At 37.7% G+C, this 72,089-nt stretch overlaps 2 protein-coding genes across 2 annotated transcripts; both read left to right on the forward strand.

Annotated features, from left to right (window-relative positions):
* Positions 1-42,425: 42,425 nt before the first annotated feature.
* Positions 42,426-42,873, forward strand: LOC123310302 (histone H1-like). Its single transcript, XM_044893768.1, has 2 exons — positions 42,426-42,626; positions 42,694-42,873. The coding sequence occupies exons 1-2, from the start codon at positions 42,426-42,428 to the stop codon at positions 42,871-42,873; spliced, it is 381 nt and encodes a 126-aa protein (XP_044749703.1).
* A 14,127-nt stretch (positions 42,874-57,000) lies between these two features.
* On the forward strand, positions 57,001-57,803 carry LOC123310303 (histone H1B-like). The gene is made up of 3 exons (XM_044893769.1): positions 57,001-57,144; positions 57,211-57,636; positions 57,759-57,803. Exons 1-3 carry the CDS (start codon positions 57,001-57,003, stop codon positions 57,801-57,803), a joined length of 615 nt encoding a protein of 204 aa, XP_044749704.1.
* The last annotated feature ends 14,286 nt before the right edge of the window (positions 57,804-72,089 follow it).

The following is a 72,089-nucleotide window of genomic DNA, read 5'->3' on the forward strand; positions in this document are numbered from 1 at the left end:
GAATTTCAGTTCGATAGTTATGATAGGAATTGAGATTTCAGTGGTCCATTCGGCAAACTGTGATATCAATTCCTCGAAAACTGTTGGATCAATTCGAACCAAATCTTGAAACTGCACATAGTTTTCGGATTGAGATGCACATGTTGAATTTCAGTTCGATAGTTCAGATAGGAATTGAGATTTCAATGGTCAATTCGGCAAAGTGTGATATCAATTCCTCGAAAACTGTTGGTTCAATTCGAACCAAATCTTGACATTTCACATAGTTTTCGAATTGAGATGCACATGTTGAATTTCAGTTCGATAGTTCAGATAGGAATTGAGATTTCAATGGTCAATTCGGCAAAGTGTGATATCAATTCCTCAAAAACTGTTGGATCAATTCGAACCAAATCTCGAAACAGCACTGAGATTTCAGTGGTCAATTCGGCAAAGTGTGATATCATTTCTCGAAAACTGTTGGATCAATTCGAACCAAATCTTGAAACGGCACGTAGTTTTCGGATTGAGATGCACATGGTGAATTTCAGTTCGATAGTTCAGATAGGAATCGAGATTTCAGTGGTCTTTTCGGCAAAGTGTGAAATGAATTCCTCAAAAACTGTTGGATCAATTCCAACCAAATCTTGAAACAGCACATAGTATTCGAATTGAGATGCACATGTTGAATTTCAGTTCGATAGTTCTGATAGGAATTGAGATTTCAGTGGTCGATTCAACAAAATATCATTTCAATTCCCAAGGAACTATTGGATCCATTTGACCCAAATCCCGAAACTGTACTCAGTTTTCGAATTGAGATGCACATGTTGAATTTCAAATCGATAGTTCAGATAGGAATTGAGATTTCATTGGTCAATTCGGCAAAGTGTGATATCAATTCCTAAAAACTGTTGGATCAATTCGACCCAAATCTCGAAACTGTACACAGTTTTCGAATTGAGATGCACATGTTGAATTTCAGTTCGATAGTTCAGATAGGAATCGAGATTTCAGTGGTCTTTTCGGCAAAGTGTGAAATCAATTCCTCAAAAACTGTTGGATCAATTCCAACCAAATCTTGAAACAGCACATAGTTTTCGAATTGAGATGCACATGTTGAATTTCAGTTCGATAGTTCCGATAGGAATTGAGATTTCAGTGGTCGATTCAACAAAATATCATTTCAATTCCCAAGGAACTATTGGATCCATTCGACCCAAATCCCGAAACTGTACTCAGTTTTCGAATTGAGATGCACATGTTGAATTTCAGTTCGATAGTTCAGATAGGAATTGAGATTTCAGTGGTCAATTCGGCAAAGTGTGATTTCAATTCCTCGAAAACTGTTGGTTCAATTCGAACCAAATCTTGAAATTTCACACAGGTTTCGAATTGAGATGCACATGTTGAAATTCAGTTCGATAGTTCAGATAGGAATTGAGATTTCAGTGGTCCATTCGGCAAACTGTGATATCAATTCCTCGAAAACTGTTGGATCAATTCGAACCAAATCTTGAAACTGCACATAGTTTTCGGATTGAGATGCACATGTTGAATTTCAGTTCGATAGTTCAGATAGGAATTGAGATTTCAGTGGTCCATTCGGCAAACTGTGATATCAATTCCTCGAAAACTGTTGGATCAATTCGAACCAAATCTTGAAACTGCACATAGTTTTCGGATTGAGATGCACATGTTGAATTTCAGTTCGATAGTTCAGATAGGAATTGAGATTTCAATGGTCAATTCGGCAAAGTGTGATATCAATTCCCAAAAACTGTTGGATCAATTCGAACCAAATCTTGAAACTGTACACAGTCTTCGAATTGAGATGCACATTTCGAATTTCAGTTCGATAGTTATGATAGGAATTGAGATTTCAGTGGTCCATTCGGCAAACTGTGATATCAATTCCTCGAAAACTGTTGGTTCAATTCGAACCAAATCTTGACATTTCACATAGTTTTCGAATTGAGATGCACATGTTGAATTTCAGTTCGATAGTTCAGATAGGAATTGAGATTTCAATGGTCAATTCGGCAAAGTGTGATATCAATTCCTCGAAAACTGTTGGTTCAATTCGAACCAAATCTTGAAATTTCACATAGTTTTAGAATTGAGATGCACATGTTGAATTTCAGTTCGATAGTTCTGATAGGAATTGAGATTTCAGTGGTCGATTCGACAAAATATCATTTCAATTCCCAAGGAACTATTGGATCAATTCGACCCAAATCCCGAAACTGTATTCAGTTTTCGAATTGAGATGCACATGTTGAATTTCAGTTCGATAGTTATGATAGGAATTGAGATTTCAGTGGTCCATTCGGCAAACTGTGATATCAATTCCTCGAAAACTGTTGGATCAATTCGAACCAAATCTTGAAACTGCACATAGTTTTCGGATTGAGATGCACATGTTGAATTTCAGTTCGATAGTTCAGATAGGAATTGAGATTTCAGTGGTCCATTCGGCAAACTGTGATATCAATTCCTCGAAAACTGTTGGATCAATTCGAACCAAATCTTGAAACTGCACATAGTTTTCGGATTGAGATGCACATGTTGAATTTCAGTTCGATAGTTCAGATAGGAATTGAGATTTCAATGGTCAATTCGGCAAAGTGTGATATCAATTCCTCGAAAACTGTTGGTTCAATTCGAACCAAATCTTGACATTTCACATAGTTTTCGAATTGAGATGCACATGTTGAATTTCAGTTCGATAGTTCAGATAGGAATCAAGATTTCAGTGGTCTTTTCGGCAAAGTGTGATATCAATTCCTCAAAAACTGTTGGATCAATTCGAACCAAATCTCGAAACAGCACATAGTTTTCGAATTGAGATGCACATGTTGAATTTCAGTTCGATAGTTCTGATAGGAATTGAGATTTCAGTGGTCGATTCGACAAAATATCATTTCAATTCCCAAGGAACTATTGGATCAATTCGACCCAAATCCCGAAACTGTATTCAGTTTTCGAATTGAGATGCACATGTTGAATTTCAGTTCGATAGTTCAGAGAGGAATTGAGATTTCAGTGGTCAATTCGGCAAAGTGTGATATCAATTCCTCGAAAACTGTTGGATCAATTCGAACCAAATCTTGAAACTGCACGTAGTTTTCGGATTGAGATGCACATGGTGAATTTCAGTTCGATAGTTCAGATAGGAATCGAGATTTCGGTGGTCTTTTCGGCAAAGTGTGATATCAATTCCTCAAAAACTGTTGGATCAATTCGAACCAAATCTCGAAACAGCACATGGTTTGAGAGATTGAGATGCACATGTTGAATTTCAGTATGATAGTTCTGATAGGAATTCAGATTTCAGTGGTCAATTCGGCAAAGTGTGATATCAATTCCTCGAAAACTGTTAGATCAATTCGAACCAAATCTTGAAACTGCACATAGTTTTCGGATTGAGATGCACATGTTGAAATTCAGTTCGATAGTTCAGATAGGAATTGAGATTTCAGTGGTCCATTCGGCAAACTGTGATATCAATTCCTCGAAAACTGTTGGATCAATTCGAACCAAATCTTGAAACTGCACATAGTTTTCGGATTGAGATGCACATGTTGAATATCAGTTCGATAGTTCAGATAGGAAGTGAGATTTCAATGGTCAATTCGGCAAAGTGTGATATCAATTCCTCGAAAACTGTTGGTTCAATTCGAACCAAATCTTGAAATTTCACATAGTTTTCGAATTGAGATGCACATGTTGAATTTCAGTATGATAGTTCTGATAGGAATTCAGATTTCAGTGGTCGATTCGACAAAATATCATTTCAATTCCCAAGGAACTATTGGATCAATTCGACCCAAATCCCGAAACTGTATTCAGTTTTCGAATTGAGATGCACATGTTGAATTTCAGTTCGATAGTTAGATAGGAATTGAGATTTCAGTGGTCCATTCGGCAAACTGTGATATCAATTCCTCAAAAATTGTTGGATCAATTCGACCCAAATCTTGAAACTGCACATAGTTTTCGGATTGAGATGCACCTGTTGAATTTCAGTTCGATAGTTCAGATAGGAATTGAGATTTCAGTGGTCAATTCGGCAAAGTGTGATATCAATTCCTCGAAAACTGTTGGATCAATTCCAACCAAATCTTGAAACAGCACATAGTTTTCGAATTGAGATGCACATGTTGAATTTCAGTTCGATAGTTCCGATAGGAATTGAGATTTCAGTGGTCGATTCAACAAAATATCATTTCAATTCCCAAGGAACTACTATTGGATCAATCGACCAAAATCTCGAAACTGTACACAGTTTTCGAATTGAGATGCACATGTTGAATTTCAAATCGATAGTTCAGATAGGAATTGAGATTTTAGTGGTCAATTCGGCAAAGTGTGATATCAATTCCCAAAAACTGTTGGATCAATTCGAACCAAATCTTGAAACTGCACATTGTTTTCGAATTGAGATGCACATGTTGAATTTCAGATCGATAGTTCTGATAGGAATTGAGATTTCAGTGGTCGATTCGACATAGTATCATTCAATTCCGAAGGAACTATTGAATCAATTCAATCAAAATCTCGAAACTGTACACAGTCTTCGAATTGAGATGCACATTTCGAATTTCAGTTCGATAGTTATGATAGGAATTCAGATTTCAGTGGTCCATTCGGCAAACTGTGATATCAATTCCTCGAAAACTGTTGGATCAATTCGAACCAAATCTTGAAACTGCACATAGTTTTCGGATTGAGATGCACATGTTGAATTTCAGTTCGATAGTTCAGATAGGAATTGAGATTTCAATGGTCAATTCGGCAAAGTGTGATATCAATTCCTCGAAAACTGTTGGTTCAATTCGAACCAAATCTTGAAATTTCACATAGTTTTAGAATTGAGATGCACATGTTGAATTTCAGTTCGATAGTTCTGATAGGAATTGAGATTTCAGTGGTCGATTCGACATATTATCATTTCAATTCCTAAGGAACTATTGAATCAATTCGACCAAAATCTCGAAACTGTACACAGTTTTCGAAATGAGATGCACATGTTGAATTTCAGTTCGATAGTTCTGATAGGAATTGAGATTTCAGTTCTCGATTCGACATAGTATCATTTCAATTCCTAAGGAACTATTGGATCAATTCGAACCAAATCTTGAAACTGTACATTGTTTTCGAATTGAGATGCACATGTTGAATTTCAGATCGATAGTTCTGATAGGAATTGAGATTTCAGTGGACGATTCGACATAGTATCATTTCAATTCCTAAGGAACCATTGAATCAATTCAACCAAAATCTCGAAACTGTACACAGTCTTCGAATTGAGATGCACATGTTGAATTTCAGTTCGATAGTTATGATAGGAATTGAGATTTCAGTGGTCCATTCGGCAAACTGTGATATCAATTCCTCGAAAACTGTTGGATCAATTCGAACCAAATCTTGAAACTGCACATAGTTTTCGGATTGAGATGCACATGTTGAATTTCAGTTCGATAGTTCAGATAGGAATTGAGATTTCAATGGTCAATTCGGCAAAGTGTGATATCAATTCCTCGAAAACTGTTGGTTCAATTCGAACCAAATCTTGACATTTCACATAGTTTTCGAATTGAGATGCACATGTTGAATTTCAGTTCGATAGTTCAGATAGGAATCAAGATTTCAGTGGTCTTTTCGGCATGGTGTGATATCAATTCCTCAAAAACTGTTGGATCAATTCGAACCAAATCTCGAAACAGCACATAGTTTTCGAATTGAGATGCACATGTTGAATTTCAGTTCGATAGTTCTGATAGGAATTGAGATTTCAGTGGTCGATTCGACAAAATATCATTTCAATTCCCAAGGAACTATTGGATCAATTCGACCCAAATCCCGAAACTGTACTCAGTTTTCGAATTGAGATGCACATGTTGAATTTCAAATCGATAGTTCAGAGAGGAATTGAGATTTCATTGGTCAATTCGGCAAAGTGTGATATCAATTCCTAAAAACTGTTGGATCAATTCGACCCAAATCTCGAAACTGTACACAGTTTTCGAATTGAGATGCACATGTTGAATTTCAGTTCGATAGTTCAGATAGGAATCGAGATTTCAGTGGTCTTTTCGGCAAAGTGTGAAATCAATTCGAACCAAATCTCGAAACAGCACATAGTTTTCGAATTGAGATGCACATGTTGAATTTCAGTTCGATAGTTCTGATAGGAATTGAGATTTCAGTGGTCGATTCGACAAAATATCATTTCAATTCCTCAAAAACTGTTGGACCAATTCGCCCCATATCTTGAAACTGCACATAGTTTTCGAATTGAGATGCACATGTTGAATTTCAGTTCGATAGTTCAGATAGGAATTGAGATTTCAGTGGTCGATTCGACAAAATATCATTTCAGTTCCTAAGGAACTCTTGGTTCAATTCGAACCAAATCTTGAAATTTCACACAGATTTCGAATTGAGATGCACATGTTGAATTTCAGTTCGATAGTTCAGATAGGAATTGAGATTTCAGTGGTCAATTCGGCAAAGTGTGATATCAATTCCTCGAAAACTGTTGGATCAATTCCAACCAAATCTTGAAACAGCACATAGTTTTCGAATTGAGATGCACATGTTGAATTTCAGTTCGATAGTTACGATAGGAATTGAGATTTCAGTGGTCGATTCAACAAAATATCATTTCAATTCCCAAGGAACTATTGGATCAATCGACCAAAATCTCGAAACTGTACACAGTTTTCGAATTGAGATGCACATGTTGAATTTCAAATCGATAGTTCAGATAGGAATTGAGATTTTAGTGGTCAATTCGGCAAAGTGTGATATCAATTCCCAAAAACTGTTGGATCAATTCGAACCAAATCTTGAAACTGCACATTGTTTTCGAATTGAGATGCACATGTTGAATTTCAGATCGATAGTTCTGATAGGAATTGAGATTTCAGTGGTCGATTCGACATAGTATCATTTCAATTCCTAAGGAACTATTGAATCAATTCAATCAAAATCTCGAAACTGTACACAGTCTTCGAATTGAGATGCACATTTCGAATTTCAGTTCGATAGTTATGATAGGAATTGAGATTTCAGTGGTCCATTCGGCAAACTGTGATATCAATTCCTCGAAAACTGTTGGATCAATTCGAACCAAATCTTGAAACTGCACATAGTTTTCGGATTGAGATGCACATGTTGAATTTCAGTTCGATAGTTCAGATAGGAATTGAGATTTCAATGGTCAATTCGGCAAAGTGTGATATCAATTCCTCGAAAACTGTTGGTTCAATTCGAACCAAATCTTGAAATTTCACATAGTTTTAGAATTGAGATGCACATGTTGAATTTCAGTTCGATAGTTCTGATAGGAATTGAGATTTCAGTGGTCGATTCGACATATTATCATTTCAATTCCTAAGGAACTATTGAATCAATTCGACCAAAATCTCGAAACTGTACACAGTTTTCGAAATGAGATGCACATGTTGAATTTCAGTTCGATAGTTCTGATAGGAATTGAGATTTCAGTGGTCGATTCGACATAGTATCATTTCAATTCCTAAGGAACTATTGAATCAATTCGAACCAAATCTTGAAACTGTACATTGTTTTCGAATTGAGATGCACATGTTGAATTTCAGATCGATAGTTCTGATAGGAATCGAGATTTCAGTGGACGATTCGACATAGTATCATTTCAATTCCTAAGGAACTATTGAATTAATTCAACCAAAATCTCGAAACTGTACACAGTCTTCGAATTGAGATGCACATGTTGAATTTCAGTTCGATTGTTCTGATAGGAATTGAGATTTCAGTGGTCGATTCAACAAAATATCATTTCAATTCCCAAGGAACTATTTGATCAATTTGACCCAAATCCCGAAACTGTACTCAGTTTTCGAATTGAGATGCACATGTTGAATTTCAAATCGATAGTTCAGATAGGAATTGAGATTTCAGTGGTCAATTCGGCAAAGTGTGATATCAATTCCTAAAAACTGTTGGATCAATTCGACCCAAATCTCGAAACTGTACACAGTTTTCGAATTGAGATGCACATGTTGAATTTCAGTTCGATAGTTCAGATAGGAATCGAGATTTCAGTGGTCTTTTCGGCAAAGTGTGAAATCAATTCCTCAAAAACTGTTGGATCAATTCCAACCAAATCTTGAAACAGCACATAGTTTTCGAATTGAGATGCACATGTTGAATTTCAGTTCGATAGTTCAGATAGGAATTGAGATTTCAGTGGTCAATTCGGTAAAGTGTGATATCAATTCCTCGAAAACTGTTGGTTCAATTCGAACCAAATCTTGAAATTTCACACAGTTTTCGAATTGAGATGCACATGTTGAATTTCAGTTCGATAGTTCTGATAGGAATTGAGATTTCAGTGGTCGATTCGACATATTATCATTTCAATTCCTAAGGAACTATTGAATCAATTCGACCAAAATCTCGAAACTGTACACAGTTTTCGAAATGAGATGCACATGTTGAATTTCAGTTCGATAGTTCTGATAGGAATTGAGATTTCAGTGGTCGATTCGACATATAATCATTTCAATTCCTAAGGAACTATTGAATCAATTCGACCAAAATCTCGAAACTGTACACAGTTTTCGAAATGAGATGCACATGTTGAATTTCAGTTCGATAGTTCAGATAGGAATTGAGATTTCAGTGGTCAATTCGGCAAAGTGTGATTTCAATTCCTCGAAAACTGTTGGTTCAATTCGAACCAAATCTTGAAATTTCACACAGGTTTCGAATTGAGATGCACATGTTGAAATTCAGTTCGATAGTTCAGATAGGAATTGAGATTTCAGTGGTCAATTCGGCAAAGTGTGATATCAATTCCTCGAAAACTGTTGGATCAATTCCAACCAAATCTTGAAACAGCACATAGTTTTCGAATTGAGATGCACATGTTGAATTTCAGTTCGATAGTTCCGATAGGAATTGAGATTTCAGTGGTCGATTCAACAAAATATCATTTCAATTCCCAAGGAACTACTATTGGATCAATCGACCAAAATCTCGAAACTGTACACAGTTTTCGAATTGAGATGCACATGTTGAATTTCAAATCGATAGTTCAGATAGGAATTGAGATTTTAGTGGTCAATTCGGCAAAGTGTGATATCAATTCCCAAAAACTGTTGGATCAATTCGAACCAAATCTTGAAACTGCACATTGTTTTCGAATTGAGATGCACATGTTGAATTTCAGATCGATAGTTCTGATAGGAATTGAGATTTCAGTGGTCGATTCGACATAGTATCATTCAATTCCGAAGGAACTATTGAATCAATTCAATCAAAATCTCGAAACTGTACACAGTCTTCGAATTGAGATGCACATTTCGAATTTCAGTTCGATAGTTATGATAGGAATTCAGATTTCAGTGGTCCATTCGGCAAACTGTGATATCAATTCCTCGAAAACTGTTGGATCAATTCGAACCAAATCTTGAAACTGCACATAGTTTTCGGATTGAGATGCACATGTTGAATTTCAGTTCGATAGTTCAGATAGGAATTGAGATTTCAGTGGTCAATTCGGCAAAGTGTGATATCAATTCCTCGAAAACTGTTGGTTCAATTCGAACCAAATCTTGAAATTTCACATAGTTTTAGAATTGAGATGCACATGTTGAATTTCAGTTCGATAGTTCTGATAGGAATTGAGATTTCAGTGGTCGATTCGACATATTATCATTTCAATTCCTAAGGAACTATTGAATCAATTCGACCAAAATCTCGAAACTGTACACAGTTTTCGAAATGAGATGCACATGTTGAATTTCAGTTCGATAGTTCTGATAGGAATTGAGATTTCAGTTCTCGATTCGACATAGTATCATTTCAATTCCTAAGGAACTATTGGATCAATTCGAACCAAATCTTGAAACTGTACATTGTTTTCGAATTGAGATGCACATGTTGAATTTCAGATCGATAGTTCTGATAGGAATTGAGATTTCAGTGGACGATTCGACATAGTATCATTTCAATTCCTAAGGAACCATTGAATCAATTCAACCAAAATCTCGAAACTGTACACAGTCTTCGAATTGAGATGCACATGTTGAATTTCAGTTCGATAGTTATGATAGGAATTGAGATTTCAGTGGTCCATTCGGCAAACTGTGATATCAATTCCTCGAAAACTGTTGGATCAATTCGAACCAAATCTTGAAACTGCACATAGTTTTCGGATTGAGATGCACATGTTGAATTTCAGTTCGATAGTTCAGATAGGAATTGAGATTTCAATGGTCAATTCGGCAAAGTGTGATATCAATTCCTCGAAAACTGTTGGTTCAATTCGAACCAAATCTTGACATTTCACATAGTTTTCGAATTGAGATGCACATGTTGAATTTCAGTTCGATAGTTCAGATAGGAATCAAGATTTCAGTGGTCTTTTCGGCATGGTGTGATATCAATTCCTCAAAAACTGTTGGATCAATTCGAACCAAATCTCGAAACAGCACATAGTTTTCGAATTGAGATGCACATGTTGAATTTCAGTTCGATAGTTCTGATAGGAATTGAGATTTCAGTGGTCGATTCGACAAAATATCATTTCAATTCCCAAGGAACTATTGGATCAATTCGACCCAAATCCCGAAACTGTACTCAGTTTTCGAATTGAGATGCACATGTTGAATTTCAAATCGATAGTTCAGAGAGGAATTGAGATTTCATTGGTCAATTCGGCAAAGTGTGATATCAATTCCTAAAAACTGTTGGATCAATTCGACCCAAATCTCGAAACTGTACACAGTTTTCGAATTGAGATGCACATGTTGAATTTCAGTTCGATAGTTCAGATAGGAATCGAGATTTCAGTGGTCTTTTCGGCAAAGTGTGAAATCAATTCGAACCAAATCTCGAAACAGCACATAGTTTTCGAATTGAGATGCACATGTTGAATTTCAGTTCGATAGTTCTGATAGGAATTGAGATTTCAGTGGTCGATTCGACAAAATATCATTTCAATTCCTCAAAAACTGTTGGACCAATTCGCCCCATATCTTGAAACTGCACATAGTTTTCGAATTGAGATGCACATGTTGAATTTCAGTTCGATAGTTCAGATAGGAATTGAGATTTCAGTGGTCGATTCGACAAAATATCATTTCAGTTCCTAAGGAACTCTTGGTTCAATTCGAACCAAATCTTGAAATTTCACACAGATTTCGAATTGAGATGCACATGTTGAATTTCAGTTCGATAGTTCAGATAGGAATTGAGATTTCAGTGGTCAATTCGGCAAAGTGTGATATCAATTCCTCGAAAACTGTTGGATCAATTCCAACCAAATCTTGAAACAGCACATAGTTTTCGAATTGAGATGCACATGTTGAATTTCAGTTCGATAGTTACGATAGGAATTGAGATTTCAGTGGTCGATTCAACAAAATATCATTTCAATTCCCAAGGAACTATTGGATCAATCGACCAAAATCTCGAAACTGTACACAGTTTTCGAATTGAGATGCACATGTTGAATTTCAAATCGATAGTTCAGATAGGAATTGAGATTTTAGTGGTCAATTCGGCAAAGTGTGATATCAATTCCCAAAAACTTTTGGATCAATTCGAACCAAATCTTGAAACTGCACATTGTTTTCGAATTGAGATGCACATGTTGAATTTCAGATCGATAGTTCTGATAGGAATTGAGATTTCAGTGGTCGATTCGACATAGTATCATTTCAATTCCTAAGGAACTATTGAATCAATTCAATCAAAATCTCGAAACTGTACACAGTCTTCGAATTGAGATGCACATTTCGAATTTCAGTTCGATAGTTATGATAGGAATTGAGATTTCAGTGGTCCATTCGGCAAACTGTGATATCAATTCCTCGAAAACTGTTGGATCAATTCGAACCAAATCTTGAAACTGCACATAGTTTTCGGATTGAGATGCACATGTTGAATTTCAGTTCGATAGTTCAGATAGGAATTGAGATTTCAATGGTCAATTCGGCAAAGTGTGATATCAATTCCTCGAAAACTGTTGGTTCAATTCGAACCAAATCTTGAAATTTCACATAGTTTTAGAATTGAGATGCACATGTTGAATTTCAGTTCGATAGTTCTGATAGGAATTGAGATTTCAGTGGTCGATTCGACATATTATCATTTCAATTCCTAAGGAACTATTGAATCAATTCGACCAAAATCTCGAAACTGTACACAGTTTTCGAAATGAGATGCACATGTTGAATTTCAGTTCGATAGTTCTGATAGGAATTGAGATTTCAGTGGTCGATTCGACATAGTATCATTTCAATTCCTAAGGAACTATTGAATCAATTCGAACCAAATCTTGAAACTGTACATTGTTTTCGAATTGAGATGCACATGTTGAATTTCAGATCGATAGTTCTGATAGGAATCGAGATTTCAGTGGACGATTCGACATAGTATCATTTCAATTCCTAAGGAACTATTGAATTAATTCAACCAAAATCTCGAAACTGTACACAGTCTTCGAATTGAGATGCACATGTTGAATTTCAGTTCGATTGTTCTGATAGGAATTGAGATTTCAGTGGTCGATTCAACAAAATATCATTTCAATTCCCAAGGAACTATTTGATCAATTTGACCCAAATCCCGAAACTGTACTCAGTTTTCGAATTGAGATGCACATGTTGAATTTCAAATCGATAGTTCAGATAGGAATTGAGATTTCAGTGGTCAATTCGGCAAAGTGTGATATCAATTCCTAAAAACTGTTGGATCAATTCGACCCAAATCTCGAAACTGTACACAGTTTTCGAATTGAGATGCACATGTTGAATTTCAGTTCGATAGTTCAGATAGGAATCGAGATTTCAGTGGTCTTTTCGGCAAAGTGTGAAATCAATTCCTCAAAAACTGTTGGATCAATTCCAACCAAATCTTGAAACAGCACATAGTTTTCGAATTGAGATGCACATGTTGAATTTCAGTTCGATAGTTCAGATAGGAATTGAGATTTCAGTGGTCAATTCGGTAAAGTGTGATATCAATTCCTCGAAAACTGTTGGTTCAATTCGAACCAAATCTTGAAATTTCACACAGTTTTCGAATTGAGATGCACATGTTGAATTTCAGTTCGATAGTTCTGATAGGAATTGAGATTTCAGTGGTCGATTCGACATATTATCATTTCAATTCCTAAGGAACTATTGAATCAATTCGACCAAAATCTCGAAACTGTACACAGTTTTCGAAATGAGATGCACATGTTGAATTTCAGTTCGATAGTTCTGATAGGAATTGAGATTTCAGTGGTCGATTCGACATATTATCATTTCAATTCCTAAGGAACTATTGAATCAATTCGACCAAAATCTCGAAACTGTACACAGTTTTCGAAATGAGATGCACATGTTGAATTTCAGTTCGATAGTTCAGATAGGAATTGAGATTTCAGTGGTCAATTCGGCAAAGTGTGATTTCAATTCCTCGAAAACTGTTGGTTCAATTCGAACCAAATCTTGAAATTTCACACAGGTTTCGAATTGAGATGCACATGTTGAAATTCAGTTCGATAGTTCAGATAGGAATTGAGATTTCAGTGGTCAATTCGGCAAAGTGTGATATCAATTCCTCGAAAACTGTTGGATCAATTCGAACCAAATCTTGAAACTGTACACAGTCTTCGAATTGAGATGCACATTTCGAATTTCAGTTCGATAGTTATGATAGGAATTGAGATTTCAGTGGTCCATTCGGCAAACTGTGATATCAATTCCTCGAAAACTGTTGGATCAATTCGAACCAAATCTTGAAACTGCACATAGTTTTCGGATTGAGATGCACATGTTGAATTTCAGTTCGATAGTTCAGATAGGAATTGAGATTTCAATGGTCAATTCGGCAAAGTGTGATATCAATTCCTCGAAAACTGTTGGTTCAATTCGAACCAAATCTTGAAATTTCACATAGTTTTAGAATTGAGATGCACATGTTGAATTTCAGTTCGATAGTTCTGATAGGAATTGAGATTTCAGTGGTCGATTCGACATATTATCATTTCAATTCCTAAGGAACTATTGAATCAATTCGACCAAAATCTCGAAACTGTACACAGTTTTCGAAATGGAATGATAGGAATTGAGATTTCGGTGGTCGATTCGACATACAGTCCCTGGCCATATTATTAGACGCACTGATTCGATGCAAAATCTCAATATTGAATTATTAAATTGAATGTATATGTTACATATACTTCATCTGTAAATGATTTTCACATATAATATATCATATTGGATAAAAAATATTGATTTATTGATGTTTAAACATGAAATTCTAATATTTTGCTGAGCCACCCTGTGTAGCTATGAGAGCTTCATACTATCAAAGCAGAATTGTTCGGTTTGCTGCATTCGAAGATAATGATTTCATATGTGGATTATCGAAATAACGTACGAACCTGAAGAATGCAAGACGTCCACTGAAAGACATAGTACTGATTCATACTTAAGTATTAATACTACAACATCAAAAATAAATGCCAAATAGAACAATTTAATGAGAGTCGTAGATAAAACTGACATTCTGTGGACATGAAATTTAAATATTCTGCTTTTTCCTCGGGCAATACCAGTAAATATAAAAAAAATTCTCAGTGCGTCTAATAAACTGGCCAGGGACTGTAGAATCATTTCAATTCCTAAGGAACTATTGAATCAATTCAACCAAAATCTCGAAACTGTACACAGTCTTCGAATTGAGATGCACATGTTGAATTTCAGTTCGATAGTTATGATAGGAATTGAGATTTCAGTGGTCCATTCGGCAAACTGTGATATCAATTCCTCGAAAACTGTTGGATCAATTCGAACCAAATCTTGAAACTGCACATAGTTTTCGGATTGAGATGCACATGTTGAATTTCAGTTCGATAGTTCAGATAGGAATTGAGATTTCAGTGGTCCATTCGGCAAACTGTGATATCAATTCCTCGAAAACTGTTAGATCAATTCGAACCAAATCTTGAAACTGCACATAGTTTTCGGATTGAGATGCACATGTTGAATTTCAGTTCGATAGTTCAGATAGGAATTGAGATTTCAATGGTCAATTCGGCAAAGTGTGATATCAATTCCTCGAAAACTGTTGGTTCAATTCGAACCAAATCTTGACATTTCACATAGTTTTCGAATTGAGATGCACATGTTGAATTTCAGTTCGATAGTTCAGATAGGAATCAAGATTTCAGTGGTCTTTTCGGCAAAGTGTGATATCAATTCCTCAAAAACTGTTGGATCAATTCGAACCAAATCTCGAAACAGCACATAGTTTTCGAATTGAGATGCACATGTTGAATTTCAGTTCGATAGTTCTGATAGGAATTGAGATTTCAGTGGTCGATTCGACAAAATATCATTTCAATTCCCAAGGAACTATTGGATCAATTCGACCCAAATCCCGAAACTGTATTCAGTTTTCGAATTGAGATGCACATGTTGAATTTCAGTTCGATAGTTCAGAGAGGAATTGAGATTTCAGTGGTCAATTCGGCAAAGTGTGATATCAATTCCTCGAAAACTGTTGGATCAATTCGAACCAAATCTTGAAACTGTACGTAGTTTTCGGATTGAGATGCACATGGTGAATTTCAGTTCGATAGTTCAGATAGGAATCGAGATTTCGGTGGTCTTTTCGGCAAAGTGTGATATCAATTCCTCAAAAACTGTTGGATCAATTCGAACCAAATCTCGAAACAGCACATGGTTTGAGAGATTGAGATGCACATGTTGAATTTCAGTATGATAGTTCTGATAGGAATTCAGATTTCAGTGGTCAATTCGGCAAAGTGTGATATCAATTCCTCGAAAATTGTTGGATCAATTCGAACCAAATCTTGAAACTGCACATAGTTTTCGGATTGAGATGCACATGTTGAATTTCAGTTCGATAGTTCAGATAGGAAGTGAGATTTCAATGGTCAATTCGGCAAAGTGTGATATCAATTCCTCGAAAACTGTTGGTTCAATTCGAACCAAATCTTGAAATTTCACATAGTTTTCGAATTGAGATGCACATGTTGAATTTCAGTATGATAGTTCTGATAGGAATTCAGATTTCAGTGGTCGATTCGACAAAATATCATTTCAATTCCCAAGGAACTATTGGATCAATTCGACCCAAATCCCGAAACTGTATTCAGTTTTCGAATTGAGATGCACATGTTGAATTTCAGTTCGATAGTTAGATAGGAATTGAGATTTCAGTGGTCCATTCGGCAAACTGTGATATCAATTCCTCAAAAACTGTTGGATCAATTCGACCCAAATCTTGAAGCTGCACATAGTTTTCGGATTGAGATGCACCTGTTGAATTTCAGTTCGATAGTTCAGATAGGAATCAAGATTTCAGTGGTCTTTTCGGCAAAGTGTGATATCAATTCCTCAAAAACTGTTGGATCAATTCGAACCAAATCTCGAAACAGCACATAGTTTTCGAATTGAGATGCACATGTTGAATTTCAGTTCGATAGTTCTGATAGGAATTGAGATTTCAGTGGTCGATTCGACAAAATATCATTTCAATTCCTCAAAAACTGTTGGACCAATTCGCCCCATATCTTGAAACTGCACATAGTTTTCGAATTGAGATGCACATGTTGAATTTCAGTTCGAAAGTTCAGATAGGAATTGAGATTTCAGTGGTCGATTCGACAAAATATCATTTCAGTTCCTAAGGAACTCTTGGTTCAATTCGAACCAAATCTTGAAATTTCACACAGATTTCGAATTGAGATGCACATGTTGAATTTCAGTTCGATAGTTCAGATAGGAATTGAGATTTCAGTGGTCAATTCGGCAAAGTGTGATATCAATTCCTCGAAAACTGTTGGATCAATTCCAACCAAATCTTGAAACAGCACATAGTTTTCGAATTGAGATGCACATGTTGAATTTCAGTTCGATAGTTACGATAGGAATTGAGATTTCAGTGGTCGATTCAACAAAATATCATTTCAATTCCCAAGGAACTATTGGATCAATCGACCAAAATCTCGAAACTGTACACAGTTTTCGAATTGAGATGCACATGTTGAATTTCAAATCGATAGTTCAGATAGGAATTGAGATTTTAGTGGTCAATTCGGCAAAGTGTGATATCAATTCCCAAAAACTGTTGGATCAATTCGAACCAAATCTTGAAACTGCACATTGTTTTCGAATTCAGATGCACATGTTGAATTTCAGATCGATAGTTCTGATAGGAATTGAGATTTCAGTGGTCGATTCGACATAGTATCATTTCAATTCCTAAGGAACTATTGAATCAATTCAATCAAAATCTCGAAACTGTACACAGTCTTCGAATTGAGATGCACATTTCGAATTTCAGTTCGATAGTTATGATAGGAATTGAGATTTCAGTGGTCCATTCGGCAAACTGTGATATCAATTCCTCGAAAACTGTTGGATCAATTCGAACCAAATCTTGAAACTGCACATAGTTTTCGGATTGAGATGCACATGTTGAATTTCAGTTCGATAGTTCAGATAGGAATTGAGATTTCAATGGTCAATTCGGCAAAGTGTGATATCAATTCCTCGAAAACTGTTGGTTCAATTCGAACCAAATCTTGAAATTTCACATAGTTTTAGAATTGAGATGCACATGTTGAATTTCAGTTCGATAGTTCTGATAGGAATTGAGATTTCAGTGGTCGATTCGACATATTATCATTTCAATTCCTAAGGAACTATTGAATCAATTCGACCAAAATCTCGAAACTGTACACAGTTTTCGAAATGAGATGCACATGTTGAATTTCAGTTCGATAGTTCTGATAGGAATTGAGATTTCAGTGGTCGATTCGACATAGTATCATTTCAATTCCTAAGGAACTATTGAATCAATTCGAACCAAATCTTGAAACTGTACATTGTTTTCGAATTGAGATGCACATGTTGAATTTCAGATCGATAGTTCTGATAGGAATCGAGATTTCAGTGGACGATTCGACATAGTATCATTTCAATTCCTAAGGAACTATTGAATTAATTCAACCAAAATCTCGAAACTGTACACAGTCTTCGAATTGAGATGCACATGTTGAATTTCAGTTCGATTGTTCTGATAGGAATTGAGATTTCAGTGGTCGATTCAACAAAATATCATTTCAATTCCCAAGGAACTATTTGATCAATTTGACCCAAATCCCGAAACTGTACTCAGTTTTCGAATTGAGATGCACATGTTGAATTTCAAATCGATAGTTCAGATAGGAATCGAGATTTCAGTGGTCTTTTCGGCAAAGTGTGAAATCAATTCCTCAAAAACTGTTGGATCAATTCCAACCAAATCTTGAAACAGCACATAGTTTTCGAATTGAGATGCACATGTTGAATTTCAGTTCGATAGTTCAGATAGGAATTGAGATTTCAGTGGTCAATTCGGTAAAGTGTGATATCAATTCCTCGAAAACTGTTGGTTCAATTCGAACCAAATCTTGAAATTTCACACAGTTTTCGAATTGAGATGCACATGTTGAATTTCAGTTCGATAGTTCTGATAGGAATTGAGATTTCAGTGGTCGATTCGACATATTATCATTTCAATTCCTAAGGAACTATTGAATCAATTCGACCAAAATCTCGAAACTGTACACAGTTTTCGAAATGAGATGCACATGTTGAATTTCAGTTCGATAGTTCAGATAGGAATTGAGATTTCAATGGTCAATTCGGCAAAGTGTGATATCAATTCCTCGAAAACTGTTGGTTCAATTCGAACCAAATCTTGAAATTTCACATAGTTTTAGAATTGAGATGCACATGTTGAATTTCAGTTCGATAGTTCTGATAGGAATTGAGATTTCAGTGGTCGATTCGACATATTATCATTTCAATTCCTAAGGAACTATTGAATCAATTCGACCAAAATCTCGAAACTGTACACAGTTTTCGAAATGAGATGCACATGTTGAATTTCAGTTCGATAGTTCTGATAGGAATTGAGATTTCAGTGGTCGATTCGACATAGTATCATTTCAATTCCTAAGGAACTATTGAATCAATTCGAACCAAATCTTGAAACTGTACATTGTTTTCGAATTGAGATGCACATGTTGAATTTCAGATCGATAGTTCTGATAGGAATTGAGATTTCAGTGGTCGATTCGACATATTATCATTTCAATTCCTAAGGAACTATTGAATCAATTCGACCAAAATCTCGAAACTGTACACAGTTTTCGAAATGAGATGCACATGTTGAATTTCAGTTCGATAGTTCTGATAGGAATTGAGATTTCAGTTCTCGATTCGACATAGTATCATTTCAATTCCTAAGGAACTATTGGATCAATTCGAACCAAATCTTGAAACTGTACATTGTTTTCGAATTGAGATGCACATGTTGAATTTCAGATCGATGGTTCTGATAGGAATTGAGATTTCAGTGGACGATTCGACATAGTATCATTTCAATTCCTAAGGAACCATTGAATCAATTCAACCAAAATCTCGAAACTGTACACAGTCTTCGAATTGAGATGCACATGTTGAATTTCAGTTCGATAGTTATGATAGGAATTGAGATTTCAGTGGTCCATTCGGCAAACTGTGATATCAATTCCTCGAAAACTGTTGGATCAATTCGAACCAAATCTTGAAACTGCACATAGTTTTCGGATTGAGATGCACATGTTGAATTTCAGTTCGATAGTTCAGATAGGAATTGCGATTTCAATGGTCAATTCGGCAAAGTGTGATATCAATTCCTCGAAAACTGTTGATTCAATTCAAACCAAATCTTGACATTTCACATAGTTTTCGAATTGAGATGCACATGTTGAATTTCAGTTCGATAGTTCAGATAGGAATCAAGATTTCAGTGGTCTTTTCGGCAAAGTGTGATATCAATTCCTCAAAAACTGTTGGATCAATTCGAACCAAATCTCGAAACAGCACATAGTTTTCGAATTGAGATGCACATGTTGAATTTCAGTTCGATAGTTCTGATAGGAATTGAGATTTCAGTGGTCGATTCGACAAAATATCATTTCAGTTCCTAAGGAACTCTTGGTTCAATTCGAATCAAATCTTGAAATTTCACACAGTTTTCGAATTGAGATGCACATGTTGAATTTCAGTTCGATAGTTCAGATAGGAATTGAGATTTCAGTGGTCCATTCGGCAAACTGTGATATCAATTCCTCGAAAACTGTTGGATCAATTCGAACCAAATCTTGAAACTGCACATAGTTTTCGGATTGAGATGCACATGTTGAATTTCAGTTCGATAGTTCAGATAGGAAGTGAGATTTCAATGGTCAATTCGGCAAAGTGTGATATCAATTCCTCGAAAACTGTTGGTTCAATTCGAACCAAATCTTGAAATTTCACATAGTTTTCGAATTGAGATGCACATGTTGAATTTCAGTATGATAGTTCTGATAGGAATTCAGATTTCAGTGGTCGATTCGACAAAATATCATTTCAATTCCCAAGGAACTATTGGATCAATTCGACCCAAATCCCGAAACTGTATTCAGTTTTCGAATTGAGATGCACATGTTGAATATCAGTTCGATAGTTAGATAGGAATTGAGATTTCAGTGGTCCATTCGGCAAACTGTGATATCAATTCCTCAAAAACTGTTGGATCAATTCGACCCAAATCTTGAAACTGCACATAGTTTTCGGATTGAGATGCACCTGTTGAATTTCAGTTCGATAGTTCAGATAGGAATCAAGATTTCAGTGGTCTTTTCGGCAAAGTGTGATATCAATTCCTCAAAAACTGTTGGATCAATTCGAACCAAATCTCGAAACAGCACATAGTTTTCGAATTGAGATGCACATGTTGAATTTCAGTTCGATAGTTCTGATAGGAATTGAGATTTCAGTGGTCGATTCGACAAAATATCATTTCAATTCCTCAAAAACTGTTGGACCAATTCGCCCCATATCTTGAAACTGCACATAGTTTTCGAATTGAGATGCACATGTTGAATTTCAGTTCGATAGTTCAGATAGGAATTGAGATTTCAGTGGTCGATTCGACAAAATATCATTTCAGTTCCTAAGGAACTCTTGGTTCAATTCGAACCAAATCTTGAAATTTCACACAGTTTTCGAATTGAGATGCACATGTTGAATTTCAGTTCGATAGTTCAGATAGGAATTGAGATTTCAGTGGTCAATTCGGCAAAGTGTGATATCAATTCCTCGAAAACTGTTGAATCAATTCCAACCAAATCTTGAAACAGCACATAGTTTTCGAATTGAGATGCACATGTTGAATTTCAGTTCGATAGTTCCGATAGGAATTGAGATTTCAGTGGTCGATTCGACAAAATATCATTTCAGTTCCTAAGGAACTCTTGGTTCAATTCGAACCAAATCTTGAAATTTCACACAGTTTTCGAATTGAGATGCACATGTTGAATTTCAGTTCGATAGTTCAGATAGGAATTGAGATTTCAGTGGTCAATTCGGCAAAGTGTGATATCAATTCCTCGAAAACTGTTGAATCAATTCCAACCAAATCTTGAAACAGCACATAGTTTTCGAATTGAGATGCACATGTTGAATTTCAGTTCGATAGTTCCGATAGGAATTGAGATTTCAGTGGTCGATTCAACAAAATATCATTTCAATTCCCAAGGAACTACTATTGGATCAATCGACCAAAATCTCGAAACTGTACACAGTTTTCGAATTGAGATGCACATGTTGAATTTCAAATCGATAGTTCAGATAGGAATTGAGATTTTAGTGGTCAATTCGGCAAAGTGTGATATCAATTCCCAAAAACTGTTGGATCAATTCGAACCAAATCTTGAAACTGCACATTGTTTTCGAATTGAGATGCACATGTTGAATTTCAGATCGATAGTTCTGATAGGAATTGAGATTTCAGTGGTCGATTCGACATAGTATCATTCAATTCCGAAGGAACTATTGAATCAATTCAATCAAAATCTCGAAACTGTACACAGTCTTCGAATTGAGATGCACATTTCGAATTTCAGTTCGATAGTTATGATAGGAATTCAGATTTCAGTGGTCCATTCGGCAAACTGTGATATCAATTCCTCGAAAACTGTTGGATCAATTCGAACCAAATCTTGAAACTGCACATAGTTTTCGGATTGAGATGCACATGTTGAATTTCAGTTCGATAGTTCAGATAGGAATTGAGATTTCAATGGTCAATTCGGCAAAGTGTGATATCAATTCCTCGAAAACTGTTGGTTCAATTCGAACCAAATCTTGAAATTTCACATAGTTTTAGAATTGAGATGCACATGTTGAATTTCAGTTCGATAGTTCTGATAGGAATTGAGATTTCAGTGGTCGATTCGACATATTATCATTTCAATTCCTAAGGAACTATTGAATCAATTCGACCAAAATCTCGAAACTGTACACAGTTTTCGAAATGAGATGCACATGTTGAATTTCAGTTCGATAGTTCTGATAGGAATTGAGATTTCAGTTCTCGATTCGACATAGTTTCATTTCAATTCCTAAGGAACTATTGGATCAATTCGAACCAAATCTTGAAACTGTACATTGTTTTCGAATTGAGATGCACATGTTGAATTTCAGATCGATAGTTCTGATAGGAATTGAGATTTCAGTGGACGATTCGACATAGTATCATTTCAATTCCTAAGGAACCATTGAATCAATTCAACCAAAATCTCGAAACTGTATACAGTCTTCGAATTGAGATGCACATGTTGAATTTCAGTTCGATAGTTATGATAGGAATTGAGATTTCAGTGGTCCATTCGGCAAACTGTGATATCAATTCCTCGAAAACTGTTGGATCAATTCGAACCAAATCTTGAAACTGCACATAGTTTTCGGATTGAGATGCACATGTTGAATTTCAGTTCGATAGTTCAGATAGGAATTGAGATTTCAATGGTCAATTCGGCAAAGTGTGATATCAATTCCTCGAAAACTGTTGGTTCAATTCGAACCAAATCTTGACATTTCACATAGTTTTCGAATTGAGATGCACATGTTGAATTTCAGTTCGATAGTTCAGATAGGAATCAAGATTTCAGTGGTCTTTTCGGCATAGTGTGATATTCGATGCACATAGTATCATTTCAATTCCTAAGGAACCATTGAATCAATTCAACCAAAATCTCGAAACTGTATACAGTCTTCGAATTGAGATGCACATGTTGAATTTCAGTTCGATAGTTATGATAGGAATTGAGATTTCAGTGGTCCATTCGGCAAACTGTGATATCAATTCCTCGAAAACTGTTGGATCAATTCGAACCAAATCTTGAAACTGCACATAGTTTTCGGATTGAGATGCACATGTTGAATTTCAGTTCGATAGTTCAGATAGGAATTGAGATTTCAATGGTCAATTCGGCAAAGTGTGATATCAATTCCTCGAAAACTGTTGGTTCAATTCGAACCAAATCTTGACATTTCACATAGTTTTCGAATTGAGATGCACATGTTGAATTTCAGTTCGATAGTTCAGATAGGAATTGAGATTTCAATGGTCAATTCGGCAAAGTGTGATATCAATTCCTCAAAAACTGTTGGATCAATTCGAACCAAATCTCGAAACAGCACTGAGATTTCAGTGGTCAATTCGGCAAAGTGTGATATCATTTCTCGAAAACTGTTGGATCAATTCGAACCAAATCTTGAAACTGCACGTAGTTTTCGGATTGAGATGCACATGGTGAATTTCAGTTCGATAGTTCAGATAGGAATCGAGATTTCAGTGGTCTTTTCGGCAAAGTGTGAAATGAATTCCTCAAAAACTGTTGGATCAATTCCAACCAAATCTTGAAACAGCACATAGTATTCGAATTGAGATGCACATGTTGAATTTCAGTTCGATAGTTCTGATAGGAATTGAGATTTCAGTGGTCGATTCAACAAAATATCATTTCAATTCCCAAGGAACTATTGGAACAATTTGACCCAAATCCCGAAACTGTACTCAGTTTTCGAATTGAGATGCACATGTTGAATTTCAAATCGATAGTTCAGATAGGAATTGAGATTTCATTGGTCAATTCGGCAAAGTGTGATATCAATTCCTAAAAACTGTTGGATCAATTCGACCCAAATGTCGAAACTGTACACAGTTTTCGAATTGAGATGCACATGTTGAATTTCAGTTCGATAGTTCAGATAGGAATCGAGATTTCAGTGGTCTTTTCGGCAAAGTGTGAAATCAATTCCTCAAAAACTGTTGGATCAATTCCAACCAAATCTTGAAACAGCACATAGTTTTCGAATTGAGATGCACATGTTGAATTTCAGTTCGATAGTTCCGATAGGAATTGAGATTTCAGTGGTCGATTCAACAAAATATCATTTCAATTCCCAAGGAACTATTGGATCCATTCGACCCAAATCCCGAAACTGTACTCAGTTTTCGAATTGAGATGCACATGTTGAATTTCAGTTCGATAGTTCAGATAGGAATTGAGATTTCAGTGGTCAATTCGGCAAAGTGTGATTTCAATTCCTCGAAAACTGTTGGTTCAATTCGAACCAAATCTTGAAATTTCACACAGGTTTCGAATTGAGATGCACATGTTGAAATTCAGTTCGATAGTTCAGATAGGAATTGAGATTTCAGTGGTCCATTCGGCAAACTGTGATATCAATTCCTCGAAAACTGTTGGATCAATTCGAACCAAATCTTGAAACTGCACATAGTTTTCGGATTGAGATGCACATGTTGAATTTCAGTTCGATAGTTCAGATAGGAATTGAGATTTCAATGGTCAATTCGGCAAAGTGTGATATCAATTCCCAAAAACTGTTGGATCAATTCGAACCAAATCTTGAAACTGTACACAGTCTTCGAATTGAGATGCACATTTCGAATTTCAGTTCGATAGTTATGATAGGAATTGAGATTTCAGTGGTCCATTCGGCAAACTGTGATATCAATTCCTCGAAAACTGTTGGTTCAATTCGAACCAAATCTTGACATTTCACATAGTTTTCGAATTGAGATGCACATGTTGAATTTCAGTTCGATAGTTCAGATAGGAATTGAGATTTCAATGGTCAATTCGGCAAAGTGTGATATCAATTCCTCGAAAACTGTTGGTTCAATTCGAACCAAATCTTGAAATTTCACATAGTTTTAGAATTGAGATGCACATGTTGAATTTCAGTTCGATAGTTCTGATAGGAATTGAGATTTCAGTGGTCGATTCGACAAAATATCATTTCAATTCCCAAGGAACTATTGGATCAATTCGACCCAAATCCCGAAACTGTATTCAGTTTTCGAATTGAGATGCACATGTTGAATTTCAGTTCGATAGTTATGATAGGAATTGAGATTTCAGTGGTCCATTCGGCAAACTGTGATATCAATTCCTCGAAAACTGTTGGATCAATTCGAACCAAATCTTGAAACTGCACATAGTTTTCGGATTGAGATGCACATGTTGAATTTCAGTTCGATAGTTCAGATAGGAATTGAGATTTCAGTGGTCCATTCGGCAAACTGTGATATCAATTCCTCGAAAACTGTTGGATCAATTCGAACCAAATCTTGAAACTGCACATAGTTTTCGGATTGAGATGCACATGTTGAATTTCAGTTCGATAGTTCAGATAGGAATTGAGATTTCAATGGTCAATTCGGCAAAGTGTGATATCAATTCCTCGAAAACTGTTGGTTCAATTCGAACCAAATCTTGACATTTCACATAGTTTTCGAATTGAGATGCACATGTTGAATTTCAGTTCGATAGTTCAGATAGGAATCAAGATTTCAGTGGTCTTTTCGGCAAAGTGTGATATCAATTCCTCAAAAACTGTTGGATCAATTCGAACCAAATCTCGAAACAGCACATAGTTTTCGAATTGAGATGCACATGTTGAATTTCAGTTCGATAGTTCTGATAGGAATTGAGATTTCAGTGGTCGATTCGACAAAATATCATTTCAATTCCCAAGGAACTATTGGATCAATTCGACCCAAATCCCGAAACTGTATTCAGTTTTCGAATTGAGATGCACATGTTGAATTTCAGTTCGATAGTTCAGAGAGGAATTGAGATTTCAGTGGTCAATTCGGCAAAGTGTGATATCAATTCCTCGAAAACTGTTGGATCAATTCGAACCAAATCTTGAAACTGCACGTAGTTTTCGGATTGAGATGCACATGGTGAATTTCAGTTCGATAGTTCAGATAGGAATCGAGATTTCGGTGGTCTTTTCGGCAAAGTGTGATATCAATTCCTCAAAAACTGTTGGATCAATTCGAACCAAATCTCGAAACAGCACATGGTTTGAGAGATTGAGATGCACATGTTGAATTTCAGTATGATAGTTCTGATAGGAATTCAGATTTCAGTGGTCAATTCGGCAAAGTGTGATATCAATTCCTCGAAAACTGTTAGATCAATTCGAACCAAATCTTGAAACTGCACATAGTTTTCGGATTGAGATGCACATGTTGAAATTCAGTTCGATAGTTCAGATAGGAATTGAGATTTCAGTGGTCCATTCGGCAAACTGTGATATCAATTCCTCGAAAACTGTTGGATCAATTCGAACCAAATCTTGAAACTGCACATAGTTTTCGGATTGAGATGCACATGTTGAATATCAGTTCGATAGTTCAGATAGGAAGTGAGATTTCAATGGTCAATTCGGCAAAGTGTGATATCAATTCCTCGAAAACTGTTGGATCAATTCGAACCAAATCTTGAAACTGCACATAGTTTTCGGATTGAGATGCACATGTTGAATTTCAGTTCGATAGTTCAGATAGGAATTGAGATTTCAGTGGTCCATTCGGCAAACTGTGATATCAATTCCTCGAAAACTGTTGGATCAATTCGAACCAAATCTTGAAACTGCACATAGTTTTCGGATTGAGATGCACATGTTGAATTTCAGTTCGATAGTTCAGATAGGAATTGAGATTTCAATGGTCAATTCGGCAAAGTGTGATATCAATTCCTCGAAAACTGTTGGTTCAATTCGAACCAAATCTTGACATTTCACATAGTTTTCGAATTGAGATGCACATGTTGAATTTCAGTTCGATAGTTCAGATAGGAATCAAGATTTCAGTGGTCTTTTCGGCAAAGTGTGATATCAATTCCTCAAAAACTGTTGGATCAATTCGAACCAAATCTCGAAACAGCACTGAGATTTCAGTGGTCAATTCGGCAAAGTGTGATATCATTTCTCGAAAACTGTTGGATCAATTCGAACCAAATCTTGAAACTGCACGTAGTTTTCGGATTGAGATGCACATGGTGAATTTCAGTTCGATAGTTCAGATAGGAATCGAGATTTCAGTGGTCTTTTCGGCAAAGTGTGAAATGAATTCCTCAAAAACTGTTGGATCAATTCCAACCAAATCTTGAAACAGCACATAGTATTCGAATTGAGATGCACATGTTGAATTTCAGTTCGATAGTTCTGATAGGAATTGAGATTTCAGTGGTCGATTCAACAAAATATCATTTCAATTCCCAAGGAACTATTGGATCAATTTGACCCAAATCCCGAAACTGTACTCAGTTTTCGAATTGAGATGCACATGTTGAATTTCAAATCGATAGTTCAGATAGGAATTGAGATTTCATTGGTCAATTCGGCAAAGTGTGATATCAATTCCTAAAAACTGTTGGATCAATTCGACCCAAATCTCGAAACTGTACACAGTTTTCGAATTGAGATGCACATGTTGAATTTCAGTTCGATAGTTCAGATAGGAATCGAGATTTCAGTGGTCTTTTCGGCAAAATATCATTTCAATTCCCAAGGAACTATTGGATCAATTCGACCCAAATCCCGAAACTGTATTCAGTTTTCGAATTGAGATGCACATGTTGAATTTCAGTTCGATAGTTCAGAGAGGAATTGAGATTTCAGTGGTCAATTCGGCAAAGTGTGATATCAATTCCTCGAAAACTGTTGGATCAATTCGAACCAAATCTTGAAACTGCACGTAGTTTTCGGATTGAGATGCACATGGTGAATTTCAGTTCGATAGTTCAGATAGGAATCGAGATTTCGGTGGTCTTTTCGGCAAAGTGTGATATCAATTCCTCAAAAACTGTTGGATCAATTCGAACCAAATCTCGAAACAGCACATGGTTTGAGAGATTGAGATGCACATGTTGAATTTCAGTATGATAGTTCTGATAGGAATTCAGATTTCAGTGGTCAATTCGGCAAAGTGTGATATCAATTCCTCGAAAACTGTTAGATCAATTCGAACCAAATCTTGAAACTGCACATAGTTTTCGGATTGAGATGCACATGTTGAAATTCAGTTCGATAGTTCAGATAGGAATTGAGATTTCAGTGGTCCATTCGGCAAACTGTGATATCAATTCCTCGAAAACTGTTGGATCAATTCGAACCAAATCTTGAAACTGCACATAGTTTTCGGATTGAGATGCACATGTTGAATATCAGTTCGATAGTTCAGATAGGAAGTGAGATTTCAATGGTCAATTCGGCAAAGTGTGATATCAATTCCTCGAAAACTGTTGGTTCAATTCGAACCAAATCTTGAAATTTCACATAGTTATCGAATTGAGATGCACATGTTGAATTTCAGTATGATAGTTCTGATAGGAATTCAGATTTCAGTGGTCGATTCGACAAAATATCATTTCAATTCCCAAGGAACTATTGGATCAATTCGACCCAAATCCCGAAACTGTATTCAGTTTTCGAATTGAGATGCACATGTTGAATTTCAGTTCGATAGTTAGATAGGAATTGAGATTTCAGTGGTCCATTCGGCAAACTGTGATATCAATTCCTCAAAAATTGTTGGATCAATTCGACCCAAATCTTGAAACTGCACATAGTTTTCGGATTGAGATGCACCTGTTGAATTTCAGTTCGATAGTTCAGATAGGAATTGAGATTTCAGTGGTCAATTCGGCAAAGTGTGATATCAATTCCTCGAAAACTGTTGGATCAATTCCAACCAAATCTTGAAACAGCACACAGTTTTCGAATTGAGATGCACATGTTGAATTTCAGTTCGATAGTTCCGATAGGAATTGAGATTTCAGTGGTCGATTCAACAAAATATCATTTCAATTCCCAAGGAACTACTATTGGATCAATCGACCAAAATCTCGAAACTGTACACAGTTTTCGAATTGAGATGCACATGTTGAATTTCAAATCGATAGTTCAGATAGGAATTGAGATTTTAGTGGTCAATTCGGCAAAGTGTGATATCAATTCCCAAAAACTGTTGGATCAATTCGAACCAAAACTTGAAACTGCACATTGTTTTCGAATTGAGATGCACATGTTGAATTTCAGATCGATAGTTCTGATAGGAATTGAGATTTCAGTGGTCGATTCGACATAGTATTCAATTCCGAAGGAACTATTGAATCAATTCAATCAAAATCTCGAAACTGTACACAGTCTTCGAATTGAGATGCACATTTCGAATTTCAGTTCGATAGTTATGATAGGAATTCAGATTTCAGTGGTCCATTCGGCAAACTGTGATATCAATTCCTCGAAAACTGTTGGATCAATCCGAACCAAATCTTGAAACTGCACATAGTTTTCGGATTGAGATGCACATGTTGAATTTCAGTTCGATAGTTCAGATAGGAATTGAGATTTCAATGGTCAATTCGGCAAAGTGTGATATCAATTCCTCGAAAACTGTTGGTTCAATTCGAACCAAATCTTGAAATTTCACATAGTTTTAGAATTGAGATGCACATGTTGAATTTCAGTTCGATAGTTCTGATAGGAATTGAGATTTCAGTGGTCGATTCGACATATTATCATTTCAATTCCTAAGGAACTATTGAATCAATTCGACCAAAATCTCGATACTGTACACAGTTTTCGAAATGAGATGCACATGTTGAATTTCAGTTCGATAGTTCTGATAGGAATTGAGATTTCAGCTCTCGATTCGACATAGTATCATTTCAATTCCTAAGGAACTATTGGATCAATTCGAACCAAATCTTGAAACTGTACATTGTTTTCGAATTGAGATGCACATGTTGAATTTCAGATCGATAGTTCTGATAGGAATTGAGATTTCAGTGGACGATTCGACATAGTATCATTTCAATTCCTAAGGAACCATTGAATCAATTCAACCAAAATCTCGAAACTGTACACAGTCTTCGAATTGAGATGCACATGTTGAATTTCAGTTCGATAGTTATGATAGGAATTGAGATTTCAGTGGTCCATTCGGCAAACTGTGATATCAATTCCTCGAAAACTGTTGGATCAATTCGAACCAAATCTTGAAACTGCACATAGTTTTCGGATTGAGATGCACATGTTGAATTTCAGTTCGATAGTTCAGATAGGAATTGAGATTTCAATGGTCAATTCGGCAAAGTGTGATATCAATTCCTCGAAAACTGTTGGTTCAATTCGAACCAAATCTTGACATTTCACATAGTTTTCGAATTGAGATGCACATGTTGAATTTCAGTTCGATAGTTCAGATAGGAATCAAGATTTCAGTGGTCTTTTCGGCATGGTGTGATATCAATTCCTCAAAAACTGTTGGATCAATTCGAACCAAATCTCGAAACAGCACATAGTTTTCGAATTGAGATGCACATGTTGAATTTCAGTTCGATAGTTCTGATAGGAATTGAGATTTCAGTGGTCGATTCGACAAAATATCATTTCAATTCCCAAGGAACTATTGGATCAATTCGACCCAAATCCCGAAACTGTATTCAGTTTTCGAATTGAGATGCACATGTTGAATTTCAGTTCGATAGTTCAGAGAGGAATTGAGATTTCAGTGGTCAATTCGGCAAAGTGTGATATCATTCCTCGAAAACTGTTGGATCAATTCGAACCAAATCTTGAAACTGCACGTAGTTTTCAGATTGAGATGCACATGGTGAATTTCAGTTCGATAGTTCAGATAGGAATCGAGATTTCAGTGGTCTTTTCGGCAAAGTGTGAAATGAATTCCTCAAAAACTGTTGGATCAATTCCAACCAAATCTTGAAACAGCACATAGTATTCGAATTGAGATGCACATGTTGAATTTCAGTTCGATAGTTCTGATAGGAATTGAGATTTCAGTGGTCGATTCAACAAAATATCATTTCAATTCCCAAGGAACTATTGGATCAATTTGACCCAAATCCCGAAACTGTACTCAGTTTTCGAATTGAGATGCACATGTTGAATTTCAAATCGATGGTTCAGATAGGAATTGAGATTTCATTGGTCAATTCGGCAAAGTGTGATATCAATTCCTAAAAACTGTTGGATCAATTCGACCCAAATCTCGAAACTGTACACAGTTTTCGAATTGAGATGCACATGTTGAATTTCAGTTCGATAGTTCAGATAGGAATCGAGATTTCAGTGGTCTTTTCGGCAAAGTGTGAAATCAATTCCTCAAAAACTGTTGGATCAATTCCAACCAAATCTTGAAACAGCACATAGTTTTCGAATTGAGATGCACATGTTGAATTTCAGTTCGATAGTTCCGATAGGAATTGAGATTTCAGTGGTCGATTCAACAAAATATCATTTCAATTCCCAAGGAACTATTGGATCCATTCGACCCAAATCCCGAAACTGTACTCAGTTTTCGAATTGAGATGCACATGTTGAATTTCAGTTCGATAGTTCAGATAGGAATTGAGATTTCAGTGGTCAATTCGGCAAAGTGTGATTTCAATTCCTCGAAAACTGTTGGTTCAATTCGAACCAAATCTTGAAATTTCACACAGGTTTCGAATTGAGATGCACATGTTGAAATTCAGTTCGATAGTTCAGATAGGAATTGAGATTTCAGTGGTCAATTCGGCAAAGTGTGATATCAATTCCTCGAAAACTGTTGGATCAATTCGAACCAAATCTTGAAACTGTACACAGTCTTCGAATTGAGATGCACATTTCGAATTTCAGTTCGATAGTTATGATAGGAATTGAGAACCAACCCAATTCAATTTCAATTCCTAAGGAACTATTGAATCAATTCGAACCAAATCTTGAAACTGTACATTGTTTTCGAATTGAGATGCACATGTTGAATTTCAGATCGATAGTTCTGATAGGAATTGAGATTTCAGTGGACGATTCGACATAGTATCATTTCAATTCCTAAGGAACTATTGAATCAATTCAACCAAAATCTCGAAACTGTACACAGTCTTCGAATTGAGATGCACATGTTGAATTTCAGTTCGACAGTTATGATAGGAATTGAGATTTCAGTGGTCCATTCGGCAAACTGTGATATCAATTCCTCGAAAACTGTTGGATCAATTCGAACCAAATCTTGAAACTGCACATAGTTTTCGGATTGAGATGCACATGTTGAATTTCAGTTCGATAGTTCAGATAGGAATTGAGATTTCAGTGGTCCATTCGGCAAACTGTGATATCAATTCCTCGAAAACTGTTGGTTCAATTCGAACCAAATCTTGACATTTCACATAGTTTTCGAATTGAGATGCACATGTTGAATTTCAGTTCGATAGTTCAGATAGGAATCAAGATTTCAGTGGTCTTTTCGGCAAAGTGTGATATCAATTCCTCAAAAACTGTTGGATCAATTCGAACCAAATCTCGAAACAGCACATAGTTTTCGAATTGAGATGCACATGTTGAATTTCAGTTCGATAGTTCTGATAGGAATTGAGATTTCAGTGGTCGATTCGACAAAATATCATTTCAATTCCCAAGGAACTATTGGATCAATTCGACCCAAATCCCGAAACTGTATTCAGTTTTCGAATTGAGATGCACATGTTGAATTTCAGTTCGATAGTTCAGAGAGGAATTGAGATTTCAGTGGTCAATTCGGCAAAGTGTGATATCAATTCCTCGAAAACTGTTGGATCAATTCGAACCAAATCTTGAAACTGTACGTAGTTTTCGGATTGAGATGCACATGGTGAATTTCAGTTCGATAGTTCAGATAGGAATCGAGATTTCGGTGGTCTTTTCGGCAAAGTGTGATATCAATTCCTCAAAAACTGTTGGATCAATTCGAACCAAATCTCGAAACAGCACATGGTTTGAGAGATTGAGATGCACATGTTGAATTTCAGTATGATAGTTCTGATAGGAATTCAGATTTCAGTGGTCAATTCGGCAAAGTGTGATATCAATTCCTCGAAAATTGTTGGATCAATTCGAACCAAATCTTGAAACTGCACATAGTTTTCGGATTGAGATGCACATGTTGAATTTCAGTTCGATAGTTCAGATAGGAAGTGAGATTTCAATGGTCAATTCGGCAAAGTGTGATATCAATTCCTCGAAAACTGTTGGTTCAATTCGAACCAAATCTTGAAATTTCACATAGTTTTCGAATTGAGATGCACATGTTGAATTTCAGTATGATAGTTCTGATAGGAATTCAGATTTCAGTGGTCGATTCGACAAAATATCATTTCAATTCCCAAGGAACTATTGGATCAATTCGACCCAAATCCCGAAACTGTATTCAGTTTTCGAATTGAGATGCACATGTTGAATTTCAGTTCGATAGTTAGATAGGAATTGAGATTTCAGTGGTCCATTCGGCAAACTGTGATATCAATTCCTCAAAAACTGTTGGATCAATTCGACCCAAATCTTGAAGCTGCACATAGTTTTCGGATTGAGATGCACCTGTTGAATTTCAGTTCGATAGTTCAGATAGGAATCAAGATTTCAGTGGTCTTTTCGGCAAAGTGTGATATCAATTCCTCAAAAACTGTTGGATCAATTCGAACCAAATCTCGAAACAGCACATAGTTTTCGAATTGAGATGCACATGTTGAATTTCAGTTCGATAGTTCTGATAGGAATTGAGATTTCAGTGGTCGATTCGACAAAATATCATTTCAATTCCTCAAAAACTGTTGGACCAATTCGCCCCATATCTTGAAACTGCACATAGTTTTCGAATTGAGATGCACATGTTGAATTTCAGTTCGATAGTTCAGATAGGAATTGAGATTTCAGTGGTCGATTCGACAAAATATCATTTCAGTTCCTAAGGAACTCTTGGTTCAATTCGAACCAAATCTTGAAATTTCACACAGATTTCGAATTGAGATGCACATGTTGAATTTCAGTTCGATAGTTCAGATAGGAATTGAGATTTCAGTGGTCAATTCGGCAAAGTGTGATATCAATTCCTCGAAAACTGTTGGATCAATTCCAACCAAATCTTGAAACAGCACATAGTTTTCGAATTGAGATGAACATGTTGAATTTCAGTTCGATAGTTACGATAGGAATTGAGATTTCAGTGGTCGATTCAACAAAATATCATTTCAATTCCCAAGGAACTATTGGATCAATCGACCAAAATCTCGAAACTGTACACAGTTTTCGAATTGAGATGCACATGTTGAATTTCAAATCGATAGTTCAGATAGGAATTGAGATTTTAGTGGTCAATTCGGCAAAGTGTGATATCAATTCCCAAAAACTGTTGGATCAATTCGAACCAAATCTTGAAACTGCACATTGTTTTCGAATTGAGATGCACATGTTGAATTTCAGATCGATAGTTCTGATAGGAATTGAGATTTCAGTGGTCGATTCGACATAGTATCATTTCAATTCCTAAGGAACTATTGAATCAATTCAATCAAAATCTCGAAACTGTACACAGTCTTCGAATTGAGATGCACATTTCGAATTTCAGTTCGATAGTTATGATAGGAATTGAGATTTCAGTGGTCCATTCGGCAAACTGTGATATCAATTCCTCGAAAACTGTTGGATCAATTCGAACCAAATCTTGAAACTGCACATAGTTTTCGGATTGAGATGCACATGTTGAATTTCAGTTCGATAGTTCAGATAGGAATTGAGATTTCAATGGTCAATTCGGCAAAGTGTGATATCAATTCCTCGAAAACTGTTGGTTCAATTCGAACCAAATCTTGAAATTTCACATAGTTTTAGAATTGAGATGCACATGTTGAATTTCAGTTCGATAGTTCTGATAGGAATTGAGATTTCAGTGGTCGATTCGACATAGTATCATTTCAATTCCTAAGGAACTATTGAATCAATTCGACCAAAATCTCGAAACTGTACACAGTTTTCGAAATGAGATGCACATGTTGAATTTCAGTTCGATAGTTCTGATAGGAATTGAGATTTCAGTGGTCGATTCGACATAGTATCATTTCAATTCCTAAGGAACTATTGAATCAATTCGAACCAAATCTTGAAACTGTACATTGTTTTCGAATTGAGATGCACATGTTGAATTTCAGATCGATAGTTCTGATAGGAATCGAGATTTCAGTGGACGATTCGACATAGTATCATTTCAATTCCTAAGGAACTATTGAATTAATTCAACCAAAATCTCGAAACTGTACACAGTCTTCGAATTGAGATGCACATGTTGAATTTCAGTTCGATTGTTCTGATAGGAATTGAGATTTCAGTGGTCGATTCAACAAAATATCATTTCAATTCCCAAGGAACTATTTGATCAATTTGACCCAAATCCCGAAACTGTACTCAGTTTTCGAATTGAGATGCACATGTTGAATTTCAAATCGATAGTTCAGATAGGAATTGAGATTTCAGTGGTCAATTCGGCAAAGTGTGATATCAATTCCTAAAAACTGTTGGATCAATTCGACCCAAATCTCGAAACTGTACACAGTTTTCGAATTGAGATGCACATGTTGAATTTCAGTTCGATAGTTCAGATAGGAATCGAGATTTCATTTGTCTTTTCGGCAAAGTGTGAAATCAATTCCTCAAAAACTGTTGGATCAATTCCAACCAAATCTTGAAACAGCACATAGTTTTCGAATTGAGATGCACATGTTGAATTTCAGTTCGATAGTTCAGATAGGAATTGAGATTTCAGTGGTCAATTCGGTAAAGTGTGATATCAATTCCTCGAAAACTGTTGGTTCAATTCGAACCAAATCTTGAAATTTCACACAGTTTTCGAATTGAGATGCACATGTTGAATTTCAGTTCGATAGTTCTGATAGGAATTGAGATTTCAGTGGTCGATTCGACATATTATCATTTCAATTCCTAAGGAACTATTGAATCAATTCGACCAAAATCTCGAAACTGTACACAGTTTTCGAAATGAGATGCACATGTTGAATTTCAGTTCGATAGTTCTGATAGGAATTGAGATTTCAGTGGTCGATTCGACATATTATCATTTCAATTCCTAAGGAACTATTGAATCAATCCGAACCAAATCTTGAAACTGTAAATTGTTTTCGAATTGAGATGCACATGTTGAATTTCAGATCGATAGTTCTGATAGGAATTGAGATTTCAGTGGACGATTCGACATAGTATCATTTCAATTCCTAAGGAACTATTGAATCAATTCAACCAAAATCTCGAAACTGTACACAGTCTTCGAATTGAGATGCACATGTTGAATTTCAGTTCGATAGTTATGATAGGAATTGAGATTTCAGTGGTCCATTCGGCAAACTGTGATATCATTTCCTCGAAAACTGTTGGATCAATTCGAACCAAATCTTGAAACTGCACATAGTTTTCGGATTGAGATGCACATGTTGAATTTCAGTTCGATAGTTCAGATAGGAATTGAGATTTCAGTGGTCCATTCGGCAAACTGTGATATCAATTCCTCGAAAACTGTTGGATCAATTCGAACCAAATCTTGAAACTGCACATAGTTTTCGGATTGAGATGCACATGTTGAATTTCAGTTCGATAGTTCAGATAGGAATTGAGATTTCAATGGTCAATTCGGCAAAGTGTGATATCAATTCCTCGAAAACTGATAATTCAATTCGAACCAAATCTTGACATTTCACATAGTTTTCGAATTGAGATGCACATGTTGAATTTCAGTTCGATAGTTCAGATAGGAATCAAGATTTCAGTGGTCTTTTCGGCAAAGTGTGATATCAATTCCTCAAAAACTGTTGGATCAATTCGAACCAAATCTCGAAACAGCACATAGTTTTCGAATTGAGATGCACATGTTGAATTTCAGTTCGATAGTTCTGATAGGAATTGAGATTTCAGTGGTCGATTCGACAAAATATCATTTCAATTCCCAAGGAACTATTGGATCAATTCGACCCAAATCCCGAAACTGTATTCAGTTTTCGAATTGAGATGCACATGTTGAATTTCAGTTCGATAGTTCAGAGAGGAATTGAGATTTCAGTGGTCAATTCTGCAAAGTGTGATATCAATTCCTCGAAAACTGTTGGATCAATTCGAACCAAATCTTGAAACTGCACGTAGTTTTCGGATTGAGATGCACATGGCGAATTTCAGTTCGATAGTTCAGATAGGAATCGAGATTTCAGTGGTCTTTTCGGCAAAGTGTGAAATGAATTCCTCAAAAACTGTTGGATCAATTCCAACCAATTCTTGAAACTGCACATAGTTTTCGGATTGAGATGCACCTGTTGAATTTCAGTTCGATAGTTCAGATAGGAATCAAGATTTCAGTGGTCTTTTCGGCAAAGTGTGATATCAATTCCTCAAAAACTGTTGGATCAATTCGAACCAAATCTCAAAACAGCACATAGTTTTTGAATTGAGATGCACATGTTGAATTTCAGATCGATAGTTCTGATAGGAATGGAGATTTCAGAAGTCGATTCGACAAAATATCATGTCAATTCCCAAGGAACTATTGGATCAATTCGACCCAAATCCCGAAACTGTATTCAGTTTTCGAATTGAGATGCACATGTTGAATTTCAGTTCGATAGTTCTGATAGGAATTGAGATTTCAGTGGTCGATTCGACAAAATATCATTTCAATTCCTCAAAAACTGTTGGACCAATTCGCCCCATATCTTGAAACTGCACATAGTTTTCGAATTGAGATGCACATGTTGAATTTCAGTTCGATAGTTCAGATAGGAATTGAGATTTGAGTGGTCGATTCGACAAAATATCATTTCAGTTCCTAAGGAACTCTTGGTTCAATTCGAACCAAATCTTGAAATTTCACAAAGTTTTCGAATTGAGATGCACATGTTGAATTTCAGTTCGATAGTTCAGATAGGAATTGAGATTTCAGTGGTCCATTCGGCAAAATATCATTTCAATTCCTCAAAAACTGTTGGACCAATTCGCCCCATATCTTGAAACTGCACATAGTTTTCGAATTGAGATGCACATGTTGAATTTCAGTTCGATAGTTCAGATAGGAATTGAGATTTCAGTGGTCGATTCGACAAAATATCATTTCAGTTCCTAAGGAACTCTTGGTTCAATTCGAACCAAATCTTGAAATTTCACACAGTTTTCGAATTGAGATGCACATGTTGAATTTCAGTTCGATAGTTCAGATAGGAATTGAGATTTCAGTGGTCAATTCGGCAAAGTGTGATATCAATTCCTCGAAAACTGTTGGATCAATTCCAACCAAATCTTGAAACAGCACATAGTTTTCGAATTGAGATGCACATGTTGAATTTCAGTTCGATAGTTCCGATAGGAATTGAGATTTCAGTGGTCGATTCAACAAAATATCATTTCAATTCCCAAGGAACTATTGGATCAATCGACCAAAATCTCGAAACTGTACACAGTTTTCGAATAGAGATGCACATGTTGAATTTCAAATCGATAGTTCAGATAGGAATTGAGATTTTAGTGGTCAATTCGGCAAAGTGTGATATCAATTCCCAAAAACTGTTGGATCAATTCGAACCAAATCTTGAAACTGCACATTGTTTTCGAATTGAGATGCACATGTTGAATTTCAGATCGATAGTTCTGATAGGAATTGAGATTTCAGTGGTCGATTCGACATAGTATCATTTCAATTCCTAAGGAACTATTGAATCAATTCAATCAAAATCTCGAAACTGTACACAGTCTTCGAATTGAGATGCACATTTCGAATTTCAGTTCGATAGTTCAGATAGGAATTGAGATTTCAATGGTCAATTCGGCAAAGTGTGATATCAATTCCTCGAAAACTGTTGGTTCAATTCGAACCAAATCTTGACATTTCACATAGTTTTCGAATTGAGATGCACATGTTGAATTTCAGTTCGATAGTTCAGATAGGAATCAAGATTTCAGTGGTCTTTTCGGCAAAGTGTGATATCAATTCCTCAAAAACTGTTGGATCAATTCCAACCAAATCTTGAAACAGCACATAGTATTCGAATTGAGATGCACATGTTGAATTTCAGTTCGATAGTTCAGGTAGGAATTGAGATTTCAGTGGTCAATTCGGCAAAGTGTGATATCAATTCCCAAGGAACTATTGGATCAATTTGACCCAAATCCCGAAACTGTACTCAGTTTTCGAATTGAGATGCACATGTTGAATTTCAAATCGATAGTTCAGATAGGAATTGAGATTTCATTGGTCAATTCGGCAAAGTGTGATATCAATTCCTAAAAACTGTTGGATCAATTCGACCCAAATCTTGAAACTGTACACAGTTTTCGAATTGAGATGCACATGTTGAATTTCAGTTCGATAGTTCAGATAGGAATCGAGATTTCAGTGGTCTTTTCGGCAAAGTGTGAAATCAATTCCTCAAAAACTGTTGGATCAATTCTAACCAAATCTTGAAACAGCACATAGTTTTCGAATTGAGATGCACATGTTTAATTTCAGTTCGATAGTTCCGATAGGAATTGAGATTTCAGTGGTCGATTCAACAAAATATCATTTCAATTCCCAAGGAACTATTGGATCCATTCGACCCAAATCCCGAAACTGTACTCAGTTTTCGAATTGAGATGCACATGTTGAATTTCAGTTCGATAGTTCAGATAGGAATTGAGATTTCAGTGGTCAATTCGGCAAAGTGTGATTTCAATTCCTCGAAAACTGTTGGTTCAATTCGAACCAAATCTTGAAATTTCACACAGGTTTCGAATTGAGATGCACATGTTGAATTTCAGTATGATAGTTCTGATAGGAATTCAGATTTCAGTGGTCAATTCGGCAAAGTGTGATATCAATTCCTCGAAAACTGTTAGATCAATTCGAACCAAATCTTGAAACTGCACATAGTTTTCGGATTGAGATGCACATGTTGAAATTCAGTTCGATAGTTCAGATAGGAATCGAGATTTCGGTGGTCTTTTCGGCAAAGTGTGATATCAATTCCTCAAAAACTGTTGGATCAATTCGAACCAAATCTTGAAACTGCACATAGTTTTCGGATTGAGATGCACATGTTGAATTTCAGTTCGATAGTTCAGATAGGAAGTGAGATTTCAATGGTCAATTCGGCAAAGTGTGATATCAATTCCTCGAAAACTGTTGGTTCAATTCGAACCAAATCTTGAAATTTCACATAGTTTTCGAATTGAGATGCACATGTTGAATTTCAGTATGATAGTTCTGATAGGAATTCAGATTTCAGTGGTCGATTCGACAAAATGTCATTTCAATTCCCAAGGAACTATTGGATCAATTCGACCCAAATCCCGAAACTATATTCAGTTTTCGAATTGAGATGCACATGTTGAATTTCAGTTCGATAGTTAGATAGGAATTGAGATTTCAGTGGTCCATTCGGCAAACTGTGATATCAATTCCTCAAAAACTATTGGATCAATTCGACCCAAATCTTGAAACTGCACATAGTTTTCGGATTGAGATGCACCTGTTGAATTTCAGTTCGATAGTTCAGATAGGAATCAAGATTTCAGTGGTCTTTTCGGCAAAGTGTGATATCAATTCCTCAAAAACTGTTGGATCAATTCGAACCAAATCTCGAAACAGCACATAGTTTTCGAATTGAGATGCACATGTTGAATTTCAGTTCGATAGTTCTGATAGGAATTGAGATTTCAGTGGTCGATTCGACAAAATATCATTTCAATTCCTCAAAAACTGTTGGACCAATTCGCCCCATATATTGAAACTGCACATAGTTTTCGAATTGAGATGCACATGTTGAATTTCAGTTCGATAGTTCAGATAGGAATTGAGATTTCAGTGGTCGATTCGACAAAATATCATTTCAGTTCCTAAGGAACTCTTGGTTCAATTCGAATCAAATCTTGAAATTTCACACAGTTTTCGAATTGAGATGCACATGTTGAATTTCAGTTCGATAGTTCAGATAGGAATTGAGATTTCAGTGGTCCATTCGGCAAACTGTGATATCAATTCCTCGAAAAGTGTTGGATCAATTCGAACCAAATCTTGAAACTGCACATAGTTTTCGGATTGAGATGCACATGTTGAATTTCAGTTCGATAGTTCAGATAGGAATTGAGATTTCAATGGTCAATTCGGCAAAGTGTGATATCAATTCCTCGAAAACTGTTGGTTCAATTCAAACCAAATCTTGACATTTCACATAGTTTTCGAATTGAGATGCACATGTTGAATTTCAGTTCGATAGTTCCGATAGGAATCAAGATTTCAGTGGTCTTTTCGGCAAAGTGTGATATCAATTCCTCAAAAACTGTTGGATCAATTCGAACCAAATCTCGAAACTGCACATAGTTTTCGAATTGAGATGCACATGTTGAATTTCAGTTCGATAGTTCTGATAGGAATTGAGATTTCAGTGGTCGATTCGACAAAATATCATTTCAATTCCTCAAAAACTGTTGGACCAATTCGCCCCATATATTGAAACTGCACATAGTTTTCGAATTGAGATGCACATGTTGAATTTCAGTTCGATAGTTCTGATAGGAATTGAGATTTCAGTGGTCGATTCGACAAAATATCATTTCAGTTCCTAAGGAACTCTTGGTTCAATTCGAACCAAATCTTGAAATTTCACACAGTTTTCGAATTGAGATGCACATGTTGAATTTCAGTTCGATAGTTCAGATAGGAATTGAGATTTCAGTGGTCAATTCGGCAAAGTGTGATATCAATTCCTCGAAAACTGTTGGATCAATTCCAACCAAATCTTGTTTACAGATCTTAGTTACAGTTTCAAGATTTGGCTCGAATTGATCCAACAATTTTTGTGAAATTGATTTCACACTTTGCCGAATTGACCACTGAAATCTCAATTCCTATCTGAATTATCGAATTGAATGAAACTCAATACGTATATCTCAGTTCAAAAATTGTGTACAGTTTCGAGATTTGGATCGAATTTTGATGGTCAATCAATAAAAGAAAAACTTGTATTCATCATGAATTGTTCGACCAAGGAGACTCAAATTTCGAAATAATAACTAATGATAAGAATATCCGGGAACCTTGACAAGAGCGACTTTCGCAAGTCTGGGAAGAATAGTTTCGGTCCGTCAAAAATGACATATCGTCTTTTTTTCCATATCGCATTCGTCCGAAATACGATGCAATGATGAACCCAATAATTGGTACAAATAAAAAATTCTAAATTCCTCGAGATTGCGCAGGAACCTTGCAATTTCAAGTCCTTAGCAATAATTTACCAACCAATCGCCCGTCAAATTTCCGTCAACTTCGCTAATATCGGTACCACTATCAGAAGAAATCTAAGGTGTAAAGGTTAAACAATGTCATTTTCAACTTCCGAGTCTGAAATGCGACAGGCAACTACGCCCGCCACTGCTGTTGGTAAGACGCTGAAAAAAGCTGAGAAAAAAACCTCAGCAAGGTCAAAACATGTCAAACCCAGCCATCCCCCAACTTCCGATATGGTTAATCGTGCCATCAAAGGATTGAAAGAAAGGAGCGGATCCTCGTTGCATGCTATCAAGAAATACATCGGTTCGAATTACAAGGTCGATTCTGAAAAACTTGCACCGTTCATAAGAAAAGACCGCTGTACAGTCCGGTTCCTTGATTCAGACCAAAGGAAAAGAAGCGTCTGGCTCTTTCAAATTGGCCGCTGGCGGTTCTACAACAAACGCGTCGAAGAAATTTGCGAAAAAATTGGTCAAGTCGGCCGATGGAGCAAATAAGAATGCATCACCTACAATGGCAGCCGACAAGAAGAACACATCACCTGCCAGGTCTACATCTATCTAGTGAGTAGGTCGGAAAAGAGAGCGGCAATTGCAACAGAAAAGAAGCCAAAATTAACGAAATCTCCCTCGAAAGCTAAGAAGGCAAACAAAAAGCCGACGAAGAAGTCCAAAGCACCGAAACCAAAAACGGTCAAATCAGTAACGGCTCCGAAGAAAGTAACGTCTCCCAAAAAGCAAAAGTAAAACGTATATAATTTTGGAAGGAAAAAAATTTAAATCCGGTCCTTTTCAGGGCCTCTAGAATTTTCTATCAAATATTACTTTTATAGATTTTCGCTCGCTAGAGATACGATGTCAGACAAGATGTTTTCATCGAACACGACATAGCATCATTTCAATTCCTAAGGAACTATTGGATCAATTCGACAAAAATCTCGAAACTGTACACAGTTTTCGAATTGAGATGCACATGGTGAATTTCAGTTCGATAGTTCTGATAGGAATTGAGATTTCAGTGGTCAATTCGGCAAAGTGTGATATCAATTCCTCGAAAACTGTTTTATCAATTCGAACCAAATCTTGAAACTGAACATAGTTTTCGGATTGAGATGCACATGTTGAATTTCAGTTCGAAAGGACCGTGGGGACCTGTGGACTTCAGTTCTACCTGGGGTTAGGCCCCCACAGTTGCTGGCGGTGTGGCAATGAAGGCCACCACAGGGAGGAATGCCGAGGGGAAAGGACGAAGTTCTGTTCCAGGTGCGGCCGTGTGGGGGTCCTTTCCAGGGTGTGTTGCGTTAGAGATAGGGGACCAGGGACCGCCAGAACTGCCTCAGGACCGACCGCAACTCCAGGGAGCAGGACAGAGGCCATACTGCCGGACCCCCGACTGAGGCCCGCCGTACCGCCAACACCGTCAGAACCGTTGCCGCCCCTACCGAGGTAGAAGGTGAAAATGGATTAGAATTACCGAAAAAAAAATTACCGATTATTAAAATGATACCGTTCCGAAAAATATCTTTTATTGCACCAACCGAAATGGTGGATGCGCTAACCGGAGTAGTAGTCGATTCGTCAAAATATCATTTCAATTCCTAAGGAACTATTGGATCAATTCGAACCAAATCTTGAAACTGCACATAGTTTTCGCATGCATCTCAATACGCAACTCAATTCGAAAACTATGTACAGTTTCAAAATTTGGCTCGAATTGATCCAACAGTTTATGGGAAATTGATATCACACTTTGCCGAATTGACCTCTGAAATCTCAATTCTTATCAGAACTATCGATATGAAATTCAACATGTGCATCTCAATTCGAAAACTATGTGAAGTTTCAAGATTTGGGTCGAAATGATCAAACGGTTTTTGAGAAATTCATATCACACTTTGCAGAATTGACCACAGAAATCTTAATTCCTATCTGATGTGATGAAGTCCAGTTTCTGAGGAAAATTGGAGTTCATCTTAGTGCATTTCTTTCGTTTCAAATTTCCGTCTTTGCAAATATTTTAATTCTCGAATATTCCGTACGTTCATTCCGATATTCAGAGTGAATGTAAAAAACCGCTTATCTGTATTTCACGTTGTTTTTCTTACATGCCGCTGAAGATTTCGACGTTTTTCATCTGTTGATATGCGATAAACCGGAGCTGACGACGTTTTTCATTCTTGTCGCATTCTGGAATTTTCAGATTTTTACCGTGAGAGGGGATATGCCTATAAAAGCAAATTTTCCACCGCGACGGTCACTTTTCGACTTTTGACTCTTACTTCAGTTCTTTCACTTCGCTTCAGTATTTTCGATTTTTCGCTTTCTAACGTGTGTTCTAACGGTGACTTCTGTTATAGATTCAGTTAACTTTTAGTTTCAAGATTTGGTTCGAATTGATCCAACAGATTTCGAGCAATAGATATCACACTTTGCCGAATTGACCACTGAAATCTCAATTCCTATCTGAACTATCGAACTGAAATTCAACATGTGCATCTCAATTCGAAAACTGTGTGAAATTTCAAGATTTGGTTCGAATTGAACCAACAGTTTTCGAGGAATTGATATCACACTTTGCCGAATTGACCACTGGAATCTCAATTTCTATCTGAACTATCGAACTGAAATTCAACATGTGCATCTCAATTCGAAAACCGTGTGAAATTTCAAGATTTGGTTCGAATTGAACCAACAGTTTTCGAGGAATTGATATCACACTTTGCCGAATTGACCACTGAAATCTCAATTCCTATCTGAACTATCGAACTGAAATTCAACATGTGCATCTCAATTCGAAAACTGTGTACAGTTTCGAGATCTGGGTCGAATTGATCCAATAGTTCGTAAGGAATTCGAATGATACTATGTCGAATCGTCCACTGAAATCTCAATTCCTATCAGAACTATCGAACTGAAATTCAACATGTGCATCTCAATTCGAAAACTATGTGCAGTTTCAAGATTTGGTTCGAATTGATCCAACAGTTTTTAGGAATTGATATCACACTTTGCCGAATTGACCACTGAAATCTCAATTCCTATCTGAACTATCGAACTGAAATTCAACATGTGCATCTTAATTCGAAAACTGTGTACAGTTTCGGGATTCGGTTCGAATTGATCCAATAGTTCCTTGGGAATTGAAATGATATTTTGTCGAATCGACCACTGAAATCTCAATAATTCCTATCAGAACTATCGATCTGAAATTCAACATGTGCATCTCTGAAATAGATTTAATAAAAAATGATCTAAAGGTCCAAGGAATCCATGACGCCGAGGTGTCCAGAATGACATCCAATAAAACCAAAAAGTTTATACCCTTATACCTGGTAAAAACTCAGAGAAAGGAGATTTTCGAAATAAGACGCCTCTACAATCTCTGCATTGTAGTGGAATCAAAAAGAAGGGCAGAAAATCCAAGCCAATGCTTCAGATGTCAGAGGTACGGACATGCCCAAAACAAGTGCTCTTTTCCATACAGATGCGTCAAATGTTTGGGCAATCATTGCACAAAAGATTGCGAACTTACCAGAAAAGGTGAGGAGAGAAATGCCACATGCGTTCTGTGCGGCGATGAAGGCCATCCAGCAAGCTACAAAGGATGTAGCGAATTCAAATTAGTTACAAGGAAGAGGGAAACAGGCCAGAAATCGGCTCAGCAGAGCACGATTCCTCTAAAAGTCCAGGAGAAAAAGAAGCCCACCCCCTCCAAAGTAGACGACAAGAAAAAAGAAGTACCCAAACCAGTACAGAAGAAGGAGACCTCGAAAATGCCCCAAGCTAAACCTACGATCAACAAAACAAAAGAAAACAGAAAAGTCTCTGAATCCGCCGACGATTTAGACACTTTTACTGAAAAAATTTTCAACAAAATCATGTTGAAAATTGAAAGAGAGATGGAGAAAAAACTCCAAGGAATGTTCAGTAAACTGAAATAATGGAACATACAACTAGGAAAAAATTCCCTTGAAATAGTCTCCTGGAACATAAACGGGGTCAGAACTCGAAAACCCGAGATAGAAGAAATAATATCAGAGAGAAAACCTGATATTATAGCCTTACAGGAAACAAGAATACAACCAAATACGCGATTGAATATCATGAATTATGAGATATATAGATGTGACAGAATCGCAAACACTGGAGGAGGTATTGCCTTACTGGTTAGACGAGATCTGAAACACTATTTTAAAGGAAGATCTGACGAGTCACAAATAGAAACAGTGACGATTGTAGCTGAAATAAATCGACAAAGAGTCGAAGTCACATCGGCATATAAAAGACCCCCAAATAACCTATTAGAAGAAGAAATCAACAACTTACTAGATGGAACAAACCCGAAAATCTGCATCGGAGATTTTAATTGCAAATCTCCAGAATGGAACAGCAGGATGGTAAACAGAAATGGCAGAAAACTGAAAGATCTCGCTGAAAAACATGAAGCTATCGTTATTGGACCTGAAGATCCAACGTACCTAGCATTCGGAAATGGATTACCAGATATAACTGATATCGCAATTATGAAAAATATCACTAGAGAATTCTCGATAGAGACCTTGTGGGACGGAACCTCTTACCACAACCCCATCGAATTAACAATAGGAGATGGGCCAAGAAGAGAACTAATGCAAACAAGAGAATACACCGATTGGACGAAATATAGCCATCTGATACAATCGGAGGTAACAGAAATACCGACAATCAACACACCGGAAGACCTAGAAAGAGCAGTTGATGAACTAGAAAAGAATATAATAGATGCCTACAAAAAGAGCACAAAGAAAATAACGAGACCAGCACCGATACATCCACACGGTGATACACCCAGAGAAATCAAAGATCTCATCAGGGAAAATCGGAGACTAAGAAAAACATACAGGCTCAACAAAACAGATATAAATAAGAGAAATCTAAACCGACACAGCCAAGTTCTAAAAAATGCCCTGAAGGACATGAGAACAAATAGATGGAACAAAAGAGTTCAAGAACTAAATACTATCGATCATTCTGCATGGAAAATGCAAAAATGTGTGAGAAGAGAAAAGACTAAAATACCACCTCTCCACGGAGAAAGAGGAATGGCATATACGAAAATCGATAAAGCAGAAGCACTGGCGGACTCGATAGAAAGAGAATCGAGAATAAATTACAGACCTGATGACGATAATGACGAGCTGGAAGAACCTGTAGAGAACAACGAAGAAGAAATGGACGAACCACCAGTAGACGACAAAATAGAAAAACCAACTTCTCCATTTGAAATAAAAGAGATAATCAGAAGCTTGAAAAATAGAAAAGCTCCCGGAAGTGATAAAATAACGAATGCTATGTTGAAGAAATTACCTAGAAAAGGTATAGCTGCTCTCACAAATATTGCAAACGGTATAATGAGGACTGAACACTATCCGGAAAAGTGGAAAACTGCAGAAGTCATAGTGTTCAACAAACCAGGCAAAGATAAAAAATTCCCCCAAAACTACAGGCCGATAAGTTTATTGTCCGCCCTAGGAAAAGTAGTAGAAAGGGTAATCGCTAGGAGGCTTACAGAAGAAACTGAAAATCTGAATCTCATTCCAGCAGAGCAATTCGGATTCAGAAGAGACCACTCAACTGAACAGCAATTACTGAGACTCACAGAATACATAACAGAAGGATTCCAAAATAAACAAGCAACCGGTCTTGTACTACTAGATGTCGCCAGAGCATTCGACAGAGTATGGCATGAAGGATTGATTTACAAAATGAGATATGCTGGATATTCAATGAAACTGTGCAAGTTGATTAGGAATTATTTGAGGAACAGAAGATTCTACGTGAAAGTGGAAGGAGAAAACTCCACAACCAGATATATGGAAGCAGGGGTGCCTCAAGGGTCAGTACTTGGGCCATTACTGTATAACATATATATCCACGATATACCAAAATCTCCAAGGACTATGCTGACATTATATGCCGACGACACAGGAATCGCAATGCGACATCGCAAGCCAGAAATTATAGAAGGAATGTTACAAGAAGCTATAGATGAAATAAATGACTGGTGTATTAAATGGAAAATAAAACTCAATGGACAAAAGAGCCAAGCGATATTACTGCAGAAGAGGAGACTAAGAACTACAACAAATCTAGAGGTAGATGGAGAAGAAATCGAATGGAAAAACGAAGCAAAATATTTAGGTATCACCCTAGACAAAGGTCTAACATGGAGAAGCCATATCAAACAAGCCGTTGACAAAACCAAGGCAGCGATGAATATGCTCTAACCGCTGATAGGTAGAAAGAGCCACATGTCAAATGAGACAAAATTGAAAATAATCAAAGCCGTTGCTAGACCGCAACTGACTTATGGATCAGGTGCTTGGGGATTCGCGGCAAAGAGCCATATACAAAGAATTCAGGCAACAGAAAACAAGCTACTACGATGTGCCATAGATGCGCCTTGGTTTGTCAAGAACAAACAGATATATCGAGATTCGAAGTGGGAAACCATCACCGAATTTATGAAGAGGAAAGCTGAAAAGTTATTCGAAACAGCGAAGGAACATCCAAACGAAGAACTCCGGAGACTACTGGGCGAGAGATAGAGCCCCGTGTTTTCACGGTCGCAGATTCATCTGCTATAAAAAAAAAAAAAAAAGGTCAAACAATGTCATTTTCAGCCTCCGAGTGTCAAGAGCGACAGGCAACCACGCCCGCCACTGGTGTATGTACACAGTTTTCGAATTGAGATGCACATGTTGAATATCAGTTCGAAAGGACCGTGGGGACCTGTGGACTTCAGTTCTACCTGGGGTTAGGCCCCCACAGTTGCTGGCGATGTGGCAATGAAGGCCACCAAAGGGAGGACTGCCGAGGGGAAAGGACGAAGTTCTGTTTCAGGTGCGGCCGTGTGGGGGTCCTTTCCAGGGTGTGTTGCGTTAGAGATAGGGGACCAGGGACCGCCAGAACTGCCTCAGGACCGACCGCAACTCCAGGGAGCAGGACAGAGGCCATACTGCCGGACCTCCGACTGAGGCCCGCCGTACCGTCAACACCGTCAGAACCGTCGCCGCCCACATCGTTGCCGCCCCTACCGAAGTAGAAGGTGAAAATGGATTAGAATTACCGAAACAAAAATTACCGATTATTAAAATGATACCGTTCCGAAAAATATCTTTTATTGCACCAACCGAAATGGTGGATGCGCTTACCGGAGTAGTAGTCGATTCGTCAAAATATCATTTCAATTCCTAAGGAACTATTGGATCAATTCGAACCAAATCTTGAAACTGCACATATGATGAATGAATGAATGAATGGTTTATTGGTGTATCTACAATTGTAATAATTGTTTCCACAAGTCAGGTAAACATCAACATCGACACAGTTTTATATAAAATATACACACTTATTGTAAAAACGACAGGACGTGACAAATTGAAACTTAACAAATAAGATAAACAAAGTTTACAATCTCATGACTTCCAGAACGAATTGAACTCATCAATCGAATAAAAAACATTGTCCAACAATATTTCCTTAATTTGCTTTTTAAATTTGACATGTGAAAGGTTTCTCAGCTCAGCAGGCAGTCTATTATATAACGACGCTGCACAATACTCCGGGTTGCTTTGGGATTTTTTCAGTCTCAAGAAATTTTTTCTGATTAGGGATTTATTTCTTGTGTCATATTCGTGTACGTCGGATTGCAAAGGATAATGCTTGTCACTGCCGTGGATGTAAAGTAAGTTTTCTAGAATAAAGATTGATGGAAAAGTTAAAATTCTCAACTTTTCGAAAACTTGCTTGCAGTTCTCCCTATAACTCAATCCTCCCAAAATCCTTATCGCACGTCTCTGCAATCTGAAGACTGATTCGCGTCGAGCACAGTTGCCCCAAAGTATGACAGCATACCTCAGTTTACTCTCCACGAGAGCAAAGTAGACCAATCTAAGTGTTTTCTCGGACAGCGAACAGGAAAGAACCCTCAGGGCAAATATATTTCTACTCAGACTGGATGTCAGCTCATCAACATGGGTACTCCAGGTAAGTGAAGCGTCCAGATACACTCCCAGGAACCTAACCGTGCTGTCATTGTCTACATCACATCTCTTTCTCAAACTCAGGGTCAGAGATTGTGTCTTATCTTCATTCATACTGAGACCATTTGCTGTAAACCATTCCAGAGCTCCCGACAGAGCCACCCGCGCTTTCTCGGCCAAGTCTTCGAGGTCACGTGATCTAACCTCAAATGTTGTATCATCCACAAATTGGGTTGTCTTTACTTCAGGCACATATTCGGGCAGATCGTTAATGTATATTATGAAAAGTACAGGTCCCAAATTTGATCCCTGTGCCAGCCCAAGGGTCAAGTCTGTCGTATCCGAATACATGTTATCCACGTAAACCGCTTGCCTACGATCGCTCAAAAATGAATCGATCAAATTTAGGGCTGTGGAATTGAATCCGTATCTCTCCAGTTTAAAAAGCAGCTTATTCCGATCGACACAGTCGAAGGCTTTTGAGAAGTCAACGAATGATCCCAAGCAATGTTCACCTTGCTCAAAACAATCGACAGTAAAGTCAATGAAGTGAATAATAGCATCGACCGTACTTCTGCCTTTTCGGTATCCAAACTGATTTTCTGAGAACAAGTTATTCTGTTCAAAGTAGCTTACTATCTGGCCTGCGATTACTTTTTCAAGAATCTTGGAGAACACCGGTACAATTGAAATGGGACGATAGTTGTTTTTATCCTTACGATCTCCTTTTTTATGAACTGGGATCACTTTAGAGATTTTTAAGCAATTTGGGAATTTTCCTGTCAGTAGACATTTATTAATCAGTTTAGTTAACGGCATAATGATTGAGCTAATATTAGCTTTAATTATCTGCACCGAAAGGTCATAATAATCCGTGGATTTGCTATTCCTCAAGCTCTTCACTATTTCACGCACCTCAATGAATCCCACCTCGCGGAATACAAATTCTAAGTTGTGTGGAACCCTCTTCTTAAATGATTGACCGAACTCCATCTGCGATGAGGCAAGCCGTGTTCTAATTGTCTCCGGCACTGTGGAAAAATGTTTGTTGAATACGTCGGGAGCAATGTTTATAGGGGGTGATACTCTATTCTTTCCCAGATGGTCATTCACGAGTTGCCAAGTAGTTTTGCATTTATTGTTTGAAGACTCAATTTTTCCGTCATAATAAGAAACTTTAGCTTTCTTTATTGCCTTCCTGTATTTCCTGGTAAGGTCATTTCGCACTAAAAGCAGATTTTCGGTTTTATACTTAGAGTACAAATTTCGAACCAAAAGTAATGTCTCCCTCATTTCTCGAAGTTCTTCAGAGAACCATCCGCAATACCGTTGTATGAGTTTTGTCCTCTTCATCCTCCTGGGGAAAGATGATGAGAATATATCAACAAAAATGTTATGGAATTCTACAAAACATTCCGCACCATCCAGCCCAGCATTTATGAAGTCCCAACATGTATTCTCAAGTTTACAATGCATCTCGTTGAATCCTGCCTGTGTTAGTGGTCTAAATGCTCTGTGAACGTAATTCGAACTCTTATTCAAGGTTCCTACGCGAAGAAACTGTGCTTCGTGATCCGAGAACTCAGTGTCTATTATTCCAGCCAATTCCCCAGGTGCAATAGTTCCTCAGAAACTGAAATCGAACCTTTTCGAATCGATCTCAGAAATTTCCATTTCTACGAGAAGCAACGACCTGAAATTCAACATATGCACCTCAATTTGAAAACTATATACAGTTTCAAGATTTGGCTCGAATTGATCCAACAGTTTTTGAGAAATCGATTTCACACTTTGCCGAATTGACCGCTGAAATCTTTATTTCTATCTGACCTATCGAACTGAAATTCAACATGTGAATCTCAATTCGAAAACTATGTGCAGTTTCAAGATTTGGCTCGAATTGATCCAACAGTTTTTGAGAAATCGATTTCACACTTTGCCGAATTGACCGCTGAAATCTTTATTCCTATCTGACCTATCGAACTGAAATTCAACATGTGAATTTCAATTCGAAAACTGTGTACAGTTTAGAGATTTGGTTCGAATTGATCCAACAGTTCCTTAGGAATTGAAATCAAACTTTGTCGAATCGACCTACGAAATCTCCACATCTATCAGAAGCAACGAACTGAAATTCAACATATTCTCAATTCGACAACTATATATAGTTTCAAGTTTTGGCTCGAATTGATCTAACAGTTTTTGGGAAATTGATATTCATTTCATTCATTCATTGCTGTATCCCGTTAACGGGAATAAATCTACAAAAAGAAGAAGACAAAAAAAAAAGAAAAAAAAAAAATTCGAACAGACTTGTTACTTCTTAGTGCTAGTTGCGACTATGTGCCCTCCTATGACTGAAGAGACCCAACCGTGACCTGCAGATCCTTCCACACTCAGGGCATGGATAGTCTCCAACCAGATCTGGCCGCCGCTGTATCCTTCTCGATTCTCCATTGTAACTGTGGACCAAAGACCTCCACTGTGACCTGTCTAACGCTAGTTGTTCCAAGTTATGATTAGCATTAACTGATTTTAGGGATTGATGTAGTGTATCCTTAAACCGCTTATACTGGCCTCCTGGTTTCCGAGCTCCCTCAGTGAGTTCGCCGTATAGAGCTATTTTGGGGAGTCTTGTGTCTTGCATCCTCAGAATGTGGCCGCTCCATCTGAGTCGGGCCCTCGTTACTTGAGTCTCAATTGTAGTACAACTCGCGCGCTGCAAGACTTCTGCATTCGAAACTTTGTGGAACCATCTGATGTGCATTATCTGTCTTAGATGACGTTGCTGCGTCTGTTCAAGCTGTTTAATATGTCGCCTGTAGGGAGTCCAGCTTTCGCTTCCGTAAAGAAGCGTTGGGAGGACCACTGCTCTGTAAACAGCTGTCTTGGTCTTCAGATTGAGGTCGTGATTTTGGAACACTTTGTCCTTCAGCTTCCAGAATGCCCGTGATGCCGAATTGATACGTTTGTGTATTTCCGTGTCAAGGTTAGCCCTAGTATTTATGAAGCTTCCCAAGTATTTTAACTGCTCGACCTGTTCTAGAGTTTCATTGTCCAGGCTGATATCTGTTTGAAGGCTTGCTGGCGGACTTACCAGGATTTTGGTCTTGTCAATATTGAGTCTAAGGCCTAAAGCTTCGTATATATGTTTATAGGTGTCCATCATTATCTGTAGATCCTCTGAGCTGCTAGCGATGAGTGAACAGTCGTCTGCATATTGAAGTTCCGTGATAAACTTGGTACGGGTTTTTGCTCTGAGGCGCTTCAGGTTGAACAGGCCTCCATCAAATCTGAATCTTATCCCAACACCTCTTACGGGCATGCTCATGTCAGCAATTATGGATACAGCTATGGCGAAAATATTGAACAGCAAAGGCGCTAATACGCAGCCTTGTTTTATTCCAGAGTTGGTTGAGAAATGGTCGGTTGTAGAGCCATTATGCTGTATTCTAGCGGTGTTGTTGGTATGAAGGCTTTTACACACTGCTAGGAATTTTTCGGGTACTCCTAGACGTGCCATGATTTTCCAGAGCGCTCTCCGATTCACCGAGTCGAATGCCTTGCTTAAATCGATGAAGGCTGTATAAATCCTTGATTGTTGTTCACGGGCCTTTTCTTGTAGCTGTCGCAGTGTAAAAATTAGGTCCACCGTACCTCGATTTGGTCGAAAGCCGCACTGGGATTCAGGTAAAAGCTTCTCTAAAAGTGGAACCAGACGATTAGCCATAATCTTCGAGAGAATTTCACCGGCCACATTAAGCAACGATATGCCCCTGTAATTGTTGCAATTCGACGTATCGCCTTTGTTCTTATAGAGGTTGATAACTAAAGCGTCTCTGAAGTCTTGTGGCACATCTCCCTGTTCCCAGATCTTGCGGAATAGTATTAGGAGACTATTGACAATGTCCTCATCCAAGGCTTTGAATATCTCCGCCAGAATGCCGTCTAGACCAGGTGACTTATCATTTTTCATATTTTTAATCACGCTTATGATTTCCGACATTGAAATTTCGTCATCAAGCGATGTCATCGGACTATACGCGGGAAGCAGGTCTAAAATGGATAAATACGAGTCGTTATTTTGATTCAAGACCTGTGAGTAATGCTTCTTCCATCTTTCGAGAATTTTTCTATCATCAGTTAGAATAGCACCATGAGCATCTCTTATAGGAAAGCTAGCTTTTCTGCTTGGACCGTAAACAGTTTTAATAGCTTCGAAAAAACGCCTGTAGTCATGGTTATCGGCGTAAGCTTGTATTTCCCTAGCTTTTTCTTTCCACCAGCTGTCCTTGATTTTTCTTATTTCTTGACGGACCTCGCGTTTTATCTTTATGAAACCTATTTGGGCTGCAACATCGCCAGGCTTGTTAATTGCGGTTTTCATCGCTTTGTGTTTTGCGTCCAAAAGGGGTGCGATATGAGTTTCGCTGTCGGCAAACCAGTCTGGGGATTTTCGGGAGCGTTCTGTGCCCAGTATTTCTTTCGCTGTATTTGTGAGGGATGACTTGAAACGGAGCCAATGAGTCTCAATGTCGTCGTTATAATCCGGTGGTGTTAGGCTATCTTTGACGGCAGCTGTGAATCTGTCCTTTGTAGAAGGGTTTTGTAGTTTGGATATTTGAAGGCGCCCTCTTAGATACTTCGGCTTGCGTTGGTATTTTGGGCGCATTGAGATTTTCATTCTCGAGATTACCAGCCTATGATCAGTCCAGCACTCCAGATCTGCTCTGGGTTTAGTGACCAACACCTCTTTCAGATCTTTCCTTCTCACGATCACATAGTCGAGGGTATGCCAATGCCCTGAGCGCGGGTGGCGCCAGGTCCCCCTTGAATTGGGTCTCGTAATAAAATAGGTGTTCGTTATACACAGATTGTGTTCTGCACAAAGAGCCAGCAGACGTTCTCCATTCGAATTGATGCTGTCTGTGCCGTGTTTCCCTATTATTCCCGGCCATAGTTCTGAGTCTTGACCTCTGCCCACTCTAGCGTTGAAGTCTCCAAGGAGAATAATTCGTTCCCGTTTTGGGATTTTACTTAATGTAGCAACGAGTGTTTCGTAAAAAGTGTCCTTTAAGTTGTCAGAGGAGTTCAAAGTGGGTGCGTATACTGCAATGATGTTCACAAACGTGTTATTCGCTGCAGGAAAATGTAGGGTCATTAAACGTTCTGAGATACCAACTGGATTTTCGGTAAGTTTGGGGGCCAGGTCGTTTCTAATGGCAAAGCCTACGCCATGTTGTCTGATTTCGCCTTCCGGCAAGCCTTTCCAGAAAAAAGTATACGCTTGTTCTACCAAGCTACCTTCGTCCGAAAAGCGTGTTTCGCTTAAAGCAACTATTGCAATGGATGTTCGTTGCAGTTCCTTATCGATTAGGGCAGTACGCCTCTCTGGTCGGTCGGCCTTGGGATTGTCTAGCAAGGTTCTGACGTTCCATGCTGCAAAAGCTATGTGCTTTTCATTGGTGTTTGTTCGATGATTCACTCGCTCAGGCACCCTCCCCCGGAGATCCGAATGGGAGGGTATTTTACCTCCGGATACGAATTTTGTCCTGTTCGACTGATCCATCTTTTTGTAGGAGCTGCCTTAGGAGGTGTTCAAAAGCTGCACTGGTAACGCTGTCAGTGCAACTTTGGTTGCGGCTACGACTAGATTATCCTGTGGCACAGGTATCCAGACGACAAGGTCTGAGACGTAACTTGAGCAACGCAGAGAGCCATTTCCTGCTCGAGCCAATGTTTAGGCTACGTAATTGTGGAAAACAGAGTTATACTGCTCATGTTCGGTCGCCAGAGCCTCGTTCGTAAGAAAAGGGTGCACCGCGAGTAGGTGAGGTTGGCATTTGAGAGGAGAGGCTATAAAACGCATCCTTTCCCCTTACACCCCAATATTACACTTTGCCGAATTGACCACAGAAATCTCAATTCCTATCTGAACTATCGACCTGAAACTCAACACGTATATCTCAATTCAAAAATAAGTAAAGTTTCGAGATTTGGATCGAATAGATCCAACAGATTCTTAGGAATTGATATCAAAATCAATCGAATCGACCTCAAATCTCCCTTTCTGTCAGAAGCAACGAACTGAAATTCAACTTATGCATCTCAATTCGAAAACTATCTACAGTTTCAAGATTTGGCTCGAATTAATTCAACAATTTTTGTGAAATTGATTTCACACTTTGCCGAATTGACCACTGAAATCTCAATTCCTATTTGAATTATCGAATTGAATGAAACTGAATACGTATATCTCAGTTCAAAAATTGTGTACGAATTCTGATGGTCAATCAATAAAAGAAAAAGTTCTATTCATCATGAATTGTTCGATCAAGGAGACTCAAATTTCGAAATAATAACTTATGATAAGAATATCCGGGAACCTTGACAGGAGCGACTTCCACAAGTCTGGGAAGAATAGTTTCGGTCCGTCAAAAATGAAATATCGGCCTATTTTCCATATCGCATTCGTCCGAAATACGATGCAATGATGAACCCAATAATTGGTACAAATAAAAAATTCTAAATTCCTCGAGATTTCGCAGGAAACTTGCAATTTCAAGTCCTTAGCAATAATTTACCAACCAATCGCCCGTCAAATTTCCGTCAACTTCGCTAATATCGGTACCACTATCAGAAGAAATCTAAAGTGTAAAGGTTAAACAATGACATTTTCAACTTCCGAGTCTGAAATGCAACAGGCAACTACGCCCGCCACTGCTGTTGGTAAGACGCTAAAAAAAGCTGAGAAAAAAACCTCAGCAAGGTCAAAACATGTCAAACCCAGCCATCCCCCAACTTCCGATATGGTTAATAGTGCCATCAAAGGATTGAAAGAAAGGAGCGGATCCTCGTTGCAAGCTATCAAGAAATAGATCGGTTCGAATCACAAGGTCGATTATGAAAGACTTGCACCGTTCATAAGAAAATATCTTAAGACCGCTGTACAGTCCGGTTCCTTGATTCAGACCAAAGGAAAAGGAGCGTCTGGTTCTTTCAAATTGGCCGCTGGCGGTTCTACAACAAACGCGTCGAAGAAAGTTGCGAAAAAATTGGTCAAGTCGGCCGATGGAGCAAATAAGAATGCATCACCTACAATGGCAGCCGACAAGAAGAACACATCACCTGCCAGGTCTACATCTACAGTGAGTAGGTCGAAAAAGAGAGCGGCAATTGCGAAAGAAAAGAAGTCAAAATTAACGAAATCTCCCTCGAAAGCTAAGAAGGCAAACAAATCGCCGACGAAGAAGCCCAAAGCACCGAAACCAAAAACGGTCAAATCAGTAACGGCTCCGAAGAAAGTAACGTCTCCCAAAAAAAAAAAAGTGAAATGTATATAATTTTGGAAGGAAAAAAATTTGAATCCGGTCCTCTTCAGGGCCTCTAGAATTTTCTATTACTTTTATAGATTTTCACTCGCTAGAGATACGATGTCATACAAGATGTTTTCATCGAACACGGTAGGTAATTTTTTTCGGAAAATGTAAATATTTTTGAAAATGCTATCACATAAGTGCCGAATTCTAAAAATCATTTGACGGTCAGCAATTTTGCCGAATAATTTCAGGTGCAGAATATTCACGATTTCTTTCAAGCTATCCGATCAAAAAATCATGAAAACTAATATAATATTTGGGTCGAATTGATCCAACAGTTTTCGAGATATTCATATCATACTTTGCCGAATTGACCATTGAAATCTCAATTCTTATCTAAACTATCGAACTCTAATTCAACACGTGCACCTCAAATCGAAAACTGTGTACAGTTTCGAGATTTGGGTCGAATTATTCCAATATTTCCTTAGGAATAGAAATAATACTGTGTCGAATCGAACACTGAAATCTCAATTCCTATCAGAACTATCGAACTGAAAGTTAACATGTCCATCTCACTTCGAAAACTATGTGTAGTTTCAAGATTTGGGTCGAACTGATTCAACAGATTTTGAGAAATTGATATCACACTTTGCCGAATTGACCACTGATATCTCGATTCCTATCTGAACCATCGAACTGAAATTCAACATGTGCATCTCAATTCGGAAACTTTGTACAGTTTCGAGATGTGGGTCGAATTGATCCAACCTTTCCTTAGGAATTGAAATCGAACTTTGTCGAGACGACCTACGAAATTTTCAGTTCTATCAGATCAACGAACTGAAATTCAACATATGCATCTCAATTTGAAAACCATATACAGTTTCAAGATTTTCCCGAATTGATCCAACAGTTTATGGAAAATTGATATCACACTTTGCCGAATTGACCACTGAAATCTCAATTCCTATCAGAACTATCGATATGAAATTCAACATGTGCATCTCAATTCGAAAACTATGTGAAGTTTCAAGATTTGGGTCGAATTGATCAAACGGTTTTTGAGAAATTCATATCACACTTTGCCAAATTGACCACAGAAATCTCAATGCCTATCTGAACTATCGAACTGAAATTCAACATGTGCATCTCAATATGCAACTCAATTCGAAACCTATGTACAGTTTCAAAATTTGGCTCGAATTGATCCAACAGTTTATAGAAAATTGATATCACACTTTGCCGAATTGACCACTGAAATCTCAATTCCTATCAGAACTATCGATATGGAATTCAACATGTTCATCTCAATTCGAAAACTATGTGAAGTTTCAAGATTTGGGTCGAATTGATCAAACGGTTTTTGAGAAATTCATATCACACTTTGCCAAATTGACCACAGAAATATGAATTCCTATCTGAATTATCGAACTGAATGAAACTCAATACGTATATCTCAGTTCAAAAATTGTGTAGAGTTTCGAGATTTGGATCGAATTTTGATGGTCAATGAATAAAAGAATAAGTTCTATTTATCATGAATTGTTCGATCAAGGAGACTCAACTTTCGGAATAATAACTTCTTTTTTTCATAAAGAACTATTCATGCCCCTCAAAAATAATGAATTACATTCGATAGATCATCTATCCAGGAATACTATCCAAAAAACAGTTTGAAAAAATTCCTTCATTTGGAGTCTTGCCTGCAAAACGAGTGGCGTAGGGTGTAATTCTCTTGAATTTTCGAAAATCTCCAATATCTCGAAAACCAAACCCCTTTTACCGAACGTAAAATATATTTTTCTGAACCGCCATAGAGTCCTCTACCCCCAGGCTCAATATTATCCATTCATTACGCCACACCCTGTATATGGATACCTTGACAAGAGCGACTTCGGCAAGTCTGGGAAGAATTGTTTCGGTCCGTCAAAAATGACATATCAGCCTATTTTTCATATCGCATTCGTCCGAAATACGATGCAATGATGAACCCAATAATTGGTACAAATAAAAAACTTTGAAATCCTCGAGATTGCGCAGGAAACTTTCAATTTCAAGTCCTTAGCAATAATTTACCAACCATTCGCCCGTAAAATTTCCGTCAACTTGGCTAATATCGGTCCCACTATTTGAAGAAATCCAAAGTGTTATTTTTTTTTTTTTTTTTGGTGTAGCAGGGGGAAAATCTGCAAGACAGACGAACCACCCTCATCTCTTGAGGGGGAACAGTGTGGGGTTTCTCACTCTCCTGAGCTCGAGACCCACTAAAAACCCTACTGCTTCTTGAATTTTGGTTCCGGGCATTTGCCTATAAACCGTTCATCTCTTGGTCGGTTTTCTTCTCGTACTCTATCGTGCTGGGATTTATGTGTTTATCCTCTATTGGATTGAGGCAGTTGAGGCATAGCAACGGCTTTGATTATCTTCAATTTTGTCTCTTTCGACATGTGGCTTCTTCTTCCTATCAGAGGATAGAGTCTATTCATCGCTGCTTTCGTTTTGTCGATTGCTTGTTTGATATGACTTTTCCAAGTAAGTCCTTTGTCAAGTGTTATTCCTAAATATTTGGCTTCATTTTTCCAGTCGATTTCTTCGCCGTCAACATCCAGTTTCGTTGTGGGTCGCAGTCTTCTCTTCTGTAGTAATATTGCTTGGCTCTTTTGTCCATTGAGCTTGATTTTCCACTTTATGCACCAGTCACTTGTTTCGTCAATCGACTCTTCTAGAACTCGTTCTATTATTTCAGGATTTCGGTGTCGAGTTGCTATGCCTGTGTCGTCAGCATATAACGTTAGCATGGTTCTTGGATTTTTCGGAATATCGTGGATGTATATGTTGTACAGAAGTGGCCCAAGTACTGATCCTTGGGGTACTCCAGCCTCTATATCTCTTGTTGAGGAGCATTCTCCTCCCACTTTCACGTAAAATCTTCTATTTTTGAGATAATTCCGTATCAACTTGCATATTTTGATCGAATATCCAGCACATCTCATCTTATATATTAATCCTTCATGCCATACTCTGTCGAATGCTCTGGCGACGTCTAGTAAAACAAGACCTGTAGCTTGTTTATTTTGGAATCCCTCTGTTATGTACTCTGTGAGCCTTAATAATTGTTGTTCTGTTGAATGCTCTCTTCTGAATCCGAACTGTTCTGGTGGAATTAGTTTCAGATTTTCGGTTTCCTCATTTAGCCTCGTGGCGATAATTCTTTCTACTACTTTTCCTAAAGCCGACAGTAGACTTATCGGTCTGTAGTTTTGTGGAAACTTCTTCTCTTTGAATGGTTTATTGAATACTATGACTTCTGCTGTTTTCAATTTTTCTGGAAAGTGTTCTGTCCTCATAATTCCATTCGCGATATTAGTTAGAGCGGCTATACCTTTTCTAGGTAATTTCTTTAACACAACATTCGTTATTTTATCGCTTCCGGGAGCTTTCCTCTTCTTCAAACTTCTAATTATTTCCCTGATTTCATTTGGCGATGTTGGCTTGTCTATTTCAGCAGTCGCTGGTAATTCATCTATTTCTTCATCATTTTCTTCAACTAGTTCTTCCAAATCCTCATTATCGTCGTCTATCCTATAATTTATTCTCGATTCTCGTTCGATCGAGTCCGCCAATGCATCTGCCTTATCAGTATTGGTATAAGCCATTCCCCTTTCTCCGTGTAGGGGTGGAATTTTAGTCTTTTCTCCTCGTAGGCTTTTTTGCATTCTCCATGCAGAATGATCGATTGTATTCAGTTCTTGAACCCTTTTGTTCCATCTGCTTGTTCTTAGATCTTTCAGGGCATTTTTCAGAACTTGGCTATGTCGGTTGAGGTTCCTTCTTTTTAGATCATTTTTGTTCATCCTATATATTCTTCTGAGTCTTCGATTTTCTTGTATAAGATCTTTTACTTCTTTAGGCGTATCGCCATGCGGTTGACTTGGAGCTGGTCTCTTCACTCTTCTCGTGCTTTTTTCGTAAGCTTTCAATATAATCTCTTCCAGTTTATCAACCGCACATTCCAGATCGTCTGGAGTGTTTATTGTTGGAATTTCTGTTATTTCCGATTGTATTAAATGGCTGTATTTAGTCCAATTGGTATATTCTCTCATTTCCAGCAGTTTTTCTCTTGGTTCTTCTCCAATTGTCAATTCCACGGGATTGTGGTTTGAGGTTCCATCTTCCAAAGTTTCAATCGAGTATTCTTGAGTTATATTTTTCAATATCGCGATATCTATTACATCTGGTATTCCTCTTCCAAAAGCAAGATATGTCGGTAGCTCTGGTCCAATAACTATGGCATTTTGTTTTTCGGCGAAATCCTTGAGTTTTTTGCCATTTCTATTCTCTGTTATGCTATTCCATAATGGGGATTTACAGTTGAAATCTCCGATGGAGATTTTCGGGTTTGATCCTTCCAACATGTTGTTTATCTCTTCTTCCAATAGATTGTTTTGTGGTGGCTTATACGCCGAGGTTATTTCGACTCTTTGCCGATTTAATTCGGCAACAATCGTCACTTTTTCTGTTTTTCCTTGTGTTTCGTCGGATCTACTTTTAAAGTAGTGTTTCAGATCTGTTCTCACCAATATTGCTACTCCTCCTCCGGTGTTTGTAATTCTGTCACATCTATATGTTTCATAATTCATGAAATTCAGTCTTCTGTTCCGGTTTATTCTTGTTTCCTGTAGGGCTATAATATCAGGTTGTCTTTCTGATATTATTTGTTCTATCTCGGCTTTCCGAGTGTTGATCCCGTTTATGTTCCACGAGATTATCTTGAGGGATTTCTTCCTAATATCCGTAAGGTCCATTAATTCAGTTTACTGAATAATGTTTGGAGTTTTTTCTCCATTTCCTTCTCAATTTTCAACATTATCTTGTTGAAAATTTTTTCCATGAAGATATCTAAATCATCGGCTGATTCAGATATCTTTTTCTTCTCCTGTTGACTGTTCACAGCTTGTTTCATTGTAAGCTTTTTCTGTCCTTCTTTTTTCTGGACGGGTTTTGGAGTCTCCCTCTTCTTTTCCTGCTCTGTAGGTTGGATCTTCGCTACTTCCTGAATTTTTTGTTCAGAAGTTGTTGTTTTTGTTACCTTCTTTTTCTGTTCAACTGATTTTCGGGAATTTTTCTTTCTGGTCACCAACTTGAACTCGCTACATCCTTTGTAGCTAGCTGGATGGCCCTCTTCTCCACATAAGACGCATGTGGCATTTCTCTCTTCACCTTTTCTGGTGAGTGTGCAGTCATTGCTGCTGTGGCTTCCTGAGCACTTCACGCATCTCCACGGGAAGGAGCATTTGTTTTGTGCATGCCCGTACCTTTGGCACCTAAAGCACTGGCTTGGACTTTCAGGCCTCTTTTTATGCTCAACCACAATACAGAGGTTGTAGAGTCGCTTCACTTCGAATATTTCCTTTTTCTGGGTTTTAACCAGGTAGAGAGGTATTTGTTTCTTTGTCTTGTTCGATGTCATTCTGGACACCTCAGCGTCTGTTATTCCCTGGAATATCAGGTCGTCCTTAATCAACGCAAGATCAGCGTCGATTGGTAAATGCCTAATAACGGCATATATCTTCTTCTCCTCCTCCATTTGGTAGGTAAAAAATTCTTTACCATGCTGCTCGAAGAATGTAGTGATTTTTCTAAAATCATCTACGGTTGACGCGATGATTTTTATACCGTCTTTAACTGTAGTTGCACGGTTGTAATTTATCCTTTTTGTGTAGAGAGCGGGTCATTTCCTCCCTCAAGAGGCGCATCTCACCGACCAACTGTGACACAGTTTCAGTCAGTTTGACTATTTGAGCTTTCAACTGCCCATTTTCCTCTCTGTCGTGTTCGCCTTCGCTGAACTCTTCAGCATCGGTCGCTTCCATGTAGGAGCCCTCATTATCTGAGGTTTCCGACATGGTTTTATAATCAAAAATCTCAAAATATCAAATAATTTGAAAATAATAAAATATTCAGGAATCTTCACTAAAATAGTCTAATATAAAACTATGGTATAAAGCCGAATGTTTTATACGCTATGATAAAAATCAGAAAAGAGATACGAAAAATAAGCTCACCTGATGTTTTCTGCAGTACCAACGAGAAAATAAAAAAAATTCTCTGGACACTTAGGATGAACACCAACTTTGAAAACTTTAACGAATTAAAATTCCGATAACAAATATAGAACCTACACAACTTCACAGACGGAATCAAATATTCCGTAGCTTGGTTAGTGGGCACTTTCACCTCCGCTTTCTCTTTTACGGCACTGTGACACTTCGACTTTCTCGTCCGCTTTCTCTTTTATAGCACTAGGAGCACTGGAGCACGTCTTCTCCTGTCAAGCGAATGACTCGGAATGACCAAAGTGTTAAGGTCAAACAATGTCATTTTCAGCCTCCGAGTCTCAAGTGCGACAGGCAACCACGCCCGCCACTGGTGTATGTACACAGTTTTCGAATTGAGATGCACATGTTGAATTTCAGTTCGAAAGGACCGTGGGGACCTGTGGACTTCAGTTCTACCTGGGGTTAGGCCCCCACAGTTGCTGGCGGTGTGGCAATGAAGGCCACCACAGGGAGGACTGCCGAGGGGAAAGGACGAAGTTCTGTTCCAGGTGCGGCCGTGTGGGGGTCCTTTCCAGGGTGTGTTGCGTTAGAGATAGGGGATCAATGACCGCCAGAACTGCCTCAGGACCGACCGCAACTCCAGGGAGCAGGACAGAGGCCACACTGCCGGACCTCCGACTGAGGCCCGCCGTACCGCCAACACCGTCAGAACCGTCGCCGCCCACATCGTTGCCGCCCCTACCGAAGTAGAAGGTGAAAATGGATTAGAATTACCGAAAAAAAAAATTACCGATTATTAAAATGATACCATTCCGAAAAATATCTTTTATTGCACCAACCGAAATGGTGGATGCGCTAACCGGAGTAGTAGTCGATTCGTCAAAATATCATTTCAATTCCTAAGGAACTATTGGATCAATTCGAACCAAATCTTGAAACTGCACATAGTTTTCGCATGCATCTCAATATGCAACTCAATTCGAAAACTATGTACAGTTTCAAAATTTGGCTCGAATTGATCCAACAGTTTATGGGAAATTGATATCACACTCTGCCGAATTGACCTCTGAAATCTCAATTCCTACCGATATTAAAATGATACCGTTCCGAAAAATATCTTTTATTGCACCAACCGAAATGGTGGATGCGCTAACCGGAGTAGTAGTTGATTCGTCAAAATATCATTTCAATTCCTAAGGAACTATTGGATCAATTCGAACCAAATCTTGAAACTGCACATAGTTTTCGCATGCATCTCAATATGCACCTCAATTCGAAAACTATGTATAGTTTCAAAATTTGGCTCGAATTGATCCAACAGTTTATGGGAAATTGATATCACACTTTGCCGAATTGACCTCTGAAATCTCAATTCCTATCAGAACTATCGATATGAAATTCAACATTATATATATACATATTATCGAGCGAGATGTCGAGCGAGAAGGTTGTTGGAGAGACGATCTGCGGTTGTTGCCGTAGAGGTGTTGTAAAAGCGGTTAAGTGCCAAGTATGTGCGAGGGTATTTCACCCGAGTTGCACTACAAAACTTAAACAAGTGAAAATGGTGAGCGATTCGGTCATTGTTTGCTGTGCCGACAATAACAAACTCGGTGAAGTCGCAAATGACGAAGTTCCGAATGAGAACTCTGATGGAACAAACATCAAACAGTCAACAAGTAAGTTCGAGATAACTGAAAAGACTACCCAAATTGAGCTTATGATGAAGATAATTAGAGAGTTGGAGGATAAAAATATTTTAATGAATGAAAATAATTCATTGTTGAAATACAAAATCTCTGTTATGGAAAAGGAAATCTTATCTCAAGCAGATAAGATAAAACAACTTGAAAAAAATCTAAACAAGGCGCAGGGAGATGACAGGCAAGAGGTGGAAAGATCTACCAGAACATCATACAATAAAATCAGGAGTCATCAGAAAGAGGAGGGATTTTTCGTTCAAAATTCAGTAGGTAAAATGCAACAGCTGGAATATGCGCAAAGAAAGAAAATGAATGAAGTCATTGACCTAGGTAAATATGACAAGGTGAAGGAAGGAGTTGACAAATCAAATCCAACCACAAATCGCTTTGCTAATGAGAAATCTGAGGGAAAATCTAACAGCGAGAGTAATGAGAAGTGGATCAACGTGAACAACAAAAAAAAGAGAAAATACAGATCTTTAAGATTTGGAACCTGCGAAGTGAATGATAACGAAAACTCTTTTGTTGGGCAGGAGAGGCAAGCGTGGTTTTTTATTAGTCGTGTAAAGGATCACGTCACCGAACCCATGATAGAGAATTATATCAAGGAAAAAACAAATTTCAAGGATGAGGTGGTGGAAGTTAAAGAGCTAACGTTTGAGAAGAAAAGAAGCAGTCTCAAGAGTTTCCTAGTGAAGGTACCCTTTTCAAAAAAAGATGAAGTTTACGATCCAGAATTTTGGCCTGTGAATATAATCATAAAACGCTTTAACATGCAAGTCTATAAGAAGAATTGTCCTGCAGATAATTTTTTATAGGGAACCAACAGCATTTCGAGAAAAGCAGAGTAACATCACAGAATTTGAAACATAACATTAAAAGAACTTTTGAAGTAATACATCAAAATCTACAATCAATAGGAAACAGTGTTGATACCCTCCAACATTTCATTTCAACTCAACCCGATTGTAAGGCAGTCTGTGTAACGGAACATTGGAAAAGTGAAGATGAGTTGATAAATAAGTTAAATGATTTCAATCTTGTATCTTTCGTTTGCAGACCAAAAGGTAAGCACGGTGGAGCAGCCATCTATATTCATCAAGACGTCAACAGCAAAAGGAGAAGAAAATTGGAAGATCTCTCGATAATTGGACAAATAGAGTGTGCAGCAGCTGAAATGTGTTTGGGTGGCAAAAGTTTCATTCTCCTATCAGTGTACAGACCTTGCAGTGCGACCAGTGATTTTGATGTGTTCATTGCTCAATTAGAAAAAGTGCTAAGAGTGGCTGTAAGTGAGAGCAAGTATGTGGGCTGGGGATTTCAACGTGGATCTGTTGATGAACACAACGAGAAGGTCGGATTTCCTAACCTTAATGAATCTTTTTCAAATATTTCCCTCAATTCTTGAACCAACAAGGATTACGGAGCGCACCAGGAGTTGCCTGGATAATATATTTGTTAATTTTGATGTTCAATCTGAAGTACTCAGGACAGCTGTTTCGGATCACTTTGGGCAAAAAATAGGTTTCTCTGTGATGGAAAACCATATTAAAAATATAACTTATCGTAGAATATACACTGGTGATGCTATAGAAATGCTACGGAGTGATCTTTTGCAGGTGAACTGGGATACAGTATTCTTAACAGAGGAATCAGAAGTTGACTTGCAATGGAACAATTTTGTCAATATTTTCTTGCGTTTGTTCGAAAAATGTTTTCCTTTGAAAGCATGTAGAAATATGAAGAGAAAAACTATTAATTATTATAACAACGATGCTGTTCGACAAAGTAAGGCTCGATTAGATATTTTACTTACTCTGAAATCTTGTGATAGTTCCTTCAATAATGCATACAAACAGGAAAAAATTAATTATGATAAACTTCTTAAAGCGGCTAGAGCCGATTATTACAATGAGAAAATTCAACTCTCAGATAATAAAAATAAATCAATGTGGTCTATCTGCAATGATATAATTGGTAAAAAAACTAGAACCGAATCTTTTGTTAACGAAGATCCCAAATATGTTGCTGAGGAATATAATAAATTTCTCATAAAAAAGGTTCCAAACTTGATGAACGTTCTGAATCATGTGCCTTTCTCATGCAAATTGCCTATGACCTCAATAGCCATGAATCTGGAACCAACAACTCCTAATGAAATAGAACAAATAATTTCAACCAAAATTAAAAACAAAAACTGTTGTGGTGATGATGGAATCCCTGTTAATATAATGAAAAAATGTGTCCATGAGATAAAAGTAGTCATTTCACAAATAATTAATAACTCATTAAAACATGGAATATTTCCTAATCATTTGAAATTAGCATTAATAAAGCCTTTATACAAAAAAAGAGACATAGATTCTTTTGAGAGTTATAGACCAATAAGTATTTTGTCCAGTTTCTCAAAAATTTTTGAGCATGTTATGTGTAATAGAGTATTAAAGTTCTTGAACGATTGCCAGCATGGTTTTTTGGAGGGACGTTCAGTTCAGACCGCGTTGTATCAATTTACAGAGAGGGTATTGAAGATAATTGAAGAGGATAAGCTTGGTCTCGGTCTGTTTATAGATCTGGCGAGCGCATATGATTGCTTATTCAGGCCGTTCCTATTGGAGAAGCTGGAAAGATTGGGAGTCAGGGGCAATGCGAAGAAGTGGATTCACAGACATATTCCGAGTCAATCGCTTGACAGGAGAAGACGTGCTACAGTGCTCCTAGTGCTATAAAAGAGAAAGCGGACGAGAAAGTCACAGTGCCGTAAAAGTGAAAGCGGAGGTGAAAGTGCCCACTAACCAAGCTACGGAATATTTGATTCCGTCTGTGAAGTTGTGTAGGTTCTATATTTGTTATCGGAATTTTAATTCGTTAAAATTTTCAAAGTTGGTGTTCATCCTAAGTGTCCAGAGAATTTTCTCGTTGGTACTGCAGAAAACATCAGGTGAGCTTATTTTTCGTATCTTTCTTTCTGATTTTTCTCATAGCGTAGAGAATTTTGATGAGCCGTTTTGTTTTTATGCATGAGATACATTTTTCTTTTGTCTTGAAAAATTTTATTTCCAATTTCTTTGAGTAGCGAAGTAATTATTAATTAGATTCTAAAATGTCTGACCATTCGGACTGCGAGTCCGTAATGGAAGAAGACGCGCCAGAAATCGCTAATGTCGTGTCCGAACACGATATTTTGAGAGAGGAGAACGCAAGTTTGAAAGCGAGGGTGAATGAGTTAGATAGATGCGTATCTAGCTTAGTTGCTGAGATTAAAAATCTCAGGGAGAGGCTCGAGTTGCAGGAGGGAAATAAGGAAAGTCCTTACTCCAAAGCACTCAAGAAAAACATTATTTTGAAAAATGTCCAAGAAGTGAACTTACCGGTTCAAAAACAGAAGATGGAGGTGGTCAAAACCCCTCAAACCAAAATTTCCCCACCCGCCAAAAGAGTGAGAAAGGATAGCTCCTCGTCAAATGAAGAGGCAAACAAGAAAAGAGTCTTGGAAACCCCAGCCCAAGAGAAAACCACTCCAGTGGAGAGAAAAGAAAAAATCCCCCCAGTTACCCTGAGGGGTACGTCCGAATGGACGTCAATTTCCAACGCGTTAATGCAAAACGGAATAAATTACAGCAGAGCGACTACTGTGAAGGACGGAATTAGGGTCGTTCCACAAACCGCGGAAGACCACAGAAGAATGACGGACTTCCTTCATAAAATAAATAGGGAGTTTTACACTCTTCAACGGGAGGAAGAAAAGAAAATCTATGCGGTAGTGAGATATCTACCGCTGGATGCAGATATCCCGACGATCCTTGACGACCTCAAGGATCAAGGGATCGTCGATGCTGAGGTCATAAGAATGACCTCAAATATAACTAAGAGGCCGATGCCCTTATTGCTGGTTAAAACCCAGAATAAGGGTATCTTCGAGGTGAGAAGGCTCTACAACATGAACTGTGTTGTTGAACCTAAGAGAAGGACGACCGGGCCTGGACAATGTTACCGCTGTCAGCGATATGGACATGCCCAAAGTAAGTGCACTTTTCCATGGAGGTGCGTGAAATGCTCCGGTAATCACAGCTCCAAGGAGTGTACGCTCACCAGGGAGAACGAGGAGCGAAATGCCTCTTGTGTTCTCTGTGGAGAGCAAGGACATCCAGCCAGCTACAAGGGATGTAGCGAATGGAAATTGGTCACTAAAAAGACCAAGAGATCGCCAAGATCGAACCAGACCAGCTCGAGGCCAACACAAAATACACCGAGGCCATCCCCAAACTCTTCGGAAGTGAAGAAACCCCAGGAAACTGCAACCGAAGCAGTCAAAGAGACGAAGAAACCAGAGAAAAAGACGGAAAAGGCAAAAACCGTCAAAAAAGCCGAAACCAGAAAAGGAATTTCTGGAATCACTGAGGAACTGGATAAGTTCACGAAAAACCTCCTCAGCACGATGATGCAGAATCTGGAGAAAGAGATTGAGAAGAAGATGCAGCAAATTATCAAGAATATTTAATGGCTGACACGACGATAAAGAACAATCTCATAATCGTCTCTTGGAACGTCGAAGGATTGAGAGCCCGCAGATCAGAATTCGAAGAACTGATTGAAGAGAAGAGACCGGATGTCATAGCTCTTCAAGAAACGAGACTTAACCCCAACGTTCGGATAGCATTTCCCAATTACGATATTTACAGAAATGATAGACCTAACAGCACAGGTGGCGTTGCTATACTGGCTAGAAGGAATATGGATCACCATTTCGACCAAATATTCAATGGACAAGAAGTAGAAGCAATATCGATTATTGTGAATACTAATCGAGGGCAAGTGAAGATTATTTCAACTTATAAATCACCGGATAAGGACATGCTGGAAGAGGATCTAAAAATGCTACTAGAAGGAAGACACCCGAAAATCATAATTGGTGATCTTAACTGCAAATCGCAGGAATGGAACAGTAGGGTGGAAAATACAAACGGGAGAAGACTGAAGATTTATGCTGAAAAACTTAATGCAGTTGTGATAGGACCTGATATACCGACCTACATACCAAGAGTAAATGGACTACCCGATGTACTGGACATTGTCGTAATGAAAGACATCACTGAAGAAATCAGCATTGATACAATAGAAGACGGAACTTCAGACCACAATCCCATAGAATTCATAGTGGGACATGGCCCAAGAAACGAAGAAGAGACACAAACCAAGGAACGCACAGACTGGGAGAAATATAAGAATTTACTTCAGGAGAAAATCAGGGAAATTCCCCAAATAAACACCCAGGATGAATTAGATGAAGCAGTTGAAAAATTGGAAAATCATATAAAAGAAGCCTATGAAGAAAGCACCAAGAGAATAAGGAAACCAATTCCGAAACATTTACATGGAGATACGCCAAGGGATATAAAGGAACTTATAAAAAAGAACAGAAGACTCAGGAAAATCTACAGAACAACAAAAAGAGAAGAAGACAAGAAGAAACTGAATAAGCATAGTCAGATATTGAAAAATGCTTTAACAGAACTGCGTAATAACAGATGGCACCAGAGATTAAGGGAACTGAATACAATAGATCACTCGGCTTGGAAAATGCAAAAACGCTTACGACGAGAACAGACAGTTATACCTCCACTGCATGGAGCAAACGGAATGGTATATACGAGACTTGAAAAAGCCGAAGCACTTGCCGACACAATTGAGAGAGAAGACAGAATAAATTACAGAAATGATGATGACAATGAAGATCTAGAAGAAGAAGTGGAGGCAAACGAAGAACTGATGATGGAACCACCGGAAACCGAAATCATTCCAAAACCGGCTTCACCAACAGAAATCAAAGAGATCATAATGAAACTGAAAAACCGGAAAGCACCGGGAGAAGATAGGATAACGAATTATATGTTGAAGAAATTGCCTAGAAAAGGAATAGCAGCCTTGACGAATATAACAAACGGAGTGATGAGGACCGAATACTACCCAAAGAGATGGAAAACTGCAGAAATGATAGTTTTCAACAAGCCTGGAAAGGAACGGAAATTTCCTCAAAATTATAGACCAATCAGCCTACTATCAGCACTAGGAAAAGTCGTCGAGAGGGTTATCGCCAAAAGGCTGAATGAGGAAACAGAAATGTTGAAGATAATCCCACCCGAACAATTTGGATTTCGACGAGAACACTCGACTGAACTCCAATTACTAAGGCTCATAGAATACGTCACCGAAGGAATGCAGACCAAACAGGCCACAGGATTAGTTCTGATGGATATCGAGAGAGCTTTTGATAGAGTATGGCACGAAGGCCTAATCTACAAGATGAAAAGAGCAGGATATTCGACCAAGCTATGCAAGATTATAAGGAATTATCTGAGGAATAGAAACTTTTATGTGAAGATAGATGGAGCAACCTCTCAAACCAGACAATTGGAAGCGGGAGTGCCTCAAGGATCGGTACTTGGACCTCTGCTTTACGTAATATACGTTTATGATATCCCGAAGAATGCTAGGAATATGCTCACCTTGTACGCAGATGACACAGGAATAGCGTTCAGACATCGACGCCCAGAGATCATACACCGGAGACTGCAGGAAGCCATAGATGAATTACTCAAATGGTGCATCAAATGGAAAATCCAAATCAATGGAAGAAAGACTCAAGCAATATTACTGCAAAAGAGAAGATTGA

This window comes from Coccinella septempunctata, chromosome 3 (assembly GCF_907165205.1).
Source record: "Coccinella septempunctata chromosome 3, icCocSept1.1, whole genome shotgun sequence".
Classification (NCBI taxonomy): domain Eukaryota; kingdom Metazoa; phylum Arthropoda; class Insecta; order Coleoptera; family Coccinellidae; genus Coccinella; species Coccinella septempunctata.

Excerpts from the sequence above, each read along its gene's own strand:
- LOC123310303 (XM_044893769.1), top strand. The coding sequence starts at position 57,001 with ATGACATTTTCAACTTCCGAGTCTGAAATGCAACAGGCAACTACGCCC. Across the intron at positions 57,145-57,210 it reads ATCCCCCAACTTCCGATATG|ATCGGTTCGAATCACAAGGT; the intron begins GTTAATAGTGCC and ends ATCAAGAAATAG. Across the intron at positions 57,637-57,758 it reads CAGTAACGGCTCCGAAGAAA|AGATACGATGTCATACAAGA; the intron begins GTAACGTCTCCC and ends TTCACTCGCTAG.
- LOC123310302 (XM_044893768.1), top strand. The coding sequence starts at position 42,426 with ATGCGACAGGCAACTACGCCCGCCACTGCTGTTGGTAAGACGCTGAAA. Across the intron at positions 42,627-42,693 it reads ACATCGGTTCGAATTACAAG|ACCAAAGGAAAAGAAGCGTC; the intron begins GTCGATTCTGAA and ends TCCTTGATTCAG.